The 72,089-nt window shown below is 47.0% G+C and overlaps 1 protein-coding gene across 1 annotated transcript; it reads left to right on the top strand.

Annotated features, from left to right (window-relative positions):
- Nucleotides 1-13,998: 13,998 nt before the first annotated feature.
- Nucleotides 13,999-52,870, top strand: LOC142471440 (uncharacterized). The gene is made up of 5 exons (XM_075578243.1): nucleotides 13,999-14,467; nucleotides 26,704-26,797; nucleotides 36,141-49,312; nucleotides 50,688-50,794; nucleotides 51,945-52,870. The coding sequence occupies exons 1-5, from the start codon at nucleotides 13,999-14,001 to the stop codon at nucleotides 52,008-52,010; spliced, it is 13,908 nt and encodes a 4,635-aa protein (XP_075434358.1). The 3' UTR covers nucleotides 52,011-52,870.
- Nucleotides 52,871-72,089: the final 19,219 nt, after the last annotated feature.

The raw sequence follows: 72,089 nt of genomic DNA, 5'->3' as shown, positions 1-72,089 counted from the left end.
TATAATAATGACACGTTTAAGTGGCTGTGGGAATTGTAAGGCCTGTACGATGTTAAGTCCTGAGAGGAAAACTTTTAGCTCGAATACAACTAAGGATCAATTTGATGTCATGGATTGTATATCTTGTAAGATCACACATGTGATTTATCTATTAGAATGTCTGTGCAGCTATCTGTATATTGGCCGCACCAAGAGATAATTAACCCTGATGAAGTAGTTCGCTACGAAACGCGTAGGATTCTTTATACTACATTGGACACTCTCCTGCAATACTACCAGCGTCTTTGATCCTGCTTGCGCTACCCACTGGACTTTCGTTTACTGTGCTGATCACTGGGGGGGCCCGTTGTGGACCTGCGGTGTGTTGAGGTGACGTCAGAGTCCCGGTCTGTGAGTATGGCGACGGGCTTTGAGCTGAAGCGGATCGGACGGAGCAGGAGAGATTATGTTTTCATTTGTCTCTTCAATATAACCTGTATTGGGTACTGTGTTATGGACAATACTTGCTAGCGTTGTTTGGCTACCCCTGCGGCTACTTAATATATTGGATCAGGAGCAGTGTATGCTGAAGGAGCCCCACGAAGCAAGTCCCCATCTTCCAGACTTAAACTGGAGGCGGCTTTGCTAGTCTCTAGTAGGTTGTTCCCGTCGTGAGGCGCGCGGTAAGAAGGGTCTCATCCCCAAAACGTTGCCCCCCTTATAGAGCTGTGGTCTGCCCCCCTTCTCCTTAATCCCTGACCCCGTTTAGCTATTTTCGGAGTCCCTAACTCCCAGATCGGATGCTAGCAGTGACTTCTGGAGACAGAGATGACCTATTTGCCCTGCCCATATTCATATGGGGTTGACATTGGATCAGCGGTTCCTCTACAGATGTAATGAGACTTACTGTTTTCAGTACCGCGACAAGGCACAAGACCCAACACTTTATTGCCAACAGAATTACTGTATTTGTCGGGTTTATTTATGTGATTGCAATTCAGTATGTGTCCACCAGATGGCGCACGACAGTATACAATGTAACAGGTACCTTTAATCCCATTTCTACCAGCTGCCCTCCCCCAGCTATCCAGAACCGTCTAGAAATACCCAGCACCTGTACTGTATACCCTGCATATCTGTTTATATGCATTCCATGCCCTTCATTAGATGTTGTACACGGTTCTCACGCAGCTCTCTAAGCTACGAATAAGTACACCTGATGCATGGACCTTGGCCACTTTCAGACGCACTTAGCAGAACACCCTCCTACTACCTCTGTGGTGTGGAGGTTGCAGGGGGTAGAGGGAGCCTGAAGGTTAGGCCATGACTATTATTTATTATTATTTATTTATAAAATATTTTACCAGGAAGTAATACATTGAGAGTTACCTCTCGTTTTCAAGTATGTCCTGGGCACAGAGTAAAACAAATAGTACATGGTTACAAGTACAGTTACATAAATGTAACTCTAGAGAGAGGGAAGGACACGTTAGAAAACCAGGTCAAGGGATTGTCCATTGCAGTGAGTAGGAGAAGTGGTCCCCTGGAAGAGACAAGAATAGGATGTAAAGGAGAGAAATTGGGAGGCTGAAGGGGCATTGGCACTGTCAATAGGTATGTTAACGTCTCTCAGGATGACAGTAGATGTATTTATTTACTTATACGAGGAAATATTTATTTATTTATAAAGTGTTTTACTAGGTAGTAATACATTGAGAGTTACCTCTCGTTTTCACGTACATTTTCTGAGCACAGAGTTACGGGGACAAGACATGGCTACGTAAAATAGACAGGGTTATAAGTAATTTTTACAGACATTTCATGGATGTGACGGTGAAGGGGTTAACCAGGCTCACTAATAAAGGTTCGGCCCACTTGGTTACCCCTGATCCGTGTTGGGGCCCTAGAGTGTCAGCTCTTGGACCCAGATGTCCTGAATGCATTACTGTGACTGTGTGCAAATTATGCGACATTAAAGATTTATGTGTGTTTTGCCTTTCCTGGGGTGCTGGGACCAGGAGATTTATAGGCTGTAAGTTTCAGAGTGGAAACCCAGAGAAGTTTTCACAGAATGTGTCTATGTTGTGGGGTTTCGGAGTTATGGGATACCCCAGGAGTTGGATCCGGGAATCGAGCGAGATTCTCGGATACAGTCAAGCACATTGCTCCGGGCAAACTCTGACCCTGAAAACGTTATTACGACTCACCGCCAGAATTCCTTCTGCAGCATCATCCAGACAAGGTAAACGGGCATGAAGGGGTTAAGGTATACCTGTGATCACCCACGGGGTCCCTAGTAGACAGAGGGGTCCCTAGGAGAAAGAGTGGTACCCAGCTACATGCCCAGATACTCTGCACCTAGTATAGGGTTTCAGGGGGGCACTGGAGCTAAGTGATAAAGCTGAGAGTGGTTTCGTGTGGGTAAAAGGTTTAAAAGTCCCTGACACCAGAACTGGGACTTATACATCTTAACCACACAGAAGACAGGCCACAGTATATTTTATTAAAGAGTTATATTTAATAGGTATATATGCTGATAACCTGTGAATGAACTGTGGGATTTCCAAGTCATGGATTCCGAGGGACCCGGTGGCGACCAAGCTTGGTGCCTGTGGGTCCGTGCGGAGTCCGGACTTGAAAGCCTGAGGGATGCCAATGTGTTAGAACAGGAGGGGTACTGCAGTTTTGCTTGAGTACCTGCATCCTGGGCTAACCCAAGGCTATCCGGCCACCATTTGCCAGAGCCCAGACTCTGCGGAGCCTGGACAGTGGGTGGGCTCAGTATGCAAAGAGGCAGAGGTGCCAGGTTGGCGCATGCCCCTTTGCAGAATGAAAAAAGGTGCCCATCCGGCTTTACAATACCGGTGATTGGCTGGCAGGAGAATTCCCACGCTCTGATAGGCTGTAGAGGTTTGAGAATGGGATACTGAAACCCATAAGGAGCGTTCCAGCCAATCAGAGGGGCAGATTCCAAGCGCCAAACCAACAGCGGCAAATTCAAGATGCTCTGTGCTGAATAGACGCGAGCCGGCTTCAAAGATTTTCAACTCAGAAAAGTTTCTAAGTCCCGCTTTTGAGAACGTAGCGGTCGCGGTTGGACTTTCGTGAGTACCTACCAGTCAAGGAAAAGGGCTCCTACAGAGGTCATTTTTGTGAATTTCATTCTAAGGACAAGTTTATTCGTTAGCCCCGTTCCCAGTAAGTGTGTTAACCGTGTAAATTGTGTTACATTGTGTGTATGTCTTTTCCTGAAATAAATTACAATTTATTTTACCTCCTTGCTTTGCTCAACCAAATGATCCCGGTATAAAAAGGTGGTGATAAACCTGGTCTCTCGTGACACTTACAAATTAGATGGGGATAAATTAGGGGAATCCTTGACGGAGAAGGATTTAGGAGTGCTTGTTTTCCTGAGGCTGAAATGAATGCGGTTCAGCTCCGGAGAGCCCCTGCTTCAATACTCTGCTATTATAACTAACGTTAAAACTGCACAATCGCCTATAAGATGCAGCGTCTCCCTGCGCGGCGCTTTCAGGCTGCTGGAGCAACATTTTGCTTGTTAAGCAAACACAAGTTAGTGTGATTTGGCTTTTTTTTTACCGCGCGATAAAAAAGCTAGCGATTTTTCTTAGTGAATACCGTTTTTACACCAATCTCACAGTGTTCGGTAGGAACAAGCCAGCCCGATCGGTAATGCACGGAACTTGTCGAAGTTTAGCGAACAGTCCCCTATGGGTTTTCTGTCCTCTGAATTCCGACACAATTCATTATTTACAGTTCAGAGTCCGACCACTCCATGGAACGTTTTGTTTAACACGTAAAAATAGATTACTAGAACCATAAATCACGAAGCTGTCTTTGCAATCTTAATTGATGACGTGGTTAAAGAGGGTGACATTTAACCACAACCTATACATAAGCGTTTAGCGATGTGTCAAAAACTCTTGTACTTGCTGCTGTGTGGGTGTATACACCCAATCAGCCACTTCCCTCACTATACAAACAATTACACAATTAAAGACGAGAGTGGCATATCTTTATATTGATTTATATAAACAAATACACACACAGACAGATAGACAGATAGATAGACACACAGACACACAGGCACAGATAGATAGATAGATAGATAGATAGATAGATAGATAGATAGATAGATAGATAGATAGATAGATAGATAGATAGATAGATAGATAGATAGATAGATAGATAGATAGATAGATAGATAGATAGATAGATAGATAGATAGATAGATAGACAGAGAGACAGAGAGAGAGAGAGAGACAGAGACAGAGACAGAGACAGAGACAGAGAGGTAGTGTGGTAGAGAGAGGTCAAGACAGAGAGAGGTAGAGACAGAGAGAGGTAGAGTGGTAGAGAGAGGTAGACAGAGAGAGAAACTGAGAGACAGAGAGAGATAGAGAGAGATAGAGAGAAAGAAACAGAGAGATGTAGAGAGACGTAGAGAGATGTAGTGAGACATAGAGGTAGAGCGGTAGAGAGCGGTAGAGACAGAGAGAGACAGAAAGAGACAGAGAGATGTATAGAGACGTAGAGAGATGTATAGAGACGTAGAGAGACATAGAGAGATGTAGAGAGACAGAGGTAGATAAGAACGGGCTTAGAAAAGGGGAAGCAGATTTTGCCAATTAGTATTTCAAAAGAGGGTGGGCTTGGGGGGCAATATAGCAGCATAAATTGTAAGGTGTCTGCAGTATAAAATAACACCCCTCCTCCTCTCTTTGACTGATCTCTCCTAGAAATGTATCCCTGAATGGCGATATTTGCATCGGGTTTTATGGGTTAGCCATGTTTCTGTGAGAACGATGGCTTTGGGTTTATGCATAAGGCACCATGCCCTTAGTTCATCCAGAAATTTGGGTAGTTGTTTGCAAGCTGTAAATGTGTGGTGTTTGCCATTTGAGTGAGCAGTGGTTGGTGTGCTGGTTTTCAGAGTTCTCCACCAACATTCAGTAGATAGTGCCAGGCTTTCGAGTACTCCAGGGTGTAAGGTGATATAGGGGGGTGGGCCAGGAGGGAGAGGTTTGTAGTGGATAGAGCGAGTATAATTTCCACGAGGTCACAATAAAGAACAGCGTTTAGATAGGTAGCAAGTTCATTATCACAACGGTACGTAACTTTGCATGAAGCTGTTATAAGCCAAGTTAGTGTGTGCAGACTAAACAGCCGATGTGTGCCTTTTCCTTGGCCAAATGTGTCCTGCTTTTACAATGCTAGGGTCTGTTCAGGGATAAGATACGATATTCGCAAAAGAAGGAGAAAAATATAGATTAAAAATGAACCTTTGACTTGAGTTGTTTTAATGTGTAATGGTGAGGGGAAGGGGGAGGAGGGGAGTGAGAGGACGGGGGAGGAGGTGAATGGAATATACGATAGAGAATACAGTAATCACACACACACACGGCCATGTGTGAGTGACTGCTAAAATGACAGCAGCATCTGTCTTTTTGTATTTCCCTTTGGACTTCTGCTTCTCTTGTCCATACGGGAACCTTGTCTCCACGTCTCCATGTGTACTGATGCCAAAAAGATAACCAGGGTTGGTGCCAATTGATTGTGTGGACCGTGGGGGTAGTTGTTCGTATAAATAGCGTAAATAACATGGCCATATGTGAGTGACTATACTTAGTACTGTAGAGATCTGAATGGCTCAAACACTCTCTTCACACTCCTAATAAATTTCAATGCAGCTCTGTTGTCTCTCAGCAGCCTCTCGATATGGCGAATTGGGGTAACAGACGGCAAAAGTGAAAACAAATGAAAATGTATTAATAAAACAAAGAGGAACTGTACACTCACAGTCTAAAAAGCTCGTATAGACTCCCCAAGGCTCTCTTCAGCGTCCCGCTGCGGTGGGTTCCTGCTCCCCGCGTCCGGAGTGTGGGGACCGTAGACAGGCAGCTTCCGTGAGCTACGGTGGCCGACGAAATTCCTCCACAAGAACGACGCGTTTCGCATGTAGAATGCTTGGTCAGGTTCTTGTGGGTGTGGAGCCTGGCGGTCTTTGTAGCGTAATGCGTTGCAATTAACTAATTAACGTCTTGTTAGGTAAAGTTATTGTAATGAGGTTCTTCTGGTGGGCTAGGACAACATCAGTGTGTTTATGGCAGACCGTGGTATCATAGTTTGAGCAGAGACATGGATTTAATATTCCCATATTGGCAAAATGTCAACAGTATAAATAATGAGTTCTTAGTCATATATTTGCAGTTTCAAATGAATCAGTGTAATAAGTTAAAAAGTAGTTAATAAGGATTGCTAGCATTAAGCAACTTGTAGGACACATAATAACGAGCCCCAGCTGGCATTATGGGAAGGAAGTGAGATACAACAGAGCAGTGCAGTTGTACTAAGCAGTCAATTGTATTGTATGTCTTTATTTATATAGCGCCATCATGTACATAGCGGTTCACAGCAGTAATACATGTGGTAATCCAATAAATAACAGATAATATAAATAACAGATAATATAAATAACAGATCATGGGAAGACGTGCTTCAGACATAAAAGTAACATTAAGGAAGAGGAGTCCCTGCCCCGAGGAGCTTACAGTCTAATTGTATATCTAATCAATATAAATTGCTAACATTATCCAAATTATAGGGCACATAACAGAATCCCAATTAGCATCAGGGAAAGGAAATTATATACAGTGAAACCGTGTAGTCATACTGAACTTTGAAACGTGCAAAGAAAGCCAGGGCGAGCCTATACAAGCTTTATATAGTGTGAGGTTACAGTTACTCTTTGTTTTATTAATAGAGAAGTACGAACAGTAAAGTCCCGATCTCACTGCAACAGAACATTGAACAACCAGTCATAAACCAGTTCCTGATGTCCCGTGGTGTGAGCCGTCTGATACAGTAATTGGAGTGTCAATTCAGATCCTTGTACAAGCTTATGTCACACCAATTGCCAAAGTGTAACTCAGATTATAACAGTATTTATTTATTTATAAAATATTTTACCAGGAAGTAATACAGTGAGAGTTACCTCTCGTTTTCAAGTATGTCCTGGGCACAGAGTTAAGACAAATAATACATGGTTACACATACAGTTACTGTACATAAATGAGCAGGGTATACATTATATACAAGACATTGCGTGCACAGTTAAAGATAATATATATTATGGGCGAATGAAACAGTTACAGACCAGATTAAAGTGTGAGACAGCCTTAGATATGAAAGAACTTAAGCTGGTGGTGGATGTGAGAGTCTCTGGTAGGTTGTTCCAGTTTTGGGGTGCACGGTAGGAGAAGGAGGAGCGGCCGGATACTTTGTTGAGCCTTGGGACCATGAACAGTCTTTTGGAGTCCTATAGCAAGGCATAAGTCCCCAAGTGGGGTTTAAGGTGTGATAAGGAAAGATAAAGCCTGTGAAGCGATCCTAGCCTGTTAAACACCACACTTATGGGAGACACTACTTAGAGTATAATGGCAGAGGTTGTATATGTAGCACAGGAACAAGCCTACGTGAGGTCAAATTACTAACAGATTGACTAAATAATGGCTCCCAAGGCGGGCATCCAGCGTAGAGATGATATCAGCAGTAGAATCCTCAGTGGGGGGATGTGGAGCACAGGATGCAGGGGAAAAAACAGGGGTACGGCACACCCGGATAATACAAAAACTATTTATTTAGGGGTAGACAAAGGAGACATTCAAAAGCAAGGTAGGGTAAGGGAAAAAACTCAAAGATGCAGCTCTCGCTTTGTAGGGAGAGTCGGCTCTCTCGGTGCAGGGAGATCGCCTGTAAGAGCTGTGCAGGGAGATGCAGCTCTCTCGGTGCAGGGAGATCTCCTGTGAGAGCTGTGCAGGGAGATCGCCTGTAAGAGCTGTGCAGGGAGATCGCCTGTAAGAGCTGTGCAGGGAGATGCAGCTCTCTCTCTCTGTGCAGGGAGATCGCCTATAAGAGCTGTGCAGGGAGATCACCTGTACGAGCTGTGCAGGGAGATCGCCTGTAAGAGCTGTGCATGGAGATGCAGCTCTCTCTCTCTGTGCAGGGAGATCGCCTGTAAGAGCTGTGCAGGGAGATGCAGCTCTCTCTGTGCAGGGAGATCGCCTGTAAGAGCTGTGCAGGGAGATCGCCTGTGAGAGCTGTGCAGGGAGAGGCGGCTCTCTCTGTGCAGCGAGATCGCCTGTAAGAGTTGTGCAGGGAGATGCAGCTCTCTGTGCAGGGAGATCTCCTGTGAGAGCTGTGCAGGGAGATGCAGCTCTCTTGGTGCAGGGAGATCGCCTGTAAGAGCTGTGCAGGGAGATGCAGCTCTCTCTCTCTGTGCAGGGAGATCGCCTGTAAGATCTGTGCAGGGAGATGCAGCTCTCTCTGTGCAGGGAGATCGCCTGTAAGAGCTGTGCAGGGAGATGCAGCTCTCTGTGCAGGGAGATCTCCTGTGAGAGCTGTGCAGGGAGATGCAGCTCTCTCGGTGCAGGGAGATCGCCTATAAGAGCTGTGCAGGGAGATGCAGCTCTCTCTGTGCAGGGAGATCGCCTGTAAGAGCTGTGCAGGGAGAGGCGGCTCTCTCTGTGCAGGGAGATCGCCTGTAAGAGCTGTGCAGGGAGATTGAGCTCTCTCTGTGCAGGGAGATCGCCTGTAAGAGTTGTGCAGGGAGATCGCCTGTAAGAGCTGTGCAGGGAGAGGCGGCTCTCTCTGTGCAGGGAGATCGCCTGTTAGAGCTGTGCAGGGAGATGCAGCTCTCTCTGTGCAGGGAGATCGCCTGTAAGAGCTGTGCAGGGAGATCGCCTGTGAGAGCTGTGCAGGGAGAGGCGGCTCTCTCTGTGCAGCGAGATCGCCTGTAAGAGCTGTGCAGGGAGTGGCAGCTCTCTCTGTGCAGGGAGATCGCCTGTAAGAGCTGTGCAGGGAGATCGCCTGTAAAGGCTGTGCAGGGAGAGGCAGCTCTCTCTGTGCAGGGAGATCTCCTGTGAGAGCTGTGCAGGGAGATGCAGCTCTCTCTGTGCAGGGAGATCGCCTGTAAGAGCTGTGCAGGGAGATTGAGCTCTCTCTGTGCAGGGAGATCGCCTGTAAGAGCTGTGCAGGGAGATTGAGCTCTCTCTGTGCAGGGAGATCGCCTGTAAGAGCTGTGCAGGGAGATGCAGCTCTCTCTGTGCAGGGAGATCGCCTGTAAGAGCTGTGCAGGGAGATGCAGCTCTCTCTGTGCAGGGAGATCGCCTGTAAGAGCTGTGCAGGGAGATTGAGCTCTCTCTGTGCAGGGAGATCGCCTGTAAGAGCTGTGCAGGGAGATCGCCTGTAAAGGCTGTGCAGGGAGAGGCAGCTCTCTCTGTGCAGGGAGATCTCCTGTGAGAGCTGTGCAGGGAGATGCAGCTCTCTCTGTGCAGGGAGATCGCCTGTAAGAGCTGTGCAGGGAGATGCAGCTCTCTCTGTGCAGGGAGATCGCCTGTAAGAGCTGTGCAGGGAGATTGAGCTCTCTCTGTGCAGGGAGATCGCCTGTAAGAGCTGTGCAGGGAGATTGAGCTCTCTCTGTGCAGGGAGATCGCCTGTAAGAGCTGTGCAGGGAGATGCAGCTTCTCTCTGTGCAGGGAGATGCAGCTCTCTCTGTGCAGGGAGATTGAGCTCTCTCTGTGCAGGGAGATGCAGGTCTCTCTGTGCAGGGAGATGCAGCTCTCTCTGTGCAGGGAGATTGAGCTCTCTCTGTGCAGGGAGATGCAGGTCTCTCTGTGCAGGGAGACGCAGCTCTCTCTGTGCAGGGAGATCGCCGGCCCTATAAAAGTCCTATTGTATACAAGTGCTAAAGAATGGGGGATTCCTCCTATGATCTGAAATACCGACTCTACAAGAGTCCTACAAAAGTGAAAGAGAGTTGGAACCAGAGTGCAGGGTTTATTAATCAGGCTCGAGGTCTGAGAGTAGGAGCAATTTTGGGGGTTTATCACCTCCTGAGCTCTCAGGTGTCCTACAATAGCTGTCCCTGAATCACAATACATCAGGCATCACCCACCACCCTTACCTTGCCTCACCTATCCCTGCTACCATTTACCTTGCCAATACCTGGAATTCATCCTGACATTGGTAGAATCACGGAGGTCTATAGTGTTACTAATGGGATATGTTAGATGAGTTCATTATCTCAATAACAAGAGACACTGTATCTATTATTTACTTAGTATCAAGGTTTCTAGATATTACCCAGGCAACTGATTTAGCTTCCAAAATAGTGGGTTATCAGTAACCAAAAGGTTAAGCCTTATCTATATACTGTTTATAATTCCAGATCAACAGTGACTAATTCAGTGCAACTACCGTATCACCCAAATCTCTCGGCCCGTGTAGCATTTTAAGACATTTAGTCACACTTCTGAGTGTTAATATACTGAGCATTCTTTGGTTTTCTATACCCGGCTTTAGCACACTTCCCAATCGGTGCAAGATTTGTGTAACACTTTCCTGCTTGTGAGAATGTGTTGCCAATGTTCCCCTCAGTTAGAGCTGCAACCTGTAACAATAGATAATGTTGCCTTAGTAATATCAGATTTAAAAAAAAAAAAAAAAAGGAAATTCGGTGACTAATATTACTAAGTGAACATAGAAAAACTAACTGAACCAAGTGTCCAGAAAATAAATAAAAGGAACAACGACCGTAAATAGTCCAATGGCAAGATGTAGCAAACCTCCAATGGGTCTCTTGAAAGTGGTCTCACAGCACATGAAAATGTAAAATAAAGTGCAACACCATACAACAAGAAAAACACATAAATGCACCAATAACAACAGAAAATAGATCTTACTATATATTTCTGAAACCGTCGTATGTGTCTGTGTCTGTATGTGTCTCCCTGTGTCCCTAGCGGCAATCGCATTGGACCTTTGGCCTGTCACTCCGCCTCAGGCCAATGAGATGGCTCCCTTGGTCTCACAGCACATGAAAATGTAAAATAAAGAATATCATAGTGCAACACCATACAACAAGAAAAACACATAAATGCACCAATAACAACAGAAAATAGATATAAAATAAATATGAATGAATATTAATACTAAAAAAAATAACCAATAAATAGTCAACCACAATTAATACCGATATATAAACAACCACACGTGGCTAGGGAATAGCTAGAAAGACTAATACATTTAATATAAATTAAATAAATAAAACAGGACAAATGCCTTCACCAAGGGGAAATATCGACACGGTGATTCACTTCCAGAGGGTTCAAATTAGAACCCTACACACGACAGGGAAAAGTTATACGAGGGTCTGGATCAATACTGACAAGCAGCCGCCTTTGCCTCGTGAACACATATATGTTCCATGTTCCTTTGTTCGAGGGGTCTGACGGTTCGCCCTGCGCACCCTTTTGGTGTCGCCCACATTTCAGAAGATAAACAGCACGATTGGCACGGCAATGTATAAATGTGTTTAGTCTATAACCTGAATCCGATCGTGTGTCAGCAAGAGTGTTGATGGAATTAGCATAACTACATATATTAACAATGTCCACCCTTGAAGAATCCCCGAAGATGTCCTGTGATGGTTGTACCTTTTGTCCGGAGAAAAATAATTTGGCGATAGATACGTTGCCAACGATTTGGCCATTTTTGAAGACAAACTTAGAAACTTTGTTGGTGTATGGTCTGAGGTCCTTGTCTAGGTTGGATATATTCCAATGTTTCGAGACAATAGTTCTAATTTTTGGAGCTTGCCTGCTGCGTTGTGTAATAAACACTAGAGACTCAATGTCATTTTTTCCTCCAGAATTTCCACCAAATGGGGTGTGTGTTTTTTTTTTATACTTTTTGGGAAGCGGCAGGTCTGTTGGGTCGGTCCAATATGCATTATGATATGCTTCAGTAATGTCAGATCCATTAGACCCTCTATTTTTAAACCTCAAAACCAGTTCCCTAGGCTGCAAAATGAAAGATTAATCGTCCGAGCATAAACCTACGCAGTGGAAGGAGCTGGCCCTTGGGTGTACCCCTAATGAGAGGTTTGGGGGGGGACGGCTGTCAGCACTAAGAAAAGTATTCCTAGAGTTCTTCTTTCTGTATATATCAGTTTGAATTTCACCGTGCTTATCAATATATAGTACGTCTCAATAGTGAATGTGGTGTTGGCGATACTCAAAAGGGAATTGTAAATTACACCTATTATTATTAAGGGTATCTATAAAACGATGTAAAGTGATGGAATCCAGAATAAAATGGCATTGGGCAGGGGAGAGATGGGATTTGTAAAGAATGTGTCTGACAGCAGTTAATCCTTGAGCATGATCTATAATGGTATATAGAGAGGTGATGTCCGTGGTCACCATAGATATCTGTTGGGCCGTTTGAGAAGGAGTGTGAGTGCGGTGGGTATGACTGTGTGAGAAGGAGTGTGGTGGGTATGGCTGTGTGAGGAGTGTGAGTGTGGTGGGTATGGCTGTGTGAGATGGAGGGTAAGTGTGGTGGGTATGGCTGGGTGAGGAGTGTGAGTGTGGTGGGTAAGGCTGTGTGAGAAGGGTGAGTGTGGTGGGTATGGCTGTGTGAGAAGGAGTGTGATTGTGGTGGGTATGGCTGTGTGAGGAGGGTGAGTGTGGTGGGTATGGCTGTGTGAGAAGGGTGAGTGTGGTCGGTATGGCTGTGTGAGAAGAAGTGTGGGTGTGGTGGGTATGGCTGTGTGAGAAGGATGGTGAGTGTGGTGGGTATGGCTGTGTGAGAAGGAGGGTGAGTGTGGTGGGTATGGCTGTGTGAGAAAGAGGGTGAGTGTGGTGGGTATGGCTGTGTGAGAAAGAGGGTGAGTGTGGTGGGTATGGCTGTGTGAGGAGGGTGAGTGTGGTGGGTATGGTTGTGTGAGGAGGAGGCTGAGTGTGGTGGGTATGGCTGTGTGAGGAGGGTGAGTGTGGTGGGTATGGCTGTGTGAGAAGGACGGTGAGTGGGGTGGGTATGGCTGTGTGGGAAGGAGTGTGAGTGTGGTGGGTATGGCTGTGTGAGAAGGAGTGTGAGTGTGGTGGGTATGGGAATGTAGGAAGAAGTGTGAGTGGTGGGTATGGGGGTGTGTGGAGTGTGAGGGGTATGGCTGCATGAGAATTAGAGTGAGTGTGGTGGGAATGGCTGTGTGAGAATGAGAGTGAGTGTGGTGGGTATGGCTGTGTGTGAAGGAGTGTGAGTGTGGTGGGTGTGGCTGTGTGTGAAGGAGGGTGAGTGTGGTGGGTATGGGCATGTACGAAGAAGTGTGAGTGGTGGGTATGGGTGGGTGAGGAGTGTGAGTGTGGTGGGTATGGCTGTGTGAGGAGGTTGAGTGTGGCGGGTATGACTGTGTAAGAAGGAGCATGAGTGTGGTGGGTATGGCTGTGTGAGTGTGAGTGTGGTGGGTATGGCTGTGTTAGAAGGAAAGTGAGTGTGTTGGTATAACTGTGTGATGAGTGTGAATGTGGTGGATATGGGCATGTGAGGAGGGTGAGTGCGGTGGGGATCGCTGTGTGAGTATGGTGGGTATGGCTGTGTGAGGATGGTGGGTGTGGTTGTGTGAGAAGGAGTGTGAGTGTGTTGGGTATGACTGTGTGAGAAGGAGTGTGAGGATGGTGGGTGTGGTTGTGTGAGAAGGAGTGTGAGTGTGTTGGGTATGACTGTGTGAGAAGGAGTGTGAGTTTGGTGGGTATGGCCGTGTGAGAAAGAGGGTGAGTGTGGTGGGTATGGCTGCGTGAGAAGGAGGGTGTGTGGTGGATGTGACTGTGTGTGAAGGTTGAGTGTGGTGGGTGTGGCTGTGTGAGAAGTAGGGTGAGTGTGGTGGGTATGGGCTTTTGAGAAGGAGTGTGAGTGTTGTGGGTATGGTTGTGTGAGTAGTGTGAGTGTGTTGGGTATGACAGTGTGAGGTGGGTGTGGCTGTGTGTAAAGGAGGGTGAGTGCAATGTGTGTGGCTGTGTGAGAAGGAAGGTGAGCGGTGGCTTGGGGAGGGTCAGCTGCCTTGGGTGCCTTGGCCATAAGGACCCACTTCTTGAAATGTGGCCGTGTGGTCACATAGTCATCCGCCATCATAGCCGCCTCACTGTAGGTTGCCGGCTTATGATCCATGACCCACTCCCGTACATCCGGTACACATTTGAGCAAGATTGGCTCATGGATGACATCCTATACTTTTCATGGAGCAGAGGCCGCCGACCAATCCGAGCCCGGATCGTGACGGTGCAGTCAATCGGAGGACGAGGGCTCGTCCACCAGCACCAATCAGAAGAGGGGGCCTCTTTAGGCACACGGAACCGCCCCTCGAGGAGGGAGCTGCTGGCAAGCGGGAAAATCGAACTGGCCAATGGGAATCGTGCCTACGGGACTAAGACCCGGCAATGGTTCCCTTGGACAGCCCCATACCTCCCGCGGGGTAGGCGCCTCAGCATCTCGGGTGAACAAAGGCTCTGCCCCGCCGAGAACCAGTTCCCGGACCTGATTATCAGTCCTTCCCCGCTTATCGTTGTCCTGGTACTCGAGTCGCTCCCAGCCTCTGTCACGAGCCGGCATTGCTCCGCAGGCAGCCCAGGTAAGTGAATTACTGGGTCTGCACGCAGAGAAATGCTGACTACACAAATTACCTACTGGCTTGCTAACTGTGTGAGGAACATGCTAACATAGGGAATAAAAGTGCTTTTTATTATACAGTCCCCGTTCCCCAATTCACACAGTTTACCCCCTTCCAGATATCACATAGTGACATAGCTCTCATCTGGAAGGGGTTCCACACAATACATTGCATACAGGCCAAATGAGCATCACAGAAGCGGCCAATACAATCAGTATTGGGGCAGCCAGTCGGACTATACTTTTATTATGTGAGGCTGGCTAACCCCTACCCTCACAGTGGGTATGGATGTGTGAGAAGGAGGGTGAGTGTGGTGGGTATGGCTGTGTGAGAAAGAGGGTGAGTGTGGTGGGTATGGCTGTGTGAGAAGGAGAGTGAGTGTGGTAGGTATGGCTGTGTGAGAAGGAGAGTGAGTGTGGTAGGTATGGCTGTGTGAGAAAGAGGGTGAGTGTGGTGGGTATGGCTGCGTGAGGAGTGTGAGTGTGGTGGGTATGGCTGTGTGAGGAGTGTGAGTGTGGTGGGTATGGCTGTGTGAGGAGGGTGAGTGTGGTGGGTATGTCTGTGTGAGGAGTGTGAGTATGGTGGGTAAGGCTGTGTGAGGAGTGTGATTGTGGTGGGTATGGCTGTGTGAGGAGGGTGAATGTGGTGGGTATGGCTGTGTGAGAAGGACTGTGAGTGTGGTGGGTATGGCTGTGTGAGAAGGAGGGTGAGTGTGCTGGGTATGGCTGTGTGAGGAGGAGTGTGAGTGTGGTGGGTATGGCTGTGTGAGGAGTGTGAGTGTGGTGGGTATGGCTGTGTGAGAAGGAGTGTGAGTGTGGTGGGTATGGCTGTGTGAGAAGGAGGGTGAGTGTGCTGGGTATGGCTGTGTGAGGAGGAGTGTGAGTGTGGTGGGTATGAGTGAGAATGGGTGAGGTCTCATGCACAGGTATGCCCCAGCTCAGAAAGGTTTTAGAATCACAAATCTATCCACTTCATTGAGACCTTTGGGAGCTAAAGTTTGGAATGTGTGTTCAGAACACAAATACACATACACACACAAAGCACTCACCCCATCCTCACCCACACACACACACCCACAGACAAAGCACTCACCCCACCTCACACACACACACAGCACTTACACCCACCTCACACACACACAAAGCACTCACCCGTACCTCACACACACACACAAAGCAATCACTCCCACATCACACACACACACACAACGCACTTACCCCCACCTCACACACATACACACACAAGGAACTCACCCCCACCTCACACACACACACAGCACTCCTCCCCCATCTCACACACACCACACAAATCACTCCCCCCCTCACACACACACACACAAAGCACTCACCCCCACTTCACACACACACACAAAGCACTCACCCCCAACTCCCACACACACACACAAAGCACTCAGCCCCACCTCACACACACTTACACACAAAGCACTCACCCCACCTTACACACACACACACACAAAGCAGCCCTCACCCCCACCTCACACACACACACAATGCATTCACCACCACCTCACCCCCACCTCACACACACACACACACACACACACACACACACACTGCATTCACCCCCACCTCACACACACACACAAAGCACTCACCCCCACCTCACACACAAACACACACATAGCACTCACCCTCACGTCACACACACACACAAAGCACTCATCCCCACCTCACACACACACACACACAAAGCACTTACCCCCATCTCACATACACGCACACACACAAAAAGTACTCACCCCCATCTCACACACACACACATAACTCAAACACACCTCTCACTCACACACACACACAAAGCACTCACCCCCACCTCACACACACACACACACAAAGAACTCACCCCCAGCTCACACACACAAAGCACTCACCCCCACGTCACACACACACAAAGCACTCACCCCCACGTCACACACACATACACAAAGCTCTCACCCCCACGTCACACACACACAAAGCACTCACCCACACATACGTTTACACAAATCTAAATGATATTGTACCTAATTTCTCATTGTCTCGTCACCTCTCTCCGGAAACACTAATCTCTTTGGAATTCTCATGTTGAGCTTCGCACAGTGTTAGATCCCATACTGTATGTGTGTGCCCCATTAACCCCCTCAGAGCTACAGAGGCCTGCTCCCTTAGTGCCGCCCCTCATTATTTCCCTCACTTAACCAACATTTCTATCTAACTCCCTCTCTCTCCCTCAACCTACCTCTATCAATCTCTCTCCTCCACCTCTCTCTATCTTCATACTCTCTCTCAACCTCTCTCTCCCTCCCTCTCTCTCCCTTTCTCCCTCTCTCCCTCTCTCTCCCTGTCTCACTCTCTCTCCTTAATTTAACCTCTATTTCCATCTAACTCCCTCTCTCTAACTCAAACTCCCACTCTCTAATCTACACCTCGATATCCTCATACTCCTCTCTCCCCCTCTCCCTCATTCCCTCATTCCCTCTCACACTCTCACTCTCTCTCACTCACTCACTTTCTCTCACTCTCTCTCCCTCCCTTCCTCTCTCTTCCCCTCTCTCCCCCCCCCCCTCTCACTCTCTCTCTCTCCCTCTTCTCCTTCTCTCCCTTCCTTCCTCTACCCCTCCCTTCCTATCTCTCCCTTCCTCTCTGTCTCTCCATTTCTCTCCCTCTCTTCACCCTCCCTCTTTCCCTCCCTCTCTCTACCTTTCTCTGCTTATTTCTCCCCCTCTATCCCCCCTCTCTCTCTCTCTCACTCTCACTCCCTCTCTGTCTCATTCTCTCTCCCTTCCTCTCTCCCTCCCTCTCTCTCTCTCCATCTCTCCACCTCTCTCTCTATCTCTCTCTTTCTCGCCCTCCCTATCTCTCTCCCTCCCTCCCTCTCGTCCTCCCTCCCTCCCTCCCTCCCTCCCTCTCTCTCTCTACCTCTCGCCCTTCCTCTCTCCCACTCTCCCCCCCTCTCTTTCTCTCACTCTCTCTCCCTTCCTTCCTTCGTTCCTCTCTCCCTCCCTTCCCCTCTCCCTCCCTTCCTCTCTGTATCTCCATTCTCTCCCTCTCTTCACCCTCCCTCTTTCCCTCCCTGTCTACCTTTCTCTGCTTATCTCTCCCCATCTATCCCCCCCCCCCTCTCACTCTCTCACTCTCACTCCCTCTCTGTCTCACTCTCTCTCCCTTCCTCTCTCCCTCCATCTCTCTCCATCTCTCTACCTCTCTCCCTCTCTCTCTATCTCTTTCTCACGCCCTCCCTCCTTCTCTCTCTCTCTCCCTCCCTCTCGCCCTCCCTCTATCGCCCTCCCTCTATCCCTCTCTCCCTCCCTCTCCTTCCTCTCTCCCTCTCTCTCTATATCTCTCTCTGGCCCTCCCACTCTCTCTCCCTCTCTCCCTCCCTCTCTCTCCCTTTCTCCCTCTCTCCCTCTCTCTCCCTGTCTCACTCTCTCTCCTTAATTTAACCTCTATTTCCATCTAACTCCCTCTCTCTAACTCAAACTCCCACTCTCTAATCTACACCTCGATATCCTCATACTCCTCTCTCCCCCTCTCCCTCATTCCCTCATTCCCTCTCACACTCTCACTCTCTCTCACTCACTCACTTTCTCTCACTCTCTCTCCCTCCCTTCCTCTCTCTTCCCCTCTCTCCCCCCCCCCCCCCTCTCACTCTCTCTCTCTCCCTCTTCTCCTTCTCTCCCTTCCTTCCTCTCCCCCTCCCTTCCTATCTCTCCCTTCCTCTCTGTCTCTCCATTTCTCTCCCTCTCTTCACCCTCCCTCTTTCCCTCCCTCTCTCTACCTTTCTCTGCTTATTTCTCCCCCTCTATCCCCCCCTCTCTCTCTCTCTCACTCTCACTCCCTCTCTGTCTCATTCTCTCTCCCTTCCTCTCTCCCTCCCTCTCTCTCTCTCCATCTCTCCACCTCTCTCTCTATCTCTCTCTTTCTCGCCCTCCCTATCTCTCTCCCTCCCTCCCTCTCGTCCTCCCTCCCTCCCTCCCTCCCTCCCTCTCTCTCTCTACCTCTCGCCCTTCCTCTCTCCCACTCTCCCCCCCTCTCTTTCTCTCACTCTCTCTCCCTTCCTTCCTTCGTTCCTCTCTCCCTCCCTTCCCCTCTCCCTCCCTTCCTCTCTGTATCTCCATTCTCTCCCTCTCTTCACCCTCCCTCTTTCCCTCCCTGTCTACCTTTCTCTGCTTATCTCTCCCCATCTATCCCCCCCCCCTCTCACTCTCTCACTCTCACTCCCTCTCTGTCTCACTCTCTCTCCCTCCCTCTCGCCCTCCCTCTCTCGCCCTCCCTCACTCTCTCTCGCCCTCCCTCTATCCCTCTCTCCCTCCCTCTCCTTCCTCTCTCCCTCTCTCTCTATATCTCTCTCTGGCCCTCCCACTCTCTCTCCCTCTCTCCCTCCCTCTCGCCCTCCCTCTCGCCCTCCCTCTCTCTCTCTACCTCTCGCCCTTCCTCCCTCCCGCTCTCTCCCTCTCGCCCTTCCTCTCTCTTGCCCTCCCTCACTCCCTCTCCCTCCTCTCTCCCCCTCTCTCGCCCTCCCTCACTCTCTCGCCCTCCTCTCTCCCTCCTCTCTCCCCCTCTCTCGCCCTCCCTCCCTCTCTCGCCCTCTCTCACTACGCCTTTCTCCCGGTGTCAGTGTGTAAATACAAACAGAGGCACGAAGGTTACAGAAGCCCAATTGTACAATTAAAATATACTATAGACGCTCCATCCTTTAACCTGAGACACAGACCCTACAAACATACTATAGTGTAGCCAGCAAGACAGAGGCACTGTAAGACACCCTACAATATACAGTAACCCTATAAAAATCCTATTGTATGGTATCGAGACTCCATCCCGTAAACTGTGGCACAGATCCTACAAATGTCCTATTGTTTCAATGTAAAAAAGGACAGAGGCTCAATCCTGTATACTGAGACGCAGACCCTATAACAATTCTATGGTGTGAGAAGAATATACAATAGCAGCTCCGCCCTATAACCTGAGACAGACCTTATAAAAGGATTATTGCATGAAAAGAACCTACTATACAGGCTCCGTCCTATGGTGTCAATGGACTTTTTGATGGGGGCTCCCGCCTACCATATAAGAGAGAGACAGACCTTATAAAAGCCCTATTGTATTAATAAAATCTACTATAGAAACTAAGTCCTATAAAGTTAAACACAGACCCTATACATGTCCATTTGTGTCAATGGAATTGATGAGGCTCCAGCTTACCATGTAAACTGAGACACCGACCTTATAGAAGTCCTATAGTAATATTAGAGTATACTATGGGGGCTCCATCCCTATAAACTGAGACACAGACCCTATACATGTCCTATTGTGTAAATGGGATATAAAAAAGAGACTTCGTCTACAGAATAAACTTAGAAACCGACCCTATAAAAGTCCTATTATATTAATAGAATATAATATGGGGGTTCCATCCTATAAACTGAGACAGTGACCCTATAAAAGTCCTATTATATTAATAGAATATAATATGGGGGTTCCTTCCTATAAACTGAGACACCGACCCTATAAAAGTCCTATTGTATTAATAGAATAGAATATGGGGGTTCTATCCTATAAACTGAGACACTGACCCTATAAAAGTCCTATTATATTAATAGAATAGAATATGGGGGTTCCTTCCTATAAACGAGGACACTGACCCTATAAAAGTCCTATTATATTAATAGAATAGAATATGGGGGTTCCTTCCTATAAACTGAGACACCGACCCTATAAAAGTCCTATTATATTAATAGAATATAATATGGGGGTTCCTTCCTATAAACGGAGACACCGACCCTATAAAAGTCCTATTATATTAATAGAATATAATATGGGGGTTCCTTCCTATAAACTGAGACGCAGACCCTATAAAAGTCCTATTATATTAATAGAATATAATATGGGGGTTCTATCCTATAAACTGAGACTCAGACCCTATAAAAGTCCTATTATATTAATAGAATAGAATATGGGGGTTCTATCCTATAAACTGAGACACTGACCCTATAAAAGTCCTATTATATTAAAAAAATAGAATATGGGGTTCCTTCCTATAAACTGAGACACTGACCCTACAAAATTCCTATTATATTAATAGAATATAATATGGGGTTCCTTCCTATAAACGGAGTCACCGACCCTATAAAAGTCCTATTATATTAATAGAATAGAATATGGGGGTTCCTTCCTATAAACTGAGACACCGACCCTATAAAAGTCCTATTATATTAATAGAATAGAATATGGGGGCTCCTACCTATAAACGGGGACACTGACCCTATAAAAGTCCTATTATATTAATAGAATATAATATGGGGGTTCCTTCCTATAAACTGAGACACCGACCCTATAAAAGTCCTATTGTATTAATAGAATATAATATGGGGGTTCCTTCCTATAAACGGAGTCAACGACCCTATAAAAGTCCTATTATATTAATAGAATAGAATATGGGGGTTCCTTCCTATAAACTGAGACACCGACCCTATAAAAGTCCTATTATATTAATAGAATATAATATGGGGGCTCCTACCTATAAACTGAGACACTGACCCTATAAAAGTCATATTGTATTAATAGAATATAATATGGGGTTCCTTCCTATAAACTGAGACACCGACCCTATAAAAGTCCTATTATATTAATAGAATATAATATGGGGTTCCTTCCTATAAACTGAGACACCGACCCTATAAAAGTCCTATTATATTAATAGAATAGAATATTGGGGTTCCTTCCTATAAACTGAGACACTGACCCTATAAAAGTCCTATTATATTAATAGAATATAATATGGGGGTTCTATCCTATAAACTGAGACACCGACCCTATAAAAGTCCTTTTATATTAATAGAATAGAATATGGGGGTTCCATCCTATAAACTGAGACACTGACCCTATAAAAGTCCTATTATATTAATAGAATATAATATTGGGGTTCCTTCCTATAAACGGGGACACCGACCCTATAAAAGTCCTATTATATTAATAGAATAGAATATGGGGGCTCCTTCCTATAAACTGAGACACCGACCCTATTAAAGTCCTATTATATCAATAGAATATAATATGGGGTTCCTTCCTATAAACTGAGACACCGACCCTATAAAAGTCCTATTATATTAATAGAATATTTTATGGGGGCTCCTACCTATAAACTGAGACACTGACCCTATAAAAGTCCTATTGTATTAATAGAATATAATATGGGGGTTCTATCCTATAAACTGAGACACCGACCCTATAAAAGTCCTATTATATTAATAGAATATAATATGGGGGTTCCTTCCTATAAACTGAGACACTGACCCTATAAAAGTCCTATTATATTAATAGAATATAATATGGGGGTTCCTTCCTATAAACTGAGACACTGACCCTATAAAAGTCCTATTATATTAATAGAATAGAATATGGGGGTTCCTTCCTATAAACTGAGACGCAGACCCTATAAAAGTCCTATTATATTAATAGAATATAATATGGGGGTTCCTTCCTATAAACTGAGACGCAGACCCTATAAAAGTCCTATTATATTAATATAATATAATATGGGGGTTCTATCCTATAAACTGAGACACTGACCGTATAAAAGTCCTATTATATTAATAGATTATAATATGGGGGTTCCTTCCTATAAACAGGGATACCGACCCTATAAAAGTCCTATTATATTAATAGAATATAATATGGGGTTCCTTCCTATAAACGGAGTCACTGACCCTATAAAAGTCCTATTATATTAATAGAATAGAATATGGGGGTTCTATCCTATAAACGGGGACACTGACCCTATAAAAGTCCTATTATATTAATAGAATAGAATATGGGGGTTCCATCCTATAAACTGAGACACCGACTCTATAAAAGTCCTATTATATTAATAGAATATAATATGGGGGTTCCATCCTATAAACTGAGACACCGACCCTATAAAAGTCCTATTATATTAATAGAATATAATATGGGGGTTCCTTCCTATAAACGGAGTCACCGACCCTATAAAAGTCCTATTATATTAATAGAATAGAATATGGGGGTTCTATCCTATAAACTAAGACACCGGCCCTATAAAAGTCCTATTATATTAATAGAATAGAATATGGGGGTTCCTTCCTATAAACTGAGACACCGACCCTATAAAAGTCCTATTGCATTAATAGAATAGAATATGGGGTTCCTTCCTATAAACTGAGACACCGACCCTATAAAAGTCCTATTGTATTAATAGAATAGAATATGGGGGTTCCATCCTATAAACTGAGACACCGACCCTATAAAAGTCCTATTACATTAATAGAATATAATATGGGGGTTCCATCCTATAAACTGAGACACCGACCCTATAAAAGTCCTATTGTATTAATAGAATATAATATGGGGGTTCTATCCTATAAACGGGGACACCGGCCCTATAAAAGTCCTATTATATTAATAGAATAGAATATGGGGGTTCCTTCCTATAAACGGAGTCACTGACCCTTTAAAAGTCCTATTGTATTAATAGAATAGAATATGGGGTTCCTTCCTATAAACGGGGACACCGACCCTATAAAAGTCCTATTGTATTAATAGAATAGAATATGGGGGTTCCTACCTATAAACGGGGACACCGACCCTATAAAAGTCCTATTATATTAATAGAATAGAATATGGGGGTTCCTTCCTATAAACTGAGACGCAGACCCTATAAAAGTCCTATTATATTAATATAATATAATATGGGGGTTCCTTCCTATAAACTGAGACGCAGACCCTATAAAAGTCCTATTATTTTTAATAGAATAGAATATGGGGGTTCTATCCTATAAACTGAGACACTGACCCTATAAAAGTCCTATTATATTAATAGATTATAATATGGGGGTTCCTTCCTATAAACAGGGATACCGACCCTATAAAAGTCCTATTATATTAATAGAATATAATATGGGGTTCCTTCCTATAAACGGAGTCACTGACCCTATAAAAGTCCTATTATATTAATAGAATAGAATATGGGGGTTCTATCCTATAAACGGGGACACTGACCCTATAAAAGTCCTATTATATTAATAGAATAGAATATGGGGGTTCCATCCTATAAACTGAGACACCGACCCTATAAAAGTCCTATTATATTAATAGAATATAATATGGGGGTTCCATCCTATAAACTGAGACACCGACCCTATAAAAGTCCTATTATATTAATAGAATATAATATGGGGGTTCCTACCTATAAACGGAGTCACCGACCCTATAAAAGTCCTATTATATTAATAGAATAGAATATGGGGGTTCTATCCTATAAACTAAGACACCGGCCCTATAAAAGTCCTATTATATTAATAGAATAGAATATGGGGGTTCCTTCCTATAAACGGAGTCACTGACCCTATAAAAGTCCTATTGTATTAATAGAATAGAATATGGGGGTTCCTTCCTACAAACTGAGACACCGACCCTATAAAAGTCCTATTGTATTAATAGAATAGAATATGGGGGTTCCATCCTATAAACTGAGACACCGACCCTATAAAAGTCCTATTACATTAATAGAATAGAATATGGGGGTTCCTTCCTATAAACTGAGACACCGACCCTATAAAAGTCCTATTGCATTAATAGAATAGAATATGGGGGTTCCTTCCTATAAACTGAGACACTGACCCTATAAAAGTCCTATTGTATTAATAGAATAGAATATGGGGGTTCCATCCTATAAACTGAGACACCAACCCTATAAAAGTCCTATTACATTAATAGAATATAATATGGGGGTTCCATCCTATAAACTGAGACACCGACCCTATAAAAGTCCTATTACATTAATAGAATATAATATGGGGGTTCCTTCCTATAAACGGGGACACTGACCCTATAAAAGTCCTATTATATTAATAGAATATAATATGGGGGTTCCTTCCTATAAACGGGGACACTGACCCTATAAAAGTCATATTGTATTAATAGAATATAATATGGGGGTTCCATCCTATAAACTGAGACACCGACCCTATAAAAGTCCTATTGTATTAATAGAATATAATATGGGGGTTCTATCCTATAAACGGGGACACCGACCCTATTAAAGTCCTGTTATATTAATAGAATATAATATGGGGGTTCTATCCTATAAACGGGGACACCGACCCTATACAAGTCCTATTATATTAATAGAATATAATATGGGGGTTCCTTCCTATTAACGGGGACACCGACCCTATAAAAGTCCTATTATATTAATAGAATAGAATATGGGGGTTCCTTCCTATAAACTGAGACACCGACCCTATAAAAGTCCTATTATATTAATAGAATAGAATATGGGGGCTCCTACCTATAAACTGAGACACCGACCCTATAAAAGTCCTATTATATTAATAGAATATAATATGGGGGCTCCTTCCTATAAACTGAGACACCGACCTTATAAAAGTCCTATTATATTAATATAATATAATATGAGGGTTCCTTCCTATAAACTGAGACACCGACCCTATAAAAGTCCTATTATATTAATAAAATTTAATATGAGGGTTCCTTCCTATAAACTGAGACACCGACCCTATAAAAGTCCTATTATATTAATAGAATATAATATGGGGGTTCCTTCCTATAAACGGGGATACCGACCCTATAAAAGCCCTCGTGTCTAAATGTACGGTAATATACAACGGAGGCTCCACCCTGTAAACTAAGACCGACACAGACCCTGAATCCCTAGTGAATAGAATATACTATGAGTTTGTATCCTGGAATTCAGAAGCATTTCCCATCGAGTAACAGGGAGTTATTTGGATGCTATTAATAGCTTGATTCATGCCGCAGGTATTTATATTAGTTCCCCTTCGCTGATAAGGACAGAATCAGATATGTGTGTATAGCACTTCTAATCTCCGCACCCTCATTGATTTACAGCGTTGAACAATGTTTGCGTAAAGATACCTACAGGGCCGTGATGTAAGAACCCGTAATAAAGAAGCATTTATATAATCATTACTGCGCTGAAACAATGTTTGTGTATACCTCTGTTATAACACTGTACCTATCTCTCTGCTGAAATACGTAAGGACGTGAGATTACAGTATGCCCCTTACTCTGTTATTATATATATATATACAATATATATATAAATATATATAATGGAAATATTACTGTATGCTCATCTGCATGTCTTAGACAGGTCTGCAACCCCGCCTTTCACCATTATCACCCAGCACACAGCACTTCCACTGCAGCAAGGGATTCTGGGAAATGACATGCAAATGAGCACACAGTGCCACCTTTTGCTTCAAAACTATTCAACATGGTCCCCTATAAGCTTATGCTTGCTGCATTTCACAGCTTTGCGCGTAGCCTGGGTTAAGATGCATAGCCAGTAAACCCACCCACAGACAGCCGTTTTGACCTTAATGGGTCTCATCAGTGTGGGGTTGGTTGTATATAACTTAACTACGGTAAGTACAGTATAATAGGTTGTAACATGTCTGTGAGTGGGTTTAATGGCTTTGCATCTCATCCCAGCCTCTGTTTAAAAGCTGTGTTTAAAACAGCATGCATTGGCTTGAGGATTGGCTTGTGTAATACGAGCTTGAGACAAAAGGTGGCACTGAGTGCTCATTTGCATGTCATTTCCCAGAATCCCTTGCTGCAGTGGAAGCGCTGTATGCTGGGTGACAATGGGGAAAGACAGGGTTGCAGACCTGTCTAAGACATGCAAATGAACATACAGTAATATTTACAGTTGATATATATATATATATATATATATATATATTCTATAGAATATATATTCAAATCTAGGATTCAAATGATATACTGTATGTATAGATTTGAGAGAGACAGAGAGAGAGAGAAGGAGAGGGATAGAGACGAGAGGGATAGAGACGAGAGGGATAGAGGGAGAGGGAGAGGGAGAGGGAGAGGGAGAGGGAGAGGGAGAGGGAGAGAGAGAGAGAGAGAGAGAGAGAGAGAGAGAGAGAGAGAGAGAGAGAGAGAGAGAGAGAGAGAGAGAGAGAGAGAGAGAGAGAGAGAGACAGGAACCAGCACACGCAATGTACAGTAAGTTGGGGAAACGGGTGGTCTTATGTAAAGGTGTACAACGAAGAAGCAGGCCCACGGTCTTTATCATCAAGGAGGTTTAATGTGCCGTATAGACCAACGTTTCAGCAGAATGTCAACAATGTGGCAATGGTTTCCCAAGGCAGCTTTGTGCTGTACTACCAGGGATGCACACCATGACGTCGGACGTCACCACGGAGCGCCACGTGGGCGCACTGACGTCATCACATGGGCGTCAGCGTCGTGGCAATGCAGATGAGTAGGGAGGGGGTGAGTATTAGGGGGGTAGTATATATTCATGCTGTTCCTTAGTGTTTGGTAGCCTTCACCTTGAGAAAGGCAGCACTAGACTGCCGAAACGTTGGTCTCTATGGCACATTAAACCTCCTCATGATTAAGAACGTGTGACTGCTTCTTCATTGTATACTGGATCATATTGGGACTTCAGGAGCTCCTCAGAACCAGCACCATTAGCTAAGTACCCCACCCCTGTTACATATGTGACTGAGTGCGTGTCTCATCCTCCATCTTATGTAAAGGTGGACATTTTGACCACCAAGATAAAGGTCCAACTGGGGACCGAGCCAACCCCCTTTAAACAGAACCACCTGTCCTGTTCCCATTCCATAGCGTGTGCTGGTTCCTCTCTAGCTGTGTGCAGGGCTGAGAAGTGCTGACTGTCTCGCTCACGTACCTCTGTATAGCAGTTTCCATGCCTCTCCCCTACACCTCTCTTTGTATAAACAGTCACTCCCCTCTTTTGTTGATAAGAGAGTTGATGTGTAACCGAGTGGATCACCCTTAATCCACCGCACCCATTCTCCACCTGCCCAACTTAAACTCTTCTTGCCCCGGCAATGACACAGTGTGTGAGGTCACTCGTGATGTCATAAGCATGTCATCCTTCCCCCTTCCCCCCCCCCCCCCCCCTCCCCTTCCCACCATCAGAGGCTATATATAAAGATACAGGTACAACGTGCCAGCATTCCTTCTATAGAGTCTCACTTTGTCCAGGATGGGATATGTAACGGGTAACAGGAAATATTCCGGGAGAGACATCCTCACGTGTGTTGTACTGCTAGTACTTATAGCTGGTAAGTACTCTCTGTCTAGCTGTATATCTGTATATATATATATATATATATATATATATATATATATATATATATATATATATATATATATATTATACTTAGTTAAGTGGGTGGTGGGTTTGGTTAAAAAAAAGTGACAAAAACCCTCCACAGTAAAGCATATTTGCATGTCACTTCCCAGAATCCCTTGCTGCAGTGGCAGCACTGTGTGCTGGGTGATAATGGTGAAAGGCGGGGTTGCAGACCTGTCTAAGACATGCAGATGAGCACACAGTAATATTTCCATTTCTTTCGGTGTTCTAAGATTACCTTTGAGTATGGCCACCTTCAGATCGTTCATCTTATGGCCAGAGTCAGAGAAATGTTCGCAGACAGGACTGTCTCTTGTTCCGCGTGTGATGCTGTAGCGATGCAGGTTCATTCTCCTTGATTAGCCCCAGTCCCATCTCACCTACGTAGTAGCAGCCCCCTGGGCATTTCATGCACATGATGAGGTACACGACATTGCTGGAGGAACAGGTGAACCTTCCTCTGATTTTGTACCCCAGATTCCTGTGTGGTATTTGTATTGTGCCCGCGGTGTGGAGCATTGCGCAGGTTTTGCATCTTGCGTCCTGGCATGGTCTTGCCCCGCATTCAGTTGTACTGTTAAATTCTTTACTCCTCACCGTCATTTCCTTGAGATTATGAGGTTGTCTGTATGATAATAAGGGTGCTTCAGGGAAGACCTGTTGCAGTCTTGTATCTTCCTGGAGGATGGGTTGTAGTTTCCTGGCGATCTTGCGTAGGGCTTCTAGGTGTGGGTTATATGTGACCACCGAAGGTACCCTGTCGCTTGTCTCTTTCTGTCTCTATTCAAGGAGATCACTTCTTGCTATTCTGGTATATATATATATATATTTATATGTCTATCTATCTATCTGTCTATCAAACTATCTCATATCTATCTATCAAACTATCTCATATCTATCTCATATCTATCAAACTATCTCATATCTATCAAACTATCTCATATCTATCTATCTATCTGTCTGTCTATCTATCTATCTAGCGGTGTTTTTATCTGTCTGTGTATCTATCTATATCTATCTATCTATGTATCTGTGTATCTATCTGTATCTCTCTGTGTATCTATCTATCTATCTATCTATCTATCTGTATCTCTCTGTGTATCTATCTGTGTATCTATCTATTTATCTATATTTATCTGTCTACCTATCTGTGTATCTATCGATGTATCTGTCTGTCTGTCTGTATCTATCTATCTATCTATCTATCTATCTATTTGTGTATCTATTTATCTGTGCATATATCTTGCATATATCTATCTGTGTATCTATCTATCTATGTATCTATATGTGTATCTATTTATCTTTCCGTCTAGCTATTATTTTATCTATCTGTGCATCTATATATTTGTGTATATCTATCTATCTTTATATCTATGTGTCTATCTATCTATCTATCTATCTATCTATCTATATATCTGTCTGTCTGTCTGTCTGTCTGTGTATCTATCTATCTGTATCTATCTGTGTATCTATCTATCTGTATTTATCTGTATCTATCTGTGAATCTATCTATCTGTATTTATCTGTATCTATCTGTGAATCTATCTATCTGTATTTATCTGTATCTATCTGTGAATCTATCTATCTGTATCTATCTGTCTATCTATCTCATATCTATCTATCTATCTATCTATCTATCTGTGCATATATCTATCTGTGCATCTATATATTTGTGTATATCTATCTATCTTTATATCTGTGTCTATCTATCTATCTGTCTGTCTGTCTGTCTGTCTGTGTATCTATCTATCTGTATCTATCTGTGTATCTATCTATCTGTATCTATCTGTGTATCTATCTATCTGTATCTATCTGTGAATCTATCTATCTGTATCTATCTGTGAATCTATCTATCTATCTATCTATCTATCTATCTACTGTATCTATCTATTTGTCTGTCTACTGTATCTATCTATTTGTGTATCTATTTATCTGTGCATATATCTATCTATGTATCTATCTATCTATGTATCTATATGTGTATCTATTTATCTTTCCATCTAGCTATTATTTTATCTATCTGTGCATCTATATATTTGTGTATATCTATCTATCTTTATATCTTTATATCTATGTGTCTATCTATCTATCTATCTATCTATCTATCTATCTATCTATCTATCTACCTATCTGTGTATCTATTTATCTGTGCATATCTATCTGTGCATCTATATATTTGTGTATATCTATCTATCTTTATATCTGTGTCTATCTATCTATCTATCTATCTATCTATCTGTCTATCTGTCTGTCTGTCTGTCTGTCTGTCTGTCTGTCTGTCTGTCTGTCTGTCTGTCTGTCTGTGTATCTATCTATCTATCTATCTATCTATCTATCTATCTATCTATCTATCTATCTATCTATCTATCTATCTATCTGTAAATCTATCTATCTGTCTATCTATCTATCTATCTATCTATCTATCTATCTATCTATCTATCTACTGTATCTATCTATTTGTCTGTCTACTGTATCTATCTATTTGTGTATCTATTTATCTGTGCATATATCTATCTATGTATCTATCTATCTATGTATCTATATGTGTATCTATTTATCTTTCCGTCTAGCTATTATTTTATCTATCTGTGCATCTATATATTTGTGTATATCTATCTATCTATCTTTATATCTATGTGTCTATCTATCTATCTATCTATCTACCTATCTGTGTATCGTATCTATATATCTATCTGTATATAGGGAGCCTGGGAGAAGGAGCGGCTCAGTGAGTAAAGACACTGACTGGCACTGAGAGTTTGAAGCAGGGGAACCTGGTTCAATTCCCGGTGTCGGCTCCTTGTGACCTTGGGCAAGTCACTTTATCTCCCTGTGCCTCAGGCACCAAAAACATAGATTGTAAGCTCCACGGGGCAGGGACCTGTGTCTGCAAAATGTCTTTGTAATGCACTACGTATAACTAGCAGCGCTATAGAAGAACATGCTATTATTATTAATTATATATCTTCCTGTGCCTTTTTCTACAGTATCTATCTATGTGGGAGTGTAGAATAGAGCAGAGTAGCTACTGTATCTGATCTAATGATCTAATGAGATCGATGATAGATAAATACCTGGATACCAATATAGAAACCTTCCTTCCAATATGTCCTGCATCATATATCAGTGTATAGATACTCATCATCATTATACTGCAAACTGTGATCATTATAAGTGTACAGTGATACTCAGCATCATTATACAGCGCAGCATGGTCATTATCACAACTGTTATACAGTGCCAAATGATCATTAAGAGTGTATAGATATCAGCATAATAATACAGCGCAGCATGTTTATTGTACATGTATAGATACTCAGCATCATTATACAACGCAGTGTGTTCATTATCAGTGGATAGTAATTCCGTGCAATTAAACCGTGTGGTGTGTTCATTATAATTAACAAGCAATGCATTTTATTTACTGTCTGGATGTATTTCTTATAATTGGGTTACATATACGGTGCGTATATTGCCAGTTTATAAATATGTGTCATCATTCTACAGCAGTGACCTCTTCCACTACTGAGACCAGCAGCACACCGGCACCAACCAGTAACACAGTGACCTCTTCCAGTACTGAGACCAGCAGCACACCGGCACCAACCAGTAACACAGAGACCTCTTCCACTACTGAGACCAGCAGCCATCCCATATCAACCAGTAACACAGTGACCTCTTCCAGTACTGAGAACAGCAGCCATCCCATACCAACCAGTACCACAGTGACCTCTTCCACTACTGAGACCAGCAGCCATCCCATATCAACCAGTAACACAGTGACCTCTTCCAGTACTGAGAACAGCAGCCATCCCATACCAACCAGTAACACAGTGACCTCTTCCAGTACTGAGACCAGCAGCACACCGGCACCAACCAGTAACACAGAGACCTCTTCCAGTACTGAGACCAGCAGCACACCGGCACCAACCAGTAACACAGTGACCTCTTCCAGTACTGAGACCAGCAGCACACCGGCACCAACCAGTAACACGGTGACCTCTTCCAGTACTGAGACCAGCAGCACACCGGCACCAACCAGTAACACGGTGACCTCTTCCAGTACTGAGACCAGCAGCACACCGGCACCAACCAGTAACACGGTGACCTCTTCCAGTACTGAGACCAGCAGCACACCGGCACCAACCAGTAACACGGTGACCTCTTCCAGTACTGAGACCAGCAGCACACCGGCACCAACCAGTAACACGGTGACCTCTTCCAGTACTGAGACAAGCAGCACACCGGCACCAACCAGTAACACGGTGACCTCTTCCAGTACTGAGACCAGCAGCACACCGGCACCAACCAGTAACACGGTGACCTCTTCCAGTACTGAGACCAGCAGCACACCGGCACCAACCAGTAACACGGTGACCTCTTCCAGTACTGAGACCAGCAGCACACCGGCACCAACCAGTAACACGGTGACCTCTTCCAGTACTGAGCCCAGCAGCACACCGGCACCAACCAGTAACACGGTGACCTCTTCCAGTACTGAGCCCAGCAGCACACCTGCACCAACCAGTAACACGGTGACCTCTTCCAGTACTGGGACCAGCAGCACACCGGCACCAACCAGTAACACGGTGACCTCTTCCAGTACTGAGACCAGCAGCACACCGGCACCAACCAGTAACACGGTGACCTCTTCCAGTACTGACACCAGCAGCACACCGGCACCAACCAGTAACACGGTGACCTCTTCCAGTACTGAGACCAGCAGCACACCGGCACCAACCAGTAACACAGTGACCTCTTCCAGTACTGAGACCAGCAGCACACCGGCACCAACCAGTAACACAGAGACCTCTTCCAGTACTGAGACCAGCAGCACACCGGCACCAACCAGTAACACAGTGACCTCTTCCAGTACTGAGACCAGCAGCACACCGGCACCAACCAGTAACACAGTGACCTCTTCCAGCACTGAGACCAGCAGCACACCGGCACCAACCAGTAACACAGAGACCTCTTCCAGTACTGAGACCAGCAGCACACCGGCACCAACCAGTAACACGGTGACCTCTTCCAGTACTGAGACAAGCAGCACACCGGCACCAACCAGTAACACGGTGACCTCTTCCAGTACTGAGACCAGCAGCACACCGGCACCAACCAGTAACACGGTGACCTCTTCCAGTACTGACACCAGCAGCACACCGGCACCAACCAGTAACACGGTGACCTCTTCCAGTACTGAGACCAGCAGCACACCGGCACCAACCAGTAACACAGTGACCTCTTCCAGTACTGAGACCAGCAGCACACCGGCACCAACCAGTAACACAGAGACCTCTTCCAGTACTGAGACCAGCAGCACACCGGCACCAACCAGTAACACAGTGACCTCTTCCAGTACTGAGACCAGCAGCACACCGGCACCAACCAGTAACACAGTGACCTCTTCCAGCACTGAGACCAGCAGCACACCTGCACCAACCAGTAACACAGAGACCTCTTCCAGTACTGAGACCAGCAGCACACCGGCACCAACCAGTAACACAGTGACCTCTTCCAGTACTGAGACAAGCAGCACACCGGCACCAACCAGTAACACAGTGACCTCTTCCAGTACTGAGACCAGCAGCACACCGGCACCAACCAGTAACACAGTGACCTCTTCCAGTACTGAGACAAGCAGCACACCGGCACCAACCAGTAACACAGTGACCTCTTCCAGTACTGAGACCAGCAGCACACCTGCACCAACCAGTAACACAGTGACCTCTTCCAGTACTGAGACAAGCAGCACACTGGCACCAACCAGTAACACAGTGACCTCTTCCAGTACTGAGACCAGCAGCACACCGGCACCAACCAGTAACACAGTGACCTCTTCCAGTACTGAGACCAGCAGCACACTGGCACCAACCAGTAACACAGTGACCTCTTCCAGTACTGAGACCAGCAACACACCGGCACCAACCAGTAACACAGTGACCTCTTCCAGTACTGAGACAAGCAGCACACCGGCACCAACCAGTAACACAGTGACCTCTTCCAGTACTGAGACCAGCAGCACACCGGCACCAACCAGTAACACAGAGACCTATTCCAGTACTGAGACAAGCAGCACACCGGCACCAACCAGTAACACAGTGACCTCTTCCAGTACTGAGACCAGCAGCACACCGGCACCAACCAGTAACACAGTGACCTCTTCAGGTACTGAGACAAGCAGCACACTGGCACCAACCAGTAACACAGTGACCTCTTCCAGTACTGAGACCAGCAGCACACCGGCACCAACCAGTAACACAGTGACCTCTTCTAGTACTGAAACAAGCAGCACACTGGCACCAACCAGTAACACAGTGACCTCTTCCAGTACTGAGACCAGTAGCACACCAGCACCAACCAGTAACACAGTGACCTCTTCCAGTACTGAGACCAGCAGTACACCGACACCAACCAGTAACACAGTGACCTCTTCCAGTACTGAGACCAGCAGCACACCGGCACCAACCAGTAACACAGTGACCTCTTCCAGTACTGAGACCAGCAGCACACCGACACAAACCAGTAACACAGTGACCTCTTCCAGTACTGAGACCAGCAGCACACCGGCACCAACCAGTAACACAGTGACCTCTTCCAGTACTGAGACCAGCAGCACACCGGCACCAACCAGTATCACGGTGACCTCTTCCAGTACTGAGACCAGCAGCACACCGGCACCAACCAGTAACACAGTGACCTCTTCCAGTACTGAGACCAGCAGCACACCGGCACCAACCAGTAACACAGTGACCTCTTCCAGTACTGAGACCAGCAGCACACCGGCACCAACCAGTATCACGGTGACCTCTTCCAGTACTGAGACCAGCAGCACACCGGCACCAACCAGTAACACAGTGACCTCTTCCAGTACTGAGACAAGCAGCACACCGGCACCAACCAGTAACACAGTGACCTCTTCCAGTACTGAGACCAGCAGCACACCGGCACCAACCAGTAACACAGTGACCTCTTCCAGTACTGAGACAAGCAGCACACCGGCACCAACCAGTAACACAGTGACCTCTTCCAGTACTGAGACCAGCAGCACACCGGCACCAACCAGTAACACAGTGACCTCTTCCAGTACTGAGACAAGCAGCACACTGGCACCAACCAGTAACACAGTGACCTCTTCCAGTACTGAGACCAGCAGCACACCGGCACCAACCAGTAACACAGTGACCTCTTCCAGTACTGAGACCAGCAGCACACTGGCACCAACCAGTAACACAGTGACCTCTTCCAGTACTGAGACCAGCAGCACACCGGCACCAACCAGTAACACAGTGACCTCTTCCAGTACTGAGACAAGCAGCACACCGGCACCAACCAGTAACACAGTGACCTCTTCCAGTACTGAGACCAGCAGCACACCGGCACCAACCAGTAACACAGAGACCTCTTCCAGTACTGAGACAAGCAGCACACCGGCACCAACCAGTAACACAGTGACCTCTTCCAGTACTGAGACCAGCAGCACACCGGCACCAACCAGTAACACAGTGACCTCTTCCAGTACTGAGACCAGCAGCACACCGGCACCAACCAGTATCACGGTGACCTCTTCCAGTACTGAGACCAGCAGCACACCGGCACCAACCAGTAACACAGTGACCTCTTCCAGTACTGAGACAAGCAGCACAACGGCACCAACCAGTAACACAGTGACCTCTTCCAGTACTGAGACCAGCAGCACACCGGCACCAACCAGTATCACAGTGACCTCTTCCAGTACTGAGACCAGCAGCACACCGGCACCAACCAGTAACACAGTGACCTCTTCCAGTACTGAGACAAGCAGCACACCGGCACCAACCAGTAACACAGTGACCTCTTCCAGTACTGAGACCAGCAGCACACCGGCACCAACCAGTAACACAGTGACCTCTTCCAGTACTGAGACAAGCAGCACACTGGCACCAACCAGTAACACAGTGACCTCTTCCAGTACTGAGACCAGCAGCACACCGGCACCAACCAGTAACACAGTGACCTCTTCCAGTACTGAGACCAGCAGCACACTGGCACCAACCAGTAACACAGTGACCTCTTCCAGTACTGAGACCAGCAGCACACCGGCACCAACCAGTAACACAGTGACCTCTTCCAGTACTGAGTCAAGCAGCACACCGGCACCAACCAGTAACACAGTGACCTCTTCCAGTACTGAGACCAGCAGCACACCGGCACCAACCAGTAACACAGAGACCTCTTCCAGTACTGAGACAAGCAGCACACCGGCACCAACCAGTAACACAGTGACCTCTTCCAGTACTGAGACCAGCAGCACACCGGCACCAACCAGTAACACAGTGACCTCTTCCAGTACTGAGACAAGCAGCACACTGGCACCAACCAGTAACACAGTGACCTCTTCCAGTACTGAGACCAGCAGCACACCGGCACCAACCAGTAACACAGTGACCCCTTCTAGTACTGAAACAAGCAGCACACTGGCACCAACCAGTAACACAGTGACCTCTTCCAGTACTGAGACCAGTAGCCCACCAGCACCAACCAGTAACACAGTGACCTCTTCCAGTACTGAGACCAGCAACACACCGGCACCAGCCAGTAACTCTTCCAGTACTGAGACCAGCAGAACACCGGCACCAACCAGTAACACAGTGACCTCTTCCAGTACTGAGACCAGCAGTACACCGACACCAACCAGTAACACAGTGACCTCTTCCAGTACTGAGACCAGCAGCACACCGGCACCAACCAGTAACACAGAGACCTCTTCCAGTACTGAGACCAGCAGCACACCGGCACCAACCAGTAACACAGTGACCTCTTCCAGTACTGAGACCAGCAGCACACCGGCACCAACCAGTAACACAGTGACCTCTTCCAGTACTGAGACCAGCAGCACACCGGCACCAACCAGTAACACAGAGACCTCTTCCAGTACTGAGACCAGCAGCACACCGACATCAACCAGTAACACAGTGACCTCTTCCAGTACTGAGACCAGCAGCACACCGACACAAACCAGTAACACAGTGACCTCTTCCAGTACTGAGACCAGCAGCACACCGGCACCAACCAGTAACACAGTGACCTCTTCCAGTACTGAGACCAGCAGCACACCGGCACCAACCAGTATCACGGTGACCTCTTCCAGTACTGAGACCAGCAGCACACCGGCACCAACCAGTAACACTGTGACCTCTTCCAGTACTGAGACCAGCAGCACACCGGCACCAACCAGTAACACGGTGACCTCTTCCAGTACTGAGACCAGCAGCACACCGGCACCAACCAGTAACACGGTGACCTCTTCCAGTACTGAGACCAGCAGCACACCGGCACCAACCAGTAACACGGTGACCTCTTCCAGTACTGAGACCAGCAGCACACCGGCACCAACCAGTAACACAGTGACCACTTCCAGTACTGAGACCAGCAGCACACCGGCACCAACCAGTAACACGGTGACCTCTTCCAGTACTGAGACCAGCAGTACACCGGCACCAACCAGTAACACGGGGACCTCTTCCAGTACTGAGACCAGCAGCACACCGGCACCAACCAGTAACACAGTGACCTCTTCCAGTACTGAGACCAGCAGCACACCGGCACCAACCAGTAACACAGTGACCTCTTCCAGTACTGAGACCAGCAGCACACCGGCACCAACCAGTAACACAGTGACCTCTTCCAGTACCGAGACCAGCAGCACACCGGCACCAACCAGTAACACAGTGACCTCTTCCAATACTGAGACCAGCAGCACACCGGCACCAACCAGTAACACAGTGACCTCTTCCAGTACTGAGACCAGCAGCACACCGACACCAACCAGTAACACAGTGACCTCTTCCAGTACTGAGACCAGCAGCACACCGGCTCCAACCAGTAACACAGTTACCTCTTCCAGTACTGAGACCAGCAGCACACCGGCAGCAACCAGTAACACAGTGACCTCTTCCAGTACTGAGACCAGCAGCACACCGGCAGCAACCAGTAACACAGTGACCTCTTCCAGTACTGAGACCAGCAGCACACCGGCACCAACCAGTAACACAGTGACCTCTTCCAGTACTGAGACCAGCAGCACACCGGCACCAACCAGTAACACAGTGACCTCTTCCAGTACTGAGACCAGCAGCACACCGGCACCAACCAGTAACACAGTGACCTCTTCCAGTACTGAGACCAGCAGCACACCGGCACCAACCAGTAACACAGTGACCTCTTCCAGTACTGAGACCAGCAGCACACCGGCACCAACCAGTAACACAGTGACCTCTTCCAGTACTGAGACCAGCAGCACACCGTCACCAACCAGTAACACAGATACCTCTTCCAGTACTGAGACCAGCAGCACACCGTCACCAACCAGTAACACAGTGACCTCTTCCAGTACTGAGAGCAGCAGCACACCGGCACCAACCAGTAACACAGTGACCTCTTCCAGTACTGAGACCAGCAGCACACCGGCACCAACCAGTAACACAGTGACCTCTTCCAGTACTGAGACCAGCAGCACACCGGCACCAACCAGTAACACAGTGACCACTTCCAGTACTGAGACCAGCAGCACACCGGCACCAAACAGTAACACAGTGATCTCTTCCAGTACTGAGACCAGCAGCACACCGGCACCTACCAGTAACACAGTGACCTCTTCCAGTACTGAGACCAGCAGCACAATGGCACCAACCAGTAACACAGTGACCTCTTCCAGTACTGAGACCAGCAGCACACCGGCACCAACCAGTAACACAGTGACCTCTTCCAGTACTGAGACAAGCAGCACACCGGCACCAATCAGTAACACAGTGACCTCTTCCAGTACTGAGACCAGCAGCACACCGGCACCAACCAGTAACACAGAGACCTCTTCCAGTACTGAGACAAGAAGCACACCGGCACCAACCAGTAACACAGTGACCTCTTCCAGTACTGAGACCAGCAGCACACCGGCACCAACCAGTAACACAGTGACCTCTTCCAGTACTGAGACCAGCAGCACACCGGCACCAACCAGTAACACAGAGACCTCTTCCAGTACTGAGACCAGCAGCACACCGGCACCAACCAGTAACACAGTGACCTCTTCCAGTACTGAGACAAGCAGCACACCGACACAAACCAGTAACACAGTGACCTCTTCCAGTACTGAGAGCAGCAGCACACCGGCACCAACCAGTAACACAGTGACCTCTTCCAGTACTGAGACCAGCAGCACACCGGCACCAACCAGTAACACAGTGACCTCTTCCAGTACTGAGACCAGCAGCACACCGGCACCAACCAGTAACACAGTGACCACTTCCAGTACTGAGACCAGCAGCACACCGGCACCAACCAGTAACACAGTGATCTCTTCCAGTACTGAGACCAGCAGCACACCGGCACCTACCAGTAACACAGTGACCTCTTCCAGTACTGAGACCAGCAGCACAATGGCACCAACCAGTAACACAGTGACCTCTTCCAGTACTGAGACCAGCAGCACACCGGCACCAACCAGTAACACAGTGACCTCTTCCAGTACTGAGACAAGCAGCACACCGGCACCAATCAGTAACACAGTGACCTCTTCCAGTACTGAGACCAGCAGCACACCGGCACCAACCAGTAACACAGAGACCTCTTCCAGTACTGAGACAAGAAGCACACCGGCACCAACCAGTAACACAGTGACCTCTTCCAGTACTGAGACCAGCAGCACACCGGCACCAACCAGTAACACAGTGACCTCTTCCAGTACTGAGACCAGCAGCACACCGGCACCAACCAGTAACACAGAGACCTCTTCCAGTACTGAGACCAGCAGCACACCGGCACCAACCAGTAACACAGTGACCTCTTCCAGTACTGAGACAAGCAGCACACCGACACAAACCAGTAACACAGTGACCTCTTCCAGTACTGAGACCAGCAGCACACTGGCACAAACCAGTAACACAGAGACCTCTTCCAGTACTGGGACCAGCAGCACACCGGCACCAACCAGTAACACAGTGACCTCTTCCAGTACTGAGACCAGCAGCAAACCTACATCAACCAGTAACACAGTGACCTCTTCCAGTACTGAGACCAGCAGCAAACCTGCATCAACCAGTAACACAGTGACCGCTTCCAGTACTGAGACCAGCAGCACACCGGCACCAACCAGTAACACAGTGACCTCTTCCAGTACTGAGACCAGCAGTACACCGGCACCAACCAGTGACACAGTGACCTCTTCCAGTACTGGGACCAGCAGCACACCGGCACCAACCAGTAACACTGTGACCTCTTCCAGTACTGAGATCAGCAGCCAACCTACACCATCCAGTAACACAGTGACCTCTTCCAGTACTGAGACCAGCAGCACACCGGCACCAACCAGTAACACAGTGACCTCTTCCAGTTCTGAGACCAGCAGCACACCGGCACCAACCAGTAACACAGTGACCTCTTCCAGTACTGAGACCAGCAGCACACCGGCACCAACCAGTAACACAGTGACCTCTTCCAGTACTGAGACCAGCAGCACACCGGCACCAACCAGTAACACAGTGACCTCTTCTAGTACTGAGACCAGCAGCACACCGGCACCAACCAGTAACACAGTGACCTCTTCCAGTACTGAGACCAGCAGCACACTGGCACCAACCAGTAACACAGTGACCTCTTCCAGTACTGAGACCAGCAGCACACCAGCACCAACCAGTAACAGAGTGACCTCTCCCAGTACTGAGACCAGCAGCACACCGGCACCAACCAGTAACACAGTGACCTCTTCCAGTACTGAGACCAGCAGCACACCGACACAAACCAGTAACACAGTGACCTCTTCCAGTACTGAGACCAGCAGCACACTGGCACAAACCAGTAACACAGAGACCTCTTCCAGTACTGGGACCAGCAGCAAACCTACATCAACCAGTAACACAGTGACCTCTTCCAGTACTGAGACCAGCAGCACACCGGCACCAACCAGTAACACAGTGACCTCTTCCAGTACTGAGACAAGCAGCACACCGACACAAACCAGTAACACAGTGACCTCTTCCAGTACTGAGACCAGCAGCACACTGGCACAAACCAGTAACACAGAGACCTCTTCCAGTACTGGGACCAGCAGCACACCGGCACCAACCAGTAACACAGTGACCTCTTCCAGTACTGAGACCAGCAGCAAACCTACATCAACCAGTAACACAGTGACCTCTTCCAGTACTGAGACCAGCAGCAAACCTGCATCAACCAGTAACACAGTGACCGCTTCCAGTACTGAGACCAGCAGCACACCGGCACCAACCAGTAACACAGTGACCTCTTCCAGTACTGAGACCAGCAGTACACCGGCACCAACCAGTGACACAGTGACCTCTTCCAGTACTGGGACCAGCAGCACACCGGCACCAACCAGTAACACTGTGACCTCTTCCAGTACTGAGATCAGCAGCCAACCTACACCATCCAGTAACACAGTGACCTCTTCCAGTACTGAGACCAGCAGCACACCGGCACCAACCAGTAACACAGTGACCTCTTCCAGTTCTGAGACCAGCAGCACACCGGCACCAACCAGTAACACAGTGACCTCTTCCAGTACTGAGACCAGCAGCACACCGGCACCAACCAGTAACACAGTGACCTCTTCCAGTACTGAGACCAGCAGCACACCGGCACCAACCAGTAACACAGTGACCTCTTCTAGTACTGAGACCAGCAGCACACCGGCACCAACCAGTAACACAGTGACCTCTTCCAGTACTGAGACCAGCAGCACACTGGCACCAACCAGTAACACAGTGACCTCTTCCAGTACTGAGACCAGCAGCACACCAGCACCAACCAGTAACAGAGTGACCTCTCCCAGTACTGAGACCAGCAGCACACCGGCACCAACCAGTAACACAGTGACCTCTTCCAGTACTGAGACCAGCAGCACACCGACACAAACCAGTAACACAGTGACCTCTTCCAGTACTGAGACCAGCAGCACACTGGCACAAACCAGTAACACAGAGACCTCTTCCAGTACTGGGACCAGCAGCAAACCTACATCAACCAGTAACACAGTGACCTCTTCCAGTACTGAGACCAGCAGCAAACCTGCATCAACCAGTAACACAGTGACCTCTTCCAGTACTGAGACCAGCAGCAAACATACATCAACCAGTAACACAGTGACCTCTTCCAGTACTGAGACCAGCAGCAAACCTGCATCAACCAGTAACACAGTGACCGCTTCCAGTACTGAGACCAGCAGCACACCGGCACCAACCAGTAACACAGTGACCTCTTCCAGTACTGAGACCAGCAGTACACCGGCACCAACCAGTGACACAGTGACCTCTTCCAGTACTGGGACCAGCAGCACACCGGCACCAACCAGTAACACTGTGACCTCTTCCAGTACTGAGATCAGCAGCCAACCTACACCATCCAGTAACACAGTGACCTCTTCCAGTACTGAGACCAGCAGCACACCGGCACCAACCAGTAACACAGTGACCTCTTCCAGTACTGAGATCAGCAGCCAACCTACACCAACCAGTAACACAGTAACCTCTTCCAGTACTGAGACCAGCAGCACACCGGCACCAACCAGTAACACAGTGACCTCTTCCAGTACTGAGACCAGCAGCACAACGGCACCAACCAGTAACACAGTGACCTCTTCCAGTACTGAGACCAGCAGCACACCGGCACCAACCAGTAACACAGTGACCTCTTCCAGTACTGAGACCAGCAGCACACCGACACAAACCAGTAACACAGTGACCTCTTCCAGTACTGAGACCAGCAGCACACTGGCACAAACCAGTAACACAGAGACCTCTTCCAGTACTGGGACCAGCAGCACACCGGCACCAACCAGTAACACAGTGACCTCTTCCAGTACTGAGACCAGCAGCAAACCTACATCAACCAGTAACACAGTGACCTCTTCCAGTACTGAGACCAGCAGCAAACCTGCATCAACCAGTAACACAGTGACCTCTTCCAGTACTGAGACCAGCAGCACACCGGCACCAACCAGTAACACAGTGACCTCTTCCAGTACTGAGATCAGCAGTACACTGGCACCAACCAGTGACACAGTGACCTCTTCCAGTACTGGGACCAGCAGCACACCGGCACCAACCAGTAACACTGTGACCTCTTCCAGTACTGAGATCAGCAGCCAACCTACACCATCCAGTAACACAGTGACCTCTTCCAGTACTGAGACCAGCAGCACACAGGCACCAACCAGTAACACAGTGACCTCTTCCAGTACTGAGATCAGCAGCCAACCTACACCAACCAGTAACACAGTGACCTCTTCCAGTACTGAGACCAGCAGCACAACGGCACCAACCAGTAACACAGTGACCTCTTCCAGTACTGAGACCAGCAGCACACCGGCACCAACCAGTAACACAGTGACCTCTTCCAGTACTGAGACCAGCAGCACACCGGCACCAACCAGTAACACAGTGACCTCTTCCAGTACTGAGACCAGCAGCACACCGGCACCAACCAGTAACACAGTGACCTCTTCCAGTACTGAGACCAGCAGCACACCGGCACCAACCAGTAACACAGTGACCTCTTCCAGTACTGAGACCAGCAGCACACCGGCACCAACCAGTATTACAGTGACCTCTTTCAGTACTGAGACAAGCAGCACACCGGCACCAACCAGTAACACACTGACCTCTTCCAGTACTGAGACCAGCAGCACACCGGCACCAACCAGTAACACAGAGACCTCTTCCAGTACTGAGACCAGCAGCAAACCTACATCAACCAGTAACACAGTGACCTCTTCCAGTACTGAGACCAGCAGCAAACCTGCATCAACCAGTAACACAGTGACCTCTTCCAGTACTGAGACCAGCAGCACACCAGCACCAACCAGTAACACACTGACCTCTTCCAGTACTGAGACCAGCAGCACACCGGCACCAACCAGTAACACAGAGACCTCTTCCAGTACTGAGACCAGCAGCACACCGGCACCAACCAGTAACACAGTGACCTCTTCCAGTACTGAGACCAGCAGCACACCGGCACCAACCAGTAACACAGTGACCTCTTCCAGTACTGAGACCAACAGCACACCGGCACCAACCAGTAACACAGTGACCTCTTCCAGTACTGAGACAAGCAGCACACCGGCACCAACCAGTAACACAGTGACCTCTTCCACTACTGGGACCAGCAGCACACCGGCACCAACCAGTAACACAGTGACCTCTTCCAGTACTGAGACCAGCAGCACACCGGCACCAACCAGTATTACAGTGACCTCTTCCAGTACTGAGACCAGCAGCACACCGGCACCAACCAGTAACACAGTTACCTCTTTCAGTACTGAGACCAGCAGCACACCGGCACCAACCAGTAACACAGTGACCTCTTCCAGTACTGAGACCAGCAGCACACCGGCACCAACCAGTAACACAGTGACCTCTTCCAGTACTGAGACCAGCAGCACACCGGCACCAACCAGTAACACAGTGACCTCTTCCAGTACTGAGACCAGCAACCCACCGGCACCAACCAGTAACACAGTGACCTCTTCCAGTACTGAGACCAGCGGCACACCGGCACCAACCAGTAACAAAGTGACCTCTTCCAGTACTGAGACCAGCAGCACACCGGCACCAACCAGTAACACAGTGACCACTTCCAGTACTGAGACAAGCAGCACACCGGCACCAACCAGTAACACAGTGACCTCTTCCAGTACTGGGACCAGCAGCACACCGGCACCAACCAGTAACACAGTGACCTCTTCCAGTACTGAGACCAGCAGCACACCGGCACCAACCAGTATTACAGTGACCTCTTTCAGTACTGAGACCAGCAGCACACCGGCACCAACCAGTAACACAGTGAACTCTTCCAGTACTGAGACCAGCAGCACACCGGCACAAACCAGTAACACAGTGACCTCTTCCAGTACTGAGACCAGCAGCACACCGGCACCAACCAGTAACACAGTGACCTCTTCCAGTACTGAGACCAGCAGCACACCGGCACCAACCAGTAATACAGTGACCTCTTCCAGTACTGAGACCAGCAGCACACCGGCACCAACCAGTAACACAGTGACCTCTTCCAGTACTGAGACCAGCAGCACACCGGCACCAACCAGTAACACAGTGACCTCTTCCAGTACTGAGACCAGCAGCACACCGGCACCAACCAGTAACACAGTGACCCCTTCCAGTACTGAGACCAGCAGCCAACCTACATCAACCAGTAACACAGTGACCTCTTCCAGTACTGAGACCAGCAGCACACCAGCACCAACCAGTAACACAGTGACCTCTTCTAGTACTGAGACCAGCATCACACCGGCACCAACCAGTAACACAGTGACCTCTTCCAGTACTGAGACCAGCATCACACCGGCACCAACCAGTAACACAGTGACCTCTTCCAGTACTGAGACCAGCAGCACATCGGCACCAACCAGTAACACAGTGACCTCTTCCAGTACTGAGACCAGCAGCACACCGGCACCAACCAGTAGCACAGTGACCTCTTCCAGTACTGAGACCAGCAGCACACCGGCACCAACCAGTAACACAGTGACCTCTTCCAGTACTGAGACCAGCAGCACACCGGCACCAACCAGTAACACAGAGACCTCTTCAAGTACTGAGACCAGCAGCACACCGGCACCAATCAGTAACACAGAGACCTCTTCCAGTACTGAGACCAGCAGCACACCGGCACCATCCAGTAACACAGAGACCTCTTCCAGTACTGAGACCAGCAGCACACTAGCACCAACCAGTAACACAGAGACCTCTTCCATTACTGAGACCAGCAGCACACCGGCACCAACCAGTAACATGGTGACCTCTTCCAGTACTGAGACCAGCAGCACACCGGCACCAACCAGTAACACAGTGACCTCTTCCAGTACTGAGACAAACAGCACACCGGCACCAACCAATAACACAGTGACCTCTTCCAGTACTGAGACCAGCAGCACACCGGCACCAACCAGTAACACAGAGACCTCTTCCAGTACTGAGACCAGCAGCACACCGGCACCAACCAGTAACACAGTGACCTCTTCCAGTACTGAGACCAGCAGCACACCGACACAAACCAGTAACACAGTGACCTCTTCCAGTACTGAGACCAGCAGCACACCGGCACCAACCAGTAACACAGTGACCTCTTCCAGTACTGAGACCAGCAGCACACCGGCACCAACCAGTAACACAGTGACCTCTTCCAGTACTGAGACCAGCAGCACACCGGCACCAACCAGTAACACAGTGACCTCTTCCAGTACTGAGACCAGCAGCACAATGGCACCAACCAGTAACACAGTGACCTCTTCTAGTACTGAGACCAGCAGCACACCGGCACCAACCAGTAACACAGTGACCTCTTCCAGTACTGAGACCAGCAGCACACCGGCACCAACCAGTAACACAGTGACCTCTTCCAGTACTGAGACCAGCAGCACACCGGCACCAACCAGTAACACAGTGACCTCTTCCAGTACTGAGACCAGCAGCGCACCGGCACCAACCAGTAACACAGTGACCTCTTCCAGTACTGAGACCAGCAGCGCACCGGCACCAACCAGTAACACAGTGACCTCTTCCAGTACTGAGACCAGCAGCGCACCGGCACCAACCAGTAACACAGAGACCTCTTCCAGTACTGAGACCAGCAGCACACCGGCACCAACCAGTAACACAGTGACCTCTTCCAGTACTGAGACCAGCAGCACACCGGCACCAACCAGTAACACAGTGACCTCTTCCAGTACTGAGACCAGCAGCACACTGGCACCAACCAGTAACACAGTGACCTCTTCCAGTACTGAGACAAGCAGCACACCGGCACCAACCAGTAACACAGTGACCTCTTCCAGTACTGAGACCAGCAGCACAGCGGCACCAACCAGTAACACAGTGACCTATTCCAGTACTGAGACCAGCAGCACACCGGCACCAACCAGTAACACAGTGACCTCTTCCAGTACTGAGACCAGCAGCACACCGGCACCAACCAGTAACACAGTGACCTCTTCCAGTACTGAGACCAGCAGCACACTGGCACCAACCAGTAACACAGTGACCTCTTCCAGTACTGAGACAAGCAGCACACCGGCACCAACCAGTAACACAGTGACCTCTTCCAGTACTGAGACCAGCAGCACAGCGGCACCAACCAGTAACACAGTGACCTATTCCAGTACTGAGACCAGCAGCACACCGGCACCAACCAGTAACACGGTGACCTCTTCCAGTACTGAGACCAGCAGCACACCGGCACCAACCAGTATTACAGTGACCTCTTTCAGTACTGAGACCAGCAGCACACCGGCACCAACCAGTAACACAGTGACCTCTTCCAGTACTGAGACCAGCAGCACACCGGCACCAACCAGTAACACAGTGACCTCTTCCAGTAATGAGACCAGCAGCACACCGGCACCAACCAGTAACACAGTGACCTCTTCCAGTACTGAGACCAGCAGCACACCGGCACCAACCAGTAACAAAGTGACCTCTTCCAGTACTGAGACCAGCAGCACACCGGCACCAACCATTAACACAGTGACCTCTTCCAGTACTGAGACAAGCAGCACACCGGCACCAACCAGTAACACAGTGACCTCTTCCAGTACTGGGACCAGCAGCACACCGGCACCAACCAGTAACACAGTGACCTCTTCCAGTACTGAGACCAGCAGCACACCGGCACCAACCAGTAACACAGTGACCTCTTTCAGTACTGAGACCAGCAGCACACCGGCACCAACCAGTAACACAGTGACCTCTTCCAGTACTGAGACCAGCAGCACACCGGCACCAACCAGTAACACAGTGACCTCTTCCAGTACTGAGACCAGCAGCACACCGGCACCAACCAATAACACAGTGACCTCTTCCAGTACTGAGACCAGCAGCACACCGGCACCAACCAGTAACACAGTGACCTCTTCCAGTACTGAGACCAGCAGCACACCGGCACCAACCAGTAACACAGTGATCTCTTTCAGTACTGAGACCAGCAGCACACCGGCACCAACCAGTAACACAGTGACCTCTTCCAGTACTGAGACCAGCAGCACACCGGCACCAACCAGTAACACAGTGACCTCTTCCAGTACTGAGACCAGCAGCACACCGGCACCAACCAGTAACACAGTGACCTCTTCCAGTACTGAGACCAGCAGCACACCGGCACCAACCAGTAACACAGTGACCTCTTCCAGTACTGAGACCAGCAGCACACCGGCACCAACCAGTAACACAGTGACCTCTTCCAGTACTGAGACCAGCAGCACACCGGCACCAACCAGTAACACAGTGACCTCTTCCAGTACTGAGACCAGCAGCACACCGGCACCAACCAGTAACACAGTGACCTCTTCCAGTACTGAGACCAGCAGCACACCGGCACCAACCAGTAACACAGTGACCTCTTCCAGTACTGAGACCAGCAGCACACCGGCACCAACCAGTAACAAAGTGACCTCTTCCAGTACTGAGACCAGCAGCACACCGGCACCAACCAGTAACACAGTGACCCCTTCCAGTACTGAGACAAGCAGCCAACCTACATCAACCAGTAACTCAGTGACCTCTTCCAGTACTGAGACCAGCAGCAAACCCCCATCAACCGGTAACACAGTGACCTCTTCAAGTACTGAGAGCAGCAGCACACCGGCACCAACCAGTAACACAGTGACCTCTTCCAGTACTGAGACCAGCAGAACACCAGCACCAACCAGTAACACAGTGACCTCTTCTAGTACTGAGACCAGCATCACACCGGCACCAACCAGTAACACAGTGACCTCTTCCAGTTTTGAGACCAGCAGCACACCGGCACCAACCAGTAACACAGTGACCTCTTCCAGTACTGAGACCAGCAGCACACCGGCACCAACCAGTAACACAGAGACCTCTTCCAGTACTGGGACCAGCAGCACACCGGCACCAACCAGTAACACAGTGACCTCTTCCAGTACTGAGACCAGCAGCACACCGGCACCAACCAGTAACACAGTGACCTCTTCCAGTACTGAGACCAGCAGCACACCGGCACCAACCAGTAACACAGTGACCTCTTCCAGTACTGAGACCAGCAGCACACCGGCACCAACCAGTAACACAGTGACCTCTTCCAGTACTGAGACAAGCAGTACACCGGCACCAACCAGTAACACAGTGACCTCTTCCAGTACTGAGACCAGCAGCACACCGGCACCAACCAGTAACACAGTGACCTCTTCTAGTACTGAGACCAGCAGCACACCGGCACCAACCAGTAACACAGTGACCTCTTCCAGTACTGAGACCAGCAGCACACCAGCACCAACCAGTAACACAGTGACCTCTTCCAGTACTGAGACCAGCAGAACACCGGCACCAACCAGTAACACAGTGACCTCTTCCAGTACTGAGACCAGCAGCACACCGGCACCAACCAGTAACACAGTGACCTCTTCCAGTACTGAGACCAGCAGCACACCGGCACCAACCAGTAACACAGTGACCTCTTCCAGTACTGAGACCAGCAGCACACCGGCACCAACCAATAACACAGTGACAGTTACAGATGATACCAGTTCGAAGGTGACGACGTCCAATATTGCGTCCAGTAACACAGAGACTTCAGGTAGGTTCATAGATATGCTGATGACAGACAGACAGACAGATTAACTAAAGACAGGGGAGCCCAAAGCTACATCCAATTGACAAAACATATAAAGTAATAAGTATAAAGTTTAAATACTTCAATAATAATAATAATAATAAATACTTGGTTATTTAGTTAAACCCTTTGGCCAAAGCGCCGTAAGCCTGCATACCAAACGTCAAGGTATAACCAAATTAATGAAGGTCCTAACACTACACTGTGATCCCTTCCTGTTACCTCTGTATGAGGGGAAAGAACCACAGTGAGTCCTGTCCATTCAGCAAAATGCCAGAACCTCCCAAGTTAAAAAGGTGGGGAGGGGCGAGCTCTGGGAGGAGGGGTCACCTAACCTCCAAGCAACTTGCCAAAGGGTTTAACTAAATAACCAAGTAATTATTATGATAGATAGATAGATAGATAGATAGATAGATAGATAGATAGATAGATAGATAGATAGATAGATAGATAGATAGATAGATAGATACGATAGATACGATAGATACGATAGATAGATACGATAGATAGATACGATAGATAGATACGATAGATAGATAGATAGATAGATAGATAGATAGATAGATAGATAGATAGATAGATAGATAGATAGATAGATAGATAGATAGATAGATAGATACGATAGATACGATAGATACGATAGATACGATAGATAGATAGATAGATACGATAGATAGATACAATAGATAGATAGGTAGATAGATAGATAGATAGATAGATAGATAGATAGATAGATAGATAGATAGATAGATAGATAGATAGATAGATAGATAGATAGATAGATAGATAGATAGATAGATAGATAGATAGATAGACTGGTAGATAGACAGATAGACAGATAGACAGATAGATAGATAGATAGATAGATAGATAGATAGATAGATAGATAGATAGATAGATAGATAGATAGATAGATAGATAGATAGATACGATTGATACGATTGATACGATAGATAGATAGATAGATAGATAGATACGATTGATATGATAGATAGATACAATAGATAGATACAATAGATAGATAGATTAGATAGATAGATAGATAGATAGATAGATAGATAGATAGATAGATAGATAGATAGATAGATAGATAGATAGATAGATAGATAGATAGATATGAGATAGATAGATTTATAGATAGACAGATAGATCGATAGATAGATATGAGATAGATAGATAGATAGATAGATAGATAGATAGATAGATAGATAGATAGATAGATAGATACAGACTGACTGACTGACTGACTGACTGACTGACTGACGGATGGTAGATGGATAGATAAATAGGTAGGTAGATAAACAGATAATTCATTCTTTCCTCTCTTTTTCTTATTCAGCTACAACTGTATCTACAGCAGCCGTGTCTCTTCCCGACTGGTCCATCATTCTCATCTCCCTAGCAGCGGTCCTTGGTACCCTCTCCCTTGTGGGGATCATCTTCGGGGTAAGTGATTCTGTCCCCGATGCTCCTCTCCATTATATACTAAATGGAGCCTGAGGTCACCTCTGGCTCTGTGGTGTTATTTCAGTAGGTTTCTAGAATAATCTAGTGACTTCCACATTGACCAACCAGAGTCAACAAAAGAGTGGTTGTCTCAGGTAATGGTATCATCACAATACAAGACCATATTCTAGAATGTAATTATCCCTTAAGTCTAGAAGGGCTTCATTCTCTTCTACCCATGACATGTACCACCTCACAAACATATATCTGCCATGTTGCTCTAGAAAAGTACTACCTGACTGGAGAAATCTAGTTTCCAACCTACTGTATTTCCAGATGTCTTACCGTCAATGCTTTAACTCCGCCACACATAATTGAACATTTCAAAAACGACATTGTACAATTCTACATCCTAACCCTAGAACTCTTCCGATCAACTCTAGAATCATGCTACTCAGTTCGGCCAAATCCAGAAGTCTTCTTCTTTAGCCTATAAATGTGCCTCTCAAAGTTATACCTTTGAAGCGAGAAGTCTAGCACAAGACTCTAGAAGTGAATTACCAGGTGGCTAGAAGTGTCTATAGATACTCTTCATAATTATACAGTGCCGCGTGTCCATTATAAGGGAATACATATTTAGTATAATTACACTGTGTTTTATTTATCAGTGTATACATACTCAGCATCATTATACACTGCAGCATGTTCATTATCAGTGTATAGATGCTCAGCATCATTATACAGCGCGGCGTGTTCATTATCGGTATTTAGATACTCTGCATCATTATACAGCATAGCGTGTTCATTATCGGTATTTAGATACTCTGCATCATTATACAGTGCAGCGTGTTCATTATCAGAGTATAAAAACTCAGCATCATTATACAGAACAGCGTGTTCATTATCAGAGTATAGATACTCTGCATCATTATACAGCGCAGCATGATGATTATCAGAGTATAGATACTCAGCAGTATTATATAGCACAGCGTGTTCATTATCAGAGTATAGATACTCAGCATCATTAAACAGCGCAGCGTGTTCATTATCAGTGAATAGTTATTCCGTGCAATTAAACCGTGTGGTGTGTTCATTATAATTAACAAGCAATGCATTTTATTTACTGTCTGGATGTATTTCTTTTAATTAGGTGACATATTGTGTGAAGAGATTGAGAAGTCCCACCAGCTATGATGTTGCAGGAGCATTTGTCTGAGATCCCCTCCCAGAATCCTTTGCAAAGCTTCTATCTTCATCATTCAAGTCAACAGTGTTTTAGTAGACAACAGTGTTCTGGAACGTACTGCCGTCTAATGGCTAATAGTGACACCCTGTGGTCACTGTGTGTATTACAGGAAGTATATTCCTATGGTTATGGCATAGTGACAGTGACACCCTGTGGTCATTGTCTGTAATACAGGAGGTACAGTATATCCCTATGGGGTACGGCACAGTAACGGTGACACCCTGTGGTCAGTTTATGTATTACAGTAGATGTATTCCTATGGGTACGGCCACTGACGGTGACACCCTGTGGTCACTTTGTGTATTACAGGAGGTATATCCCTATGGGTACGGCACAGTGACGATGACACCCTGTGGTCACTGTGCGTATTACAGGAGGTATATCCCTATGGGTACGGCACAGTGACGGTGACACCCTGCGGTCACTGTGTGTATTACAGGAGGTATATCCCTAAGGGTACGGCACAGTGACACCCTGTGGTCACTGTGCGTATTACAGGAGGTATATCCCTATGGGTATGGCACAGTGACGGTGACACCCAGTGAACACTGTATGTATTAATTGAGGTATATACCCTATACATATCAGAGTGTGAGAGTTCACCATGTGGTCACTATTACACCTATATGTGGTTATTCTATAGAGTATTAATTGCTTTTGTTACAATTATTTGTCTCAGCATCTGATTGGTCAAGAAATGGCATTGCTGGTCAAGCCAGAGCCAATCAGGATAAGACTTTATGTGATGTAATTAAGATTTTTATATGGGAAATATTTTATTTATTGTATGCATATTTATGTGAGATTTCAATGTAAAATTAAATAAGTTATCTGAGAATAAAAAAGTTACATGAAACATGAGTGTATTGTAATTCTCTTATAATAACACCCCCTTATAATAATAACACCCCCCCCTTATAAGAACACTTCTCAGAGCCCTGATGTGCCCTTTCCTATAGGGGGTCCCCTGTTATAAGAACACCCCCTTTATAAGAACATCTCCTCACAGCCCTGACGTGTCCCTTCCTATGGAGGGGATCCCCTGTTATAAGAACACCCCCTTATAAGAAAATCTCCTCACAGCCCTGACGTGCCCCTTCCTATGGGGGGATCCCCTGTTATAAGAACACCCCCTTATAAGAACATCTCCTCACAGCCCTGACGTGCCCCTTCCTATGGGGGGATCCCCTGTTATAAGAACACCCCCCTTATAAGAACATCCCCTCACAGCCCTGACGTGCCCCATCCTATGGGGGAACCCGTTATAAGAACACCCCCCTTATAAGAACATCTCCTCACAGCCCTGACGTGTCCCTTCCTATGGGGGGATCCCCTGTTATAAGAACACCCCCTTATAAGAACATCTCCTCACAGCCCTGACGTGCCCCTTCCTATGGGGGGATCCCCTGTTATAAGAACACCCCCCTTATAAGAACATCTCCTCACGGCCCTGATGTGTCCCTTCCTATGGGGGGGGATCCCCTGTTATAAGAACACCCCCCTTATAAGAACATCTCCTCACAGCCCTGACGTGTCCCTTCCTATGGGAGGATCCCCTGTTATAAGAACACCCCCTTATAAGAACATCTCCTCACAGCCCTGACGTGCCCCTTCCTATGGGGGGACCCCCTCTTATAAGAACACCCCCCTTTATAAGAACATCTCCTAACAGCCCTGACGTGCCCCTTCCTATAGGAGGAGCCCCTGTTATAAGAACACCCCCCTTATAAGAACATCACCTCACAGCCCTGACGTGTCTTTTCCTATGGGGGGATCCACTGTTATAAGAACACCCCCCTTATAAGAACATCTCCTCACAGCCTGATGCGCCCCTTCCTATGGGGGAACCCCTGTTATAAGAACACCCCCCTTATAAGAACATCTCCTCACAGCCCTGACGTGCCCTTCCTATGGGGGGAACCCCTGTTATAAGAACACCCCCCTTATAAGAACATCTCCTCACAGCCCTGACGTGCCCCTTCCTATGGGGGGAACCCCTGTTATAAGAACACCCCCCTTATAAGAACATCTCACAGCCCTGACGTGCCCTTTCCTATGGGAGGAACCCCTGTTATAAGAACACCCCCCTTATAAGAACATCTCCTCACAGCCCTGACGTGCCCTTCCTATGGGAGGAACCCCTGTTATAAGAACACCCCCCTTATAAGAACATCTCCTCACAGCCCTGACATGCCCCTTCCTATGGGGACCCCGTTATAAGAACACCCCCCATTATAAGAACATCTCCTCACAGCCCTGACATGCCCCTTCCCATGGGGGGATCCCCTGTTATAAGAACACCCCCCTTATAAGAACATCTCCTCACGGCCCTGACGTGCCCCATCCTATGGGGGGGAACCCCTGTTATAAGAACACCCCCCTTATAAGAACATCTCCTCACGGCCCTGACGTGCCCCTTCCTATGGGGGGAACCCCTGTTATAAGAACACCCCCCTTATAAGAACATCTCCTCACAGCCCTGACGTGCCCCTTCCTATGGGGGGAACCCCTGTTATAAGAACCCCCCCCTTATAAGAACATCCGCTCACAGCCCTGACGTGCCCCTTCCTATGGGGGGAACCCCTGTTATAAGAACATCCCCCCATTATCTGAATAGCCCCGACATCAGGGGCTGGAAAATTTTAGCCCAACCAACTGCCGAAAGAATCCCACACACCCACTGATCTGAGGGAACATTAACCCAGACAATCCGTGCGATAAGCACCCAAGCCCACGGCTCCACGTTAACACCAACGGACTGCCGATGCATGTCTAACCATCCTTACCGAAGGCTCGGCACCACCCCGGGCGCAGAGCTAACTCGTTGGGAGATGGGCTCCCAGGCACTCACACACGCCACCCGCGCCAAGATCAGAAACCCTCCTAGCTTGAGCCGGGACACCAATATGGGCGGGAGGAGTGACCACTGCCTCCCGCCACCGGAAACGTCCACTGCCCCGATGCTGCATCCAGCCTATCCAGGGGCAAGGGTTGGCCCCCTAGCCGCAAAGTTGGTGCCCCTTCCCAAGCAGCTGCCCCGCGGAGTGACAACAGAGCCCCGGGAGGGGGGGGTTTAACCCCAGAAATCCTGGTCGTCCACTCCTCCCTTTCTCTAGAGGAGATGAAAGGTCGTGTGATATTGGGAAAGGTGTTTCAAGGTTACCTTGAACATGCCACCAGCGCCCACACCTAAACCACGCTGAACCGCATGCAATCCCCTTTCATTTATTGCACGGTGCCTGACTGGCACCGGATTAAATATTTGTAGGGAACTGACACACCCCCTGGGGTAACCCATTAGGCCCCAGACCCACCCATTTTTTTTTTGCCTGGACTCCCTCCTACCCTCCCGGAACATGGCTTACAGGTTCCCAAATGATCCTGCCCTGGCCGGACAATGGCCTCTGTCTATCTGGCCACCTAAGAGTCTCCCCACGGGTCTAACCCTCCTTACCTCGCCTTGGAGCTATCTCAATGGTACGGAATGCCTGGCTTTTCAGGGGAAAGGGCTGAAATGACCCTCCCTCTGCCTGACACAGTCGCGGCTTTTCCCGCCGGGCCCGGTAGGCCAAGACCTAGGGTGGCAAAATTTTGAGGGAGGCATACATCGACCACCACCTCGTGCGCATGCGCGATGGGCCCTTGTCGATGGCGCATGTGCACGAGGGGGCAGCAAGCGCCGATCACACACGCGCGGCCGGGTAAGTGCCTAAGGGCGGCGTATATATAAATCCGTCACTGGCTTGCCACCATGTGTCCGGGGGGGGCCGTCATTCACCCCCTACTGTGTCATCCAGTAGCCCGCTCCACATCCCGTGACATGTGCTACCGGTCCAGCGATCCACTGCTCCCCACGAGCCCCCACCTCTCCCTCCAACCCCTGCTGGTAGACGAGAGCGGGGGGTCCCATGGAACACATCCCCGTCCCGCAATTGGGTTGTTGTAACCACATCCTGTCCAAACTTCCTGCCTCTCACCTGTCTGCCATACAATCTACCTTAAACGCTATAGTCTAAAGGCTATACCCTCCTCTGCCCTCCTTACATCTCCCCCTAATATCTCACTATACCCTCCTCTGCCTCCTTACATCTCCCCCTAATATCTCACTATACCCTCCTCTGCCCTCCTTACAACTCCCCCTAATATCTCACTATACCCAACTCTGCCCTCCTTACGTTACCCAAATCTCTCACTATATCCTCCTCTGCCCCTCCTTACATCTCCCCCTAATATCTCACTATACCCTCCTCTGCCCCTCCTTACATCTCACCCTAATATCTCACTATACATTCCTCTGCCCCTCCTTACATCTCACCCTAATATCTCACTAAACCCTCCTCTGCCCCTCCTTACATCTCACCCTAATATCTCACTATACCCTCCTCTGCCCCTCCTTACATCTCACCCTAATATCTCATTATACCCCCCTCTGCCCCACCTTACATGTTACCCAATTCTCTCACTATATCCTCCTCTGCCCCTCCTTACATCTCACCCTAATATCTCACTATACCCTCCTCTGCCCATCCTTACATCTCACCCTAATATCTCACTATACCCTCCTCTGCCCTCCTTACATGTTACCCTAATATCTCACTATACCCTCCTCTGCCCCTCCTTACATGTTACCCAAATCTCTCACTATATCCTCCTCTGCCCCTCCTTACATCTCCCCCTAATATCTCACTATACCCTCCTCTGCCCCTCCTTACATCTCACCCTAATATCTCACTATACATTCCTCTGCCCCTCCTTACATCTCACCCTAATATCTCACTATACCCTCCTCTGCCCCTCCTTACATCTCACCCTAATATCTCACTATACCCTCCTCTGCCCCTCCTTACATCTCACCCTAATATCTCATTATACCCCCCTCTGCCCCACCTTACATGTTACCCAAATCTCTCACTATATCCTCCTCTGCCCCTCCTTACATCTCACCCTAATATCTCACTATACCCTCCTCTGCCCATCCTTACATCTCACCCTAATATCTCACTAAACCCTCCTCTGCCCTCCTTACATGTTACCCTAATATCTCACTATATCCTTCTCTGCCCCTCCTTACATCTCCCCCTAATATCTCTCTATACCCTCCTCTGCCCTCCTTACATCTCACCCTAATATCTCACTATACCCTCCTCTGCCCCTCCTTACATCTCACCCTAATATCTCACTATTCCTTGCTCTGCCCCTCCTTACATCTCACCCTAATATCTCACTATACTCTCCTCTGCCCCTCCTTACATCTCACCCTAATATATCACTATACCCTCCTCTGCCACTCCTTACATCTCACCCTAATATCTCACTATACCCTCCTCTGCCCCTCCTTACATCTCACCCTAATATCTCACTATACCCTCCTCTGTCCCTCCTTACATCTCACCCCAAATATCTCACTATACTCTCCTCTGCCCCTCCTTACATCTCACCCTAATATTTCACTATACCCTCCTCTGCCCCTCCTTACATCTCACCCTAATATCTCACTATACCCCCCTCTGCCCCTCCTTACATCTCACCCTAATATCTCACTATACCCTCCTCTGCCCCTCCTTACATCTCACCCTAATATCTCACTATACCCTCCTCTGCCCTCCTTACATGTTACCCAAATCTCTCACTATACCCTCCTCTGCCCCTCCTTACATGTTACCCAAATCTCTCACTATACCCTCCTCTGCCCCTCCTTACATCTCCCCCTAATATCTCACTATACCCTCCTCTGCCCTCCTTACATCTCACCCTAATATCTCACTATACCCTCCTCTGCCCCTCCTTAAATCTCACCCTAATATCTCACTATTCCCTCCTCTGCCCCTCCTTACATCTCACCCTAATATCTCACTATACTCTCCTCTACTTCTCCTTACATCTCACCCTCATATCTCACTATACCCTCCTCTGCCCCTCCTTACATCTCACCCTAATATCTCACTATACCCCCCTCTGCCCCTCCTTACATCTCACCCTAATATCTCACTATACCCTCCTCTGCCCCTCCTTACATCTCACCCTAATATCTCACTATACCCTCCTCTGCCCTCCTTACATGTTACCCAAATCTCTCACTATACCCTCCTCTGCCCCTCCTTACATGTTACCCAAATCTCTCACTATACCCTCCTCTGCCCCTCCTTACATCTCCCCCTAATATCTCACTATACCCTCCTCTGCCCTCCTTACATCTCACCCTAATATCTCACTATACCCTCCTCTGCCCCTCCTTAAATCTCACCCTAATATCTCACTATTCCCTCCTCTGCCCCTCCTTACATCTCACCCTAATATCTCACTATACTCTCCTCTACTTCTCCTTACATCTCACCCTCATATCTCACTATACATTCCTCTGCCCCTCCTTACACCTCACCCTAATATCTCACTATACCCTCCTCTGCCCCTCCTTACATCTCACCCTAATATCTCACTATACCCTCCTTTGCCCCTCCTTACATCTCACCCTAATATCTCACTATACCCCCCTCTGCCCCTCCTTACATCTCACCCTAATATCTCACTATACCCTCCTCTGCCCCTCCTTACATCTCACCCTAATATTTCACTATACCCTCCTCTGCCCCTCCTTACATCTCACCCTAATATCTCACTATACCATCCTCTGCCCCTCCTTACATCTCACCCTAATATCTCACTATACACCCCTCTGCCCCTCCGTACATCTCACCCTAATATCTCACTATACCCTCCTCTGCCCCTCCTTACATCTCACCCTAATATCTCACTATACACCCCTCTGCCCCTCTTTACACCTCACCCTAATATCTCACTGTACCCCCCTCTGCCCCTCCTTACATCTCACCCTAATATCTCACTATACCCTCCTCTGCCCCTCCTTACATCTCACCCTAATATCTCACTATACCCTCCTCTGCCCTCCTTACATGTTACCCAAATCTCTCACTATACCCTCCTCTGCCCCTCCTTACATCTCCCCCTAATATCTCACTATACCCTCCTCTGCCCTCCTTACATCTCACCCTAATATCTCACTATACCCTCCTCTGCCCCTCCTTAAATCTCACCCTAATATCTCACTATTCCCTCCTCTGCCCCTCCTTACATCTCACCCTAATATCTCACTATACTCTCCTCTACTTCTCCTTACATCTCACCCTCATATCTCACTATACATTCCTCTGCCCCTCCTTACACCTCACCCTAATATCTCACTATACCCTCCTCTGCCCCTCCTTACATCTCACCCTAATATCTCACTATACCCTCCTTTGCCCCTCCTTACATCTCACCCTAATATCTCACTATACCCCCCTCTGCCCCTCCTTACATCTCACCCTAATATCTCACTATACCCTCCTCTGCCCCTCCTTACATCTCACCCTAATATTTCACTATACCCTCCTCTGCCCCTCCTTACATCTCACCCTAATATCTCACTATACCCTCCTCTGCCCTACCTTACATCTCACCCTAATATCTCACTATACCTCCTCTGCCCCTCCTTACATCTCAACCTAATATCTCACTATACCCTCCTCTGTCCCTCCTTACATCTCACCCTAATATCTCACTATACCCTCCTCTGCCCCTCCTTACATCTCACCCTAATATCTCACTATACACCCCTCTGCCCCTCCGTACATCTCACCCTAATATCTCACTATACCCTCCTCTGCCCCTCCTTACATCTCACCCTAATATCTCACTATACACCCCTCTGCCCCTCTTTACACCTCACCCTAATATCTCACTGTACCCCCCTCTGCCCCTCCTTACATCTCACCCTAATATCTCACTATACCCTCCTCTGCCCCTCCTTACATCTCACCCTAATATCTCACTATACCCTCCTCTGCCCTCCTTACATGTTACCCAAATCTCTCACTATACCCTCCTCTGCCCCTCCTTACATCTCCCCCTAATATCTCACTATACCCTCCTCTGCCCTCCTCTGCCCTCCTTACATCTCACCCTAATATCTCACTATACCCTCCTCTGCCCCTCCTTACAGCTCACCCTAATATCTCACTATACTCTCCTCTACTTCTCCTTACATCTCACCCTCATATTTCACTATACATTCCTCTGCCCCTCCTTACACCTCACCCTAATATCTCACTATACCCTCCTCTGCCCCTCCTTACATCTCACCCTAATATCTCACTATACCCTCCTTTGCCCCTCCTTACATCTCACCCTAATATCTCACTATACCCCCCTCTGCCCCTCCTTACATCTCACGCTAATATCTCACTATACCCTCCTCTGCCCCTCCTTACATCTCACCCTAATATTTCACTATACCCTCCTCTGCCCCTCCTTACATCTCACCCTAATATCTCACTATACCCTCCTCTGCCCCTCCTTACATCTCACCCTAATATCTCACTATACCTCCTCTGCCCCTCCTTACATCTCAACCTAATATCTCACTATACCCTCCTCTGTCCCTCCTTACATCTCACCCTAATATCTCACTATACCCTCCTCTGCCCCTCCTTACATCTCACCCTAATATCTCACTATACACCCCTCTGCCCCTCCGTACATCTCACCCTAATATCTCACTATACCCTCCTCTGCCCCTCCTTACATCTCACCCTAATATCTCACTATACACCCCTCTGCCCCTCTTTACACCTCACCCTAATATCTCACTGGACCCCCCTCTGCCCCTCCTTACATCTCACCCTAATATCTCACTATACTCTCCTCTACTTCTCCTTACATCTCACCCTCATATCTCACTATACATTCCTCTGCCCCTCCTTACACCTCACCCTAATATCTCACTATACCCTCCTCTGCCCCTCCTTACATCTCACCCTAATATCTCACTATACCCTCCTTTGCCCCTCCTTACATCTCACCCTAATATCTCACTATACCCCCCTCTGCCCCTCCTTACATCTCACGCTAATATCTCACTATACCCTCCTCTGCCCCTCCTTACATCTCACCCTAATATTTCACTATACCCTCCTCTGCCCCTCCTTACATCTCACCCTAATATCTCACTATACCCTGCTCTGCCCTACCTTACATCTCACCCTAATATCTCACTATACCTCCTCTGCCCCTCCTTACATCTCAACCTAATATCTCACTATACCCTCCTCTGCCCCTCCTTACATCTCACCCTAATATCTCACTATACACCCCTCTGCCCCTCTTTACACCTCACCCTAATATTTCACTATACCCTCCTCTGCCCCTCCTTACATCTCACCCTAATATCTCACTATACCCTCCTCTGCCCTACCTTACATCTCACCCTAATATCTCAATATAACTCCTCTGTACCTCCTTACATCTCACCCTAATATCTCACTATACTCTCCTCTGCCCCTCCTTACATCTCACGCTAATATCTCACTATACCCTCCTCTGCCCCTCCTTACATCTCACCCTAATATTTCACTATACCCTCCTCTGTCCCTCCTTACATCTCACCCTAATATCTCACTATACACTCCTCTGCCCCTCCTTACATCTCACGCTAATATCTCACTATACCCTCCTCTGCCCCTCCTTACATCTCACCCTAATATTTCACTATACCCTCCTCTGCCCCTCCTTACATCTCACCCTAATATCTCACTATACCCTCCTCTGCCCTACCTTACATCTCACCCTAATATCTCACTATACCTCCTCTGCCCCTCCTTACATCTCAACCTAATTTCTCACTATACCCTCCTCTGTCCCTCCTTACATCTCACCCTAATATCTCACTATACACTCCTCTGCCCCTCCTTACATTTCCCCCTAATATCTCACTATACCCTCCTCTGCCCCTCCTTACATCTCACCCTAATATCTCACTATACCCTCCTCTGCCCCTCCTTACATCTCACCCTAATATCTCACTATACACCCCTCTGCCCCTCCGTACATCTCACCCTAATATCTCACTATACCCTCCTCTGCCCCTCCTTACATCTCACCCTAATATCTCACTATACACCCCTCTGCCCCTCTTTATACCTCACCCTAATATCTCACTGTACCCCCCTCTGCCCCTCCTTACATCTCACCCTAATATTTCACTATACCCTCCTCTGCCCCTCCTTACATCTCACCCTAATATCTCACTATACCCTCCTCTGCCCTACCTTACATCTCACCCTAATATCTCAATATAACTCCTCTGTCCCTCCTTACATCTCACCCTAATATCTCACTATACCCTCCTCTGCCCCTCCTTAAATCTCACCCTAATATATCACTATACCCTTCTCTGCCCCTCCTTCCATCTCACCCTAATATCTCACTATACATTCCTCTGCCCCTCCTTACATCTCACCCTAATATCTCACTATACCCTCCTCTGCCCCTCCTTACATCTCCCCCTAATATCTCACTATACCCTCCTCTGCCCCTCCTTAAATCTCACCCTAATATATCACTATACCCTTCTCTGCCCCTCCTTACATCTCACCCTAATATCTCACTATACATTCCTCTGCCCCTCCTTACATCTCACCCTAATATCTCACTATACCCTCCTTTGCCCCTCCTTACATCTCACCCTAATATCTCACTACACCCTCCTCTGCCCCTCCTTACATCTCACCCTAATATCTCACTATACCCTCCTTTGCCCCTCCTTACATCTCACTCTAATATCTCACTATACACTCCTCTGCCCCTCCTTACATCTCACCCTAATATCTCACTATACCCTCCTCTGCTCCTCCATACATCTCACCCTAATATCTCACTATACCCACCTCTGCCCCTCCTTACATCTCACCCTAATATCTCACTATACACTCTTCTGCCCCTTCTTACATCTCACCCTAATATCTCGCTATACACTCCTGTCCGTCCTTTCCTCTCACACTATACACTCTTCTACCACTCCTTAGGTGCTTAGATTACAGAAAAAGGATTACAAGAACATACAATTACAATAAATGCAGGACACTTTTTCAAAATAAAAGGATATAACATAAAAGAAAACCCTATACATTACCAAATGCCATATGTTTTCTCCGAGAGAGGTCACAGAAGTGAAACTCACGTGTTTGACCCAAACACACTTCTGTTGAAATCTGATTTTCATAAACCCTTGCTAAGCTTCAAGTACAATTTTTACCCATTGAAACAACATATGCCCTCCCCCATCGTAAATCAGCTGCAAGACCGACGGTTATATGACAGAGAAAAAAAAACCTTTACAAACGACATTTGAATCTGCCCCAATATTTAACCGCACTCATAGCTTACCGTCTGTAATAGTTAGACACACATGAGTTACATTAACAGCGCTCATTAACGACAAGACTAATCACGACCATCTTAATCCTAAATTTGAGCTACAACTGGATATCTGTCCCTTAGTACCTGCTAAACCTGACATGACTGTAATCATTATATGCTACTTAGTGCCACGGATACACACGTGTAATTCCCAGTATGTTCAGCAGCTGAGGTCACATTATATTCTCAATTTTAATAAAGTCCTTCACTGAAGCTTATCCTGTGTGTCACCTCTCTCTGGAATGTACCGGTAATTACTCAGGAGAATTTAGCTTTCTTTGAAGCTGACAGATCAGTATCTGCTTATCAGCATATTGTAATTTGAAATGAATTGAAGTTTATTAACCCCTGAAGCACCAGATGGATTAAAATACATAATGATATTATTGTCACGGGTGACCAGGTTATTTACACCTTTTTACCAGGATCATTCACTGAGCAAAACAAGGTAATTAAATAAATTGTAATTTATTCTGCATAAATTAGCTTACACACAATGATACACAATATACAGACAAAAAGACACACTTACTTTGGGACTGGGGTCAAAAACTAGACTTTCCTAGGTGCAGGGATCTCTATGGGAGAGTTTTACCCTGACCGGGACTTAGCCCGGAATCTCCTGGAACCCAAATCGGCATAAAGTTCCACACGCCCCCGCTACGTTCTCTCCTGAGAACTTGGTCCCTCCTGACCACGAGTTACTCCAAATCTCCTGGATCTAAAATCGGCATAAAATTCCAGCCGCGTCCGCTACGATCGTTTCTGAGAACTTGGGCGCAAAAGTCAGGACTTAGTCTCTGGCGGGCAGGCTTTTCTGGCTTGAAATCGAAGCCGGTTGCTCTGCTATTCGCGCAGAAGCAACTTTGAAAAGCCCGCCCGCGCTCTTACCACTGGAGGACTCGAATCTGATTGGCTCACAGAATCTTATAGTATTCTGAGTTTCATTCACAAAACTCAGCACCCAATCAACGTGTGGGAAAATTCCCAAGTAGCCAATCAGAGCCAAGCCGGCTAGAAAAGTCGGGTCAGTGGGAAATATGAAATAGGCAAGAGACATGAGCAAGCCTGCCACCTCTCTCCCTGACTATCTCAATGCCACCCGCTGGGGCAGCTCCACCAGGGCTGGCAATAAGCTCAATCAAATCAGTAGGCCTGAGGCCTACTGGATTTATGAGTTAAAGACCCTCTTCCCCCAATGGGTTGAATCTTGACTTTGAGCTGGGATTGTTTCTGTGAATCAATATATTTTGAGTATTAATATACTTGTATAAAGCATCTCCTTCCCCTGCACTCTATGCTATAAGAATCTCCATTTCTGCCTCCATCTTATATTATATATTATTTTATATATAGTCATGTACAGTATACTCATTATTGTGTGTTTTGGTTATCTATATGTACATATACTAAAGAAGTGGTAGGGCAGGAGTGTATATATGGACGCATAGTTGTCTATGCCTAGTAGTTCAGGGTGTGCTGGTCTGTTCATCATCTCGGGGGTTAGTTTATGTATATTTGTATATATATTTACTATTTTTTCATTTATTTTATTGGTTGGGTATATATATATCCTATTAGTGTTGTTACTGCTACATGTTATGTGTATGTTTGTGCTGTATTATGTCCCGTTTTTACTTGTGCTGGTTTCTGTGTTGTTTATATATGCTAATGTACAATCAAACTGATCACTGATTGGCTGACATGAGCCTATCTTAGCTTGTCCGGGATGGGAAGGGAGCGAAGATAGCAGGGATACACCATGAAAAATAAAAAATAAATGCATACAATAGTGTAATAAGTTCTTTTCAATCTGGATAAAACATGTATGTCTTGGCTCTATAGCAATGCCTACTTACAGCAGGTCAAAAGGTAAAAAGCATTGATCTACACAGCAGGTAGAAAGGTGTCAGGATCTTCAGGAACAACAGCCCAGGTTTACAGCATAAGAAATCAGCACCTCAGCTCAGACGTCAGTAGATGTGAGTGGATCAGAGACATGCAAAAGAAAGGCAGACCATAGTGTCGATCGTGCATAAAATTTATATAAACAAACAACAAATTTTAGGAATTGTACTCACATTGTGTACATAATCATAGTTCACATAAGGCTTTACTTGAGGCAAATGGAGTGCTGGTTCAGTGTGGAGCAGCTCACCGGGGATCTTCTCCTTAGACTCACAACAGACCGGGTGGGAGATGGCGTCTGACGTCACATCCGCTGTTGGGGTGACGGCATCCGGTCTTGGAGGCAAACGGTGGGGGAACTCAGCAACTCTGAAGCCTTCAGTAGAAAGAGCAGCTGCAGCAATGAAAGTGGCTCTACGCGTTTCGTCGTACTAGACAACTTCCTCAGGAGCAATGAATAATTCTCAAATGAGTTGTGGGTTTATATATACTAAACAATTGAACAAATAAGCAATTAACCAATTTAATATAACAATTATATAATTGAAAATTTAAAAGATACACTGGTTCTCCAATAAATAGGTACATAACTCAGTGTTCAAAAACGGCGCAGTGTTAATACAAATAGGCATTTAAAACAACATCTAAGTAAATGAAATATCTAAGTAAATAAAATTCAGGATCTAATCATGATGATATTCTAGGTATTTATAGGGAGCCATAACTAATTGGTTCTTATGTACTCACAGAGCAAAAACGAGGGAGAGAGAGGGGAGAAGAATATAAGAGTGAATTAGTAACATATTAGTAACATATTAAGATTGATTAAAATATACACTTATATGTATCAAAAGTAATAAAAAGTAATAAAAATATAAATATACATAAAATATATATAAATATAAAAAAACCTTTGTTCATTTCGTAAGTGACCCAATATTGATAATAAAAGGCACCTGACATATAGCTAATGTCAGTGGGAGAGGTCGCAGAAAGGATATACAGAGATAAGGGGCCCGAGCAGACCGTGCATTAGATAAGAAATGGGATAATCTCAAATTCTGCATTAAGCCCATTTGGCATTAATGTTTTTAATTTGTGTATCCAATACATCTCACGTCTGCTCAGATCTACATCTCTGCTGCGACCCCTCCAGTGTTGTCGCACATGCTCAATGGCAGTGAATTTTAGTCCTTTAGTATTGGAATTGTGGTACTTAGCAAAATGTTTGGACACACTATGCGTTAGTATGCTTCTCCTAATATTGCTGAGGTGTTCTACAATACGTGTTCTGATGGCTCTTTTAGTTTTTCCCACGTATTGTAGTCCACAGGGGCATTCTAATAGGTATATGACATAGTCACTATAACAATTCATATATTGCTTTATTTTAAAGTGTTCTTTGGTTACATTACACATAAAGTTCTTTTTGTCTGTCTGTTTATGTTCACATGCCTTGCACATTGTGCAACCAAAGAAGCCCTCCAGATTCTGAAGCCATCCTTTATTTGTTGTTTTCTACATAAGAACCAATTAGTTATGGCTCCCTATAAATACCTAGAATATCATCATGATTAGATCCTGAATTTTATTTACTTAGATATTTCATTTACTTAGATGTTGTTTTAAATGCCTATTTGTATTACTGTAACACTGCGCCGTTTTTGAACACTGAGTTATGTACCTATTTATTGGAGAACCAGTGTATCTTTTAAATTTTCAATTATATAATTGTTATATTAAATTGGTTAATTGCTTATTTGTTCAATTGTTTAGTATATATAAACCCACAACTCATTTGAGAATTATTCATTGCTCCTGAGGAAGTTGTCTAGTACGACGAAACGCGTAGAGCCACTTTCATTGCTGCAGCTGCTCTTTCTACTGAAGGCTTCAGAGTTGCTGAGTTCCCCCACCGTTTGCCTCCAAGACCGGATGCCGTCACCCCAACAGCGGATGTGACGTCAGACGCCATCTCCCACCCGGTCTGTTGTGAGTCTAAGGAGAAGATCCCCGGTGAGCTGCTCCACACTGAACCAGCACTCCATTTGCCTCAAGTAAAGCCTTATGTGAACTATGATTATGTACACAATGTGAGTACAATTCCTAAAATTTGTTGTTTGTTTATATAAATTTTATGCACGATCGACACTATGGTCTGCCTTTCTTTTGCATGTCTCTGATCCACTCACATCTACTGACGTCTGAGCTGAGGTGCTGATTTCTTATGCTGTAAACCTGGGCTGTTGTTCCTGAAGATCCTGACACCTTTCTACCTGCTGTGTAGATCAATGCTTTTTACCTTTTGACCTGCTGTAAGTAGGCATTGCTATAGAGCCAAGACATACATGTTTTATCCAGATTGAAAAGAACTTATTACACTATTGTATGCATTTATTTTTTATTTTTCATGGTGTATCCCTGCTATCTTCGCTCCCTTCCCATCCCGGACAAGCTACTATTGAAAGGAATCTGTACACATTCCTGGAAGGTTGAGAATTTGATCAGTGATCACCTTGACACATTTTATTTTGAATTTTAATTTTGTGCACTATTTTATCACAGATTGGGTGTGGTTAGCGCCGGTAACAAATCACTTTAAGTTCACATGAGCCTATCATAGCCACGGAATGAGTAGGAGTTCACTCCTAATACACTATGCTATACCCCTGAGGAAGTGACGAAATGAAACGCGTCGGGTCAGAGATCGTGGCGACTTTGGAGATTCATATGCGCCGCGTTTACAGAGTGTACTGGTCAGTGGGACGTCCTGCAGAATGAACCCCCCCCCCCTCCCCGGCGACGGAAGGAAGAGCAGGAGCTGTTTTGCTATTGCTGGATTACCACGCTTATTATCACTGCTGTGCTGTAAGTAGGATTCTGGTTTTACCACCAGATCGCCTACAAGAAGCCATTCTTTTTATTCATTGAAAGTAATTGATATTATATTGTATTAAATCAGTTTATTTGTTCCGTGTTTGTTTGTGTGGTGTGTGTTGACTGTTGCTTTAGTTCCATGTGTGTAAGTTGTTGTTCTGTCATTGTAGTATTAGCAGTACACACTATGCTTATTTTTTGTGTTTGATTTTACACGTGACGCGACCCACGGAATTTCCACGCTGGTTTAGATCTACAAGATCCCATCTCCCTACAAGGATTTCACGCTGCTCATGTATCAGTCTATTTGGACTTTCATTTGGACTTCATTTCTAAGGCGGCGGCTTATCTGTTTCTCCCACACCTGTGGTTCTGATCCGGTTTGGTCAGTTTCTCCTGGCAGCCACGGCTCATTAGTATGATTTCATGTTGCACCATTATATTATTTGAGTGTAATTGGTATTGGTTCAATTGTTTAATTAGCTCAGGCGCTTTTTCAACACCTCCTTTTTTTTCGTTGCTGGCTACCTCAATGCCACCCGCTGGGACAGGCTCCACCAGGTCCGGCAGAACAAGTGGCATCCCGGACGATGGCCATAGATCTCCGGACCTGGTTCTCCGCCTTTCCCCGCTGACCAAATGCTGTCCCCACCTCTGGGCTTCCTCTGGCTGCTTTGAACTCCGATGTCCAGCAGACTTACTGTACCAGTGCCAATGGGTTAGCTCGGGCAGCCTGTTTGGACATCGGTTCCGAATATAAAAACACATTACATTTTAATAAAGTATATTTCACTATACTTCTGTGTCTTGGGGAACAGGGGACAGAAAGGGGAAAATGTTGTAGGTTTCATTTCTATCTGCCTTATTCCCCACACACTTTCTCTTGGACTCAGTCTGGACTCTCAGATTCCCCCCTCAACCTTATATACGATTGGGGTACTCACAACCCCTATACTGGTTCTGGGTCACCTGGGCCTTAGCTGGGGTATCCCCCTTAACCTAGGGATTGCCTCAGCTACAGGGATACCTATTCATCCCTGTGCCCCATTCACCTTTCTAGGCTGTGCATGTTACCCTAGTGGTGAGTCGCGCTTGCGTTTTCAAGTGGAGGTATTGCCAGGACAATGTGCCTACATGTATCAGAGAATCATTCATGATTCCCGGGTACATTTACGGGGGAACCGACAACTCCGGACCCCAACCTCCTAGACACATTCTGTCAGCGGTTCCTCCGCAAAAAAAAAACTTGAAACTCACCCCCCAGCAATCCCTGCTCGCTGGCGCACCCGGAAACTCATCCCCCAGCAATCCCTGCGTTACCACTCGCCCGGAAACTCATCCCCCAGCAATCCCTGCTTTTCTGCTCGCCCGGAAACTCATCCCCCAGCAATCCCTGCTCTCTGGCACACCCGGAAACTCACCCCCCAGCAATCCCTGCGTTACCACTCGCCCGGAAACTCATCCCCCAGCAATCCCTGCTTTTCTGCTCGCCCGGAAACTCATCCCCCAGCAACCCCTGCTCTCTGGCAGGCCCGGAAAGGGAAAAACACAAAAAATACTTTTATTACATACAACACTTTGAAATAGTACAATGTTACTGGGCCCAAGAGCTAACTCTCTTAGACCCTTATACACAGATCAGGGGTAACCAAAACGGGCTTAACCTTTATTTGAGAGCCTGGTTACCCCCTACCGGCCCAATTATCAAGACAGACAGACAGAGAGAGAGAGATCTCAGCACAGCCGTGGTGCTACTGTATAGACAGTGTCTGTGTGCAGGCTTCTCTGCTCTCCTTCTGTCAGCCCAAATGTGAGCTAAGGAATCTCTCTCCTGTGTCTCGCATGAGGCTTTTTGCTGAGCTCTCCTTAGTCCAGGTGGAGACTAGCTAATTGAGTGGCTGCCATTAACTATCGCTCTGCTGGATTCTCAGATCTTTGAGGCTACTTTATTTATTCAGGGATACGTCCCCTGTTTGTAGGAAGCTCGGGCTTACCACGGCCAAAGCCCACCCTACCACTCTCACTCGAGATATCCCTGCGGCTCGAATGAGAGTGGGTGGAGAACGAGAACCCTCAGTCCCGCTGGGATTGGAGCCTTTCTCCAGGTTCCTAGTGACTCCTCCGGAAGGTGCTGGAGATCAGCTCAACCTCAGTCGCTCGAGGAGGACCTTTTCCAAGTGTAGTCTTTCTACTGACCACGTGATCATGAGATTTCCCCTGCGTCGGGAGATCCTCTCTTTGTAGGCAGACTGTATAGCGACAGTCGCAGAGCGTTTGCGCAAATAGCTTTCTCTCGCCATGTTTTCCATGGACTTCAATTTAGCACTAAATGTCCATTCCTTGTAACCCTTGCTCTGTCTTGCAAAGCCTCTGCCAGCTTTCTTTTAAATTCTGTCTGATGTCCGGAATCTATTTCTACTACCCTAGACTCATGCCATTTCGTGGTATCACTTAAAGTGCGTTCAAGAATAGCTATTTGAGTTTTCAGCTCCTGGAGCTGTCCTTCTGCACTTCTTTTTCCCACTCAATGCCGTTGCCAGTTCAGCTTCTTTGGAGTTGAGTTGCGATTCCACATCTCCCAGTTGACTCCGAGCAAGGCTGAAATCTGTTTCCTTTTCTGTATTTGGGATCTGCAGCTGCCGGTGCTCTTCCCGGACATTGTCCAGCTCCTGCTGCAGCCGGGCCCTCTCGCTGTCCAGCAATTTGTGCTCATTGGCCATCTTGGCCTCGTAACGCGGTGACAGGCTGGCCACATGACGAACGGACACCTCTTCACTCTCTTCCTTGTTGTTGGGCTGTATCTTGAGCATCTGCAGATCTGCAAGTTGCTGGGATGTGTGTTGAGCTATGGACATCCAGGGTGTGAAGGGAGCGATGATTCAGGAACACCCCAAAAAATAAATAAACAATGATGGGGGGGCAGCAAAATCACAAAATAGGGTGAAGCAGTGGAATCTTGGCTCATATGAAGTGCCTACTTACAACAGGTAAGTGAAGAGTCAGCATAAACGGGGCACACGATGGGTAGAAACTCAGGAGGGCTCTCACTCAGGGAAGGATTCATGGAAAACAGCAGAGAGAGACCATGGTGTGGACCAATAGACGAATTTATATCAGTAAAAAGCTTAAGAAATGTACTCACAATGTGTACATCAATACTGGGCACATAAGATTGTCTTGAGGCAGTAGATCTCACGCCGGGAGAGGTGGTAATCTGGCCGTTTTCCTTCGGAGCGCAATCAGTCAGACCGCGTTGGACGGCGTCTGACGTCACATCCGTTGGAGACCGACACTTCCGGTTGGACGGAGGAAGGGGCAGGTAACGGAACGGCACGGCAGGCTCTTCACTTCCACAACAGGAGCGACTGCTTGCGATGCTGAATCTCTACGCGTTTCGCTGAACTAACGTCAGCTTCCTCAGGAGCAACTTCCAACCGGAAGTGTCGGTCTCCAACGGATGTGACGTCAGATGCCGTCCTATGCGGTCTGACTGAGGGAGCTCCGAAGGAAAACGGCCAGACTACCACCTCTCCCGGCGTGAGATCTACTGCCTCAAGACAATCTTGTGTGCCCAGTATTGATGTACACATTGTGAGAACATTTCTTAAGCTTTTTACTGATATAAATTCGTCTATTGGTCAGCACCATGGTCTCTCTCTGCTGTTTTCCATGAATACTTCCCTGAGTGAGAACCCTCCTGAGTTTCTACCCATCGTGTGCCCCGTTTATGCTGACTCTTCACTTACCTGTTGTAAGTAGGCACTTCATATGAGCCAAGATTCCACTGCTTCATCCTATTTTGTGATTTTGCTGCCCCCTCATTGTTTATTTCTTTTTTGGGGTGTTCCTGAGTCATCGCTCCCTTCATACCCTGGATGTCCATTGCTGTTTATAAGGGAACCTGTACAAATTCCCTGTGAAGGTTGAGAATCTTTCTATTTCACCTTACAACGCACTTTTATTCCTTTCACCCACATACGTATGATTATTGAATCACTTGGGTTTTATGTG

Source organism: Ascaphus truei, chromosome 20 (assembly GCF_040206685.1).
Source record: "Ascaphus truei isolate aAscTru1 chromosome 20, aAscTru1.hap1, whole genome shotgun sequence".
NCBI classification, from domain to species: Eukaryota; Metazoa; Chordata; class Amphibia; order Anura; family Ascaphidae; genus Ascaphus; species Ascaphus truei.
Note: the sequence above shows the minus strand (reverse complement) of the source record. Positions and strands in the feature narration are given on the sequence as shown.

What these genes read in the sequence shown, in the direction of transcription:
- LOC142471440 (XM_075578243.1), top strand. Translation starts at nt 13,999, where the DNA reads ATGATCCATGACCCACTCCCGTACATCCGGTACACATTTGAGCAAGAT. An exon ending in TTGCTCCGCAGGCAGCCCAG is followed by an intron (nt 14,468 to 26,703) that starts GTAAGTGAATTA and finishes CTGTACTACCAG; the next exon opens with GGATGCACACCATGACGTCG. An exon ending in TTGTGGGGATCATCTTCGGG is followed by an intron (nt 50,795 to 51,944) that starts GTAAGTGATTCT and finishes TCTTTTAATTAG; the next exon opens with GTGACATATTGTGTGAAGAG.